The sequence below is a fragment of the Dermacentor andersoni genome, chromosome 3, assembly GCF_023375885.2.
Source record: "Dermacentor andersoni chromosome 3, qqDerAnde1_hic_scaffold, whole genome shotgun sequence".
In the NCBI taxonomy this organism is placed as follows: domain Eukaryota; kingdom Metazoa; phylum Arthropoda; class Arachnida; order Ixodida; family Ixodidae; genus Dermacentor; species Dermacentor andersoni.
Window position 1 is genome coordinate 130,134,838 of NC_092816.1, and position 72,089 is coordinate 130,206,926.

Consider the following 72,089-nt stretch of genomic DNA (forward strand, 5'->3'; position numbering starts at 1 on the left):
GCCGCGGTAGCTCAATTGGTAGAGCATCGCACGCGAGATGCGAAGGTTGTGGGTTCGGTTCCCACCTGCGGCAAGTTGTTTTTTCATTCACTTTAATTTCCATTAATTTATCGTTTCTTTATTTCATTAATTAAGCACAAGTAACTGCCCCCCATGTTGTCCTTGGTGTCAGTGTTTGTTCGCTTCTTATGATATATATATATATATATATACATACCTATATATATAGATATATGCGTGTGTGTGTGTGTGTGTATGGGAAATGAACCAAAGGACGTTTTGACGCCGGACTTGAAAGCACAGATTCCAAACATAATGGCAGCGACCTACTTTATTAAGTGGTAAAACACTGCATAGCGTACGTCGCTTCAGGTTTTTAATATATATATATATATATATATATATATATATATATATATATATATATATATATATATATATATACATACATACATATTTCTGTGATTACACGTACAACCACAGGTATACACGTATGCGGTTGTTGCGCTGAGAAGCTGAATGAAGCGCTCAAGGCTAGCCGCGGTCACAGAAGCCCTCTGTGGGCAGAAGTCGCAGTACGCGTAACCACACGAGATGGTCCTCATGTGGTCCGATGACCTGCGTAATTACCTACGAGGAAAGTGAAACGAAAGTGTGATCTCTGCGGAATCGCTTATCGCGTTCTTTAGGAGTTCTGCGACGACGCTTTCGCACCTTTAGTGCACCAGTACGTGATGCTGTAAATCTCATAACGAGATTTCATCTGCAGAGCGCAAGTACCCGCTTGTTGCTTCCATAATAGCGGTAGGTGAGCATTCCGTTGATAGCCGGATACTCGCATGACAGTTTTGGGTTTGTCTAGGTTAACAACAGCTCAACCTCGGCAAAAAGCTTCGCGTTGACGGCTCTCGCTGTTGTGGAGCCACAGCACGGGACAGATGACGCAAAAGCTTGCTCTTACCGGGGTGCAGCTGATATGAGCTCCGAAAGTTCATTTTCAACACAAAGAACTCGCGCACGCTTCAGGCACTCTTGTCGAATGCCTGGCTTGCTCAATGCTACACTAACAATTCCTACAGCTTCTTCATTCTTCTTTTCACGTACTACAGTGTTTGGCGGCTTCTACGGCGGTGCCATTCCTGGACGTGGCAGGTCGACGCAAGTTGCTCGTATTCTCCGTGATCGTATGTTCAGGAAGCCTCGTCACGTTGGGCGTGGTTTACAACAATTCATTCCCGACAGCGACAAGTGGAAGCAAAATAACCACGGCGGACCCATCAGCATTGGTGGCACCCCTTGCCACTGCCTCTGCAGTACACGAGTCAAGTCCGATGACGTTTGCCATCCAGGTGTGTACAATTAGTCTATGAGATACAATGCCTCATAAAGTCCTTATAATTGGGTTCCTTTTCTTCATTGCTATCACGGAGTTGCACGCAAATAAATCCCAGAGATTTCCTCTCCTCTGCGGCTTTCGTCCCCACAAACTAACATTTCGGACAGTGCGGTCTACGCTTTCTTTGTGTGTTATGTTACGTCCAAAACTTCAATTTATACCATATTTAGATAGGATTTCATTCATGTCAAAATGTGTTCACGTTTTCGCTTGCGAAATATCGCAGCTGTAGTGTTGTTCTCACGAGAAAAAGGTAATAGTGACAACACCCATTTTCATTTAGTTTTGGTTGACTTTTAACCTGATATGCATTCGTAAGCAAAGGTCACTGCTGTTCGTGTCCATATTTATTTCCGTTACTACAGGAGGGCAGTAAGTTGATAAAGGCTACAGAGGGAATTTTGACCATTTATTCAAAAGCCCCATTTTCGATGAGCAATCGTTTTCAATGTGCCTATAGCAATAATCAGTTTTGTATGCTTGCCGACTGGCGCTACACGTAACTTAGGCCGACAGAAATAGCAGGTGCACAATGTCTAAAAAAAGGCAGTGCATGAACAATAGTGTCTCGATTCTTTGCGAATTGTGAAAGATACAACTTGTGCGATAAGATGGTAATTCCTTTTTGAATGCAAAAACCAGTGATGTTCGGCAGATGATGCGTAGAGCAGTCAACGTTAGCATTTTTGTGGTAGCGGAATGTATAATCAAATAAGGAACAAACAGGCGGAGTTTTGTTGCAGTGAAGTTCACGAAATTCCGTTATGTAGAATGGGCTCATGTTATGTGGTGCCGTGGTAATCTGAGAAGGAGAACTCTTCTACAGCGCAAAATTAACTTAAACACCTAATAAACGTCAATACCATCAATGATTCCTCACGTTATTGTGCTTCACATTGATGTTGGAAACAAAATTTCTCAAGCCTGAAGCATGATTTCATTCTGAACTTTGCCTACACCACTCCGACTTCCCGTCGTGAACTCAGCCGTTCTCTTCGCAATTCGTCGTTCTTTCTGTCGCGCCACCTGCAGCTGCTATTGTCCTCGCTGCAGGCTTTCTTTGTGGCTGGCTATTCGGCCGGACTGGGACCGGTGCCATGGATCCTTGCGGCCGAACTGACACCGTTGCGCGGCTCCGGCATGGAGCTGGGCAGCGTGTACGCCACCAACTGGGCTGCCTTACTCGTGTCGGCCAACTTCTTCTCCACATCAGACACAATGCAGCGGCTGGCCATCATGCTGTGGGTTTACAGTGGTCTGACTGTCACAAGCGGTCTCCTCTTCTTCGCCCTGTTGCCGGAGACTGCACAGGCGTCCATCGAGGACGTGCTGCTCATAGGACAAGAAGTTCAGGTTGGCAAGACTGCGGGCCGATCAGGCCGTCGAGCCTATTCATTTATCATTTCAGCTATATATTGATAAAACCAGTGCATAGTTCCTTAGGGTACCGACGAAAAGGCTTTGGAAGCATAGCGTAGCACCCGCCCTCCAAAGTTATTTTGTATTTTACACACACAGCGTAACATTGGCTAAAGCAAAGTAACATTTTTAATGAGCTCATAAAATCATAAATATACGTGGCGACAAGAGCATATAAATAACGAGGTTAGGCATATGAAAGAAATACAGAGTTTTCGCACCATAAAATCTAATAAAAGTAAGAAATTACAGCTTTATTCATCAAAGCTAAAGATTCCATGTGACGCGTTCCTTGTGCGCTGCATTGTTTTGGTGCGGGCCAATGCAGCCTCGATCATAGGCAGGCAGGACAGGGTGCTTATGGGTTCAAAGTACAGGGACAAACAAGAAAACTCACTAATCGAGCTCATCTTATCCCACTGGCATGAAGTCATATCTTCAGGTACTCAGACCTTGGTGTACAAGTTAGCGTCACTCGGATGCTTCTGTTTAGGATTTTTCGAATGCGCGCAGAATGATACGATAGCAAGCCCAGTGTATAGGATATACGTAGGCTGTGTTGATCCATCGCTCACGAGCTTTTGCTCCTGCTTATTGCTTGCTGGTGTCTTTGTCCTTTCGGTAAGTGTCTCGATCTCATTGTTCTGGCAAGACATGAGTCACCTGAGAACTGAGAAAACGTTACGAACGACTGGAACACAGAAATTGTAGAGCACTTCCTGCGAAGTGCTATTTAACACAACCGCCAAAAATCTAACATTAAAAATATTACAGTGTTCAACATTGAAAACAAAAAACAAATATTTGCGTCGCGGTTCCAGAAATGTATCCATATGGACCGCGTCTTGACATAAAGAAATTGGCCATTTGCAAAAAAAAAAAAAAATTTAACCGAGACGCTGATTAAGTTTTGAGACAATTCATACCATATTTACCCTGTAACTCTATGTTGACTCTAGTCGACGAGCGTCCTCGACGTCCTGTTTCACTCTCCGATTGTTTCTGTTTCTTCCGAAGTGCTTAAGAATGCATCAGTTACTCGTTCTGCCTGCTTGCGCGATCTCTGGCGCACTCTCAAACAGCGCCCCTCAACTAGGGCTCTTCAGAAACATGCGCAAGGAAATGCAGTGTCACCAACCTCTATCGCGGTAACGATAAATTAGAAATACTCGCGATTCGCTCGGAAGGTGTTACCTGCTTACTTGACACTGATTCCAACATGCACGACCCAGTGTACTTTAAGCCAAAGTCCACAAAGCCGATGACATGTCGATGTTCTTGGAACGCGCTCATTCTTGCACGAAAACTCCGTTTTATACACTTAACAGGTTGCGCTGCGGAAGCTACGAATGTAATGAAGTTATTAAAGTCTCAATCCCAGTTTCCCAGTGAAATTGCTTTTAGTGCGCAGCTTTTTTATACGGACTAGCTATGTCCATAACTACAACTAAAACTTGCGGGCGTAAAATCGGCCAAACATTGTACTTGTGCGCCTTTGTTCTTCCAGTAGGAGACACACTAAGCTTTGGTCGCAAGCACAAGCGCTGTAATGCGGCCGCTTGTCGAAGAAGCGCTATGTTCCGCTCATCCTGTGGTAATGTCCCTACGGTCTGCGACACTTTCCACGCATTATGTACGTCTTATTTTGTGACGTAGAAGCATCAGACGTAATGCTATATCGAATTACGTGACGCATACATATATATTTCCTTCAAATGTAACGTACTACAGTCTGTCTTTTTGGTGAATGTGGTCAATGATAAAAGTGTCTCTAGCGTTCTCATCACTTCCTACTCTCTGTAAAACCGAAAGCACTGCAAAGGTAAGCGGCTGGGGGAGCCGGTAGAGCCGCCCCCCCCACCCCCCCCCCCCCAGCCGGCTCCTTGTTAATATTATCTCCTCCGTATGCTTTAGCGTTGGGATGCCCACTTCAACTGTGTGTCCCTTTCTACCCAGCACCATCACCACCACAAGGGCACAAGGCTAGGTCCGGACACCAAAGCACCGCCTTCCGAAGCACATGATCAGGCTATGGCCTCGAAGCGAGACGTGGTGCCTACTGCTCATCCCGTACAGCAGCCGGTCGCCGCCGTTACAGCACCGTCGGGGCATCCGAGCAGAGTACCTTCGGCCGAGAAGCAACGGGCACGCCAGCCGGTGGCGACCGGCGCTTCATCTGTCGCGTCCCGGCGTTCAACGGCGTCCAAGGCGAGCTCCAAGCACGCTCCAAGCATCGGTTCACAGAAATCACAGCAGTGAAGCGCTCGACTACCATGTCACCGGCGCTTGAAATACCGAAGTGAGGAGGCCGGAACTATGTATATGAAAACGCTCCTGCTGCCACAATGACAGCCAAACTTTAAAAATGTTTCCTCGCTTCTTCCGATGGCTTTTTCCGCGGCAGTATATGCCGGATTTTGTACCCGCTAAGTTGAAGCGCTTCAATACCCCATAGATAAGCTCACGTTTGTTGTTACCAAACTGGCACCAACTTTTGAAGTTTCTGGTATTGTGCTTCGCATTATAGTGTCTTATTGCCTACAACATGAGTAGCCCGTCGTCAGTTCTTTTTCTACTGTATCAGTTTCTGTTATAAAAACAGATTTCTTGAGACAATAGAGAGCACTTTCGAAATGCGCGGATGACAACTATCTGCTGCAATCAAACTATCACATAACGTTTAGAAAAATATAATGCGAGGCCTGTCGGCTCGCGACAGCGCACGACAACAGCGGCATACGCGCGCGTATCTCCCTCTGCGCGGTTCTCGTGCGCAGCAGGTTTCGGTATCACGTGATTACTTTCTCATGTGTACATAGACATTTAGGTGCACCGACTGCGTGGCTTTCTAGGATGCCTTATTCATTTATTCAGAAGCGTGCTTTGACGGACGGGGAGAACCAAGTTCACTAGGAGGTACTCAGCTTCATCACCACACGTCTACCTCTTGTTCGAAAGTGCTATACCGCTTCCTTATAACTAGTCCTTGGCGGCATGTCCACCTAACTCTTTTGAGAACGACAAAGATAGCGAAATTTTTATAACTAGGTATTATTATGTGTGATGAAAGCTATCCTGGAAATCTGCTAAGACTGCAAACAATAGATGTTCGTTCTGCGTAGAGCAGATCGCAGTTAAGGCTTGTCCTTTCCAAAGTTTTGTTATTCGTGTTTCCTGTAATTGTATTCACGCGCGGACCTAGATAGCTTCTGCTTGCTTACGCAGCCGGAACTTCATAACATTCCGGGTTCCCAAGCAAATATTCTCTATACAACTTAAGCGTTCAAAGTTTTCAGTTCTAGCCTAAATATTTCAAGAATATACGCAGATTTCTCTCGTTTTAATGAGTTAGCATTCTTAGGATAATTCACAAACTTTGCGGTGGCTGTGTATGTTTGTACGTAACTGCTTTTCCTGCCTGACGGGTCACTGCGTACCCCATGGTCGAATGGATAGTGCGTCGGGCTGCTATGCTCAGGAAACAGGATTCGAAGCCAACCATTAAACCAACTTGGTTGTGTGAGCATGTGGCAATGTGTACACCCGTGAGCAAAAGTATGTGAACCATAGGATAGCCGAAAAAACAGTTTCTTCGTAATTAACGCGCATAAACGGAAACTGAACGACTGCACCAGAAAATTCGTAATGGCAAGTTCGGACTGCAGTTTAATTTCAAGTTGCACTCACAGAGAGAGAAGAAAATTAGTTTTAACGCGTAATGCCTGGTCCCTATACTTCTGCTCGTGGGTGTACATATGTCCCGCTATTCAACGAATTTCTAACACGCCAAAATGGGTTACTGTAGGTGCAGGACTGGGTAGGTACCGCTGTTCAATAAAATGCTTAGACGCCGACTTGGAGCTCTGGGCATCTGCCACTCGGTCTGTGCTGGTCTTCAATAGACTTCTTTGATGCCAACTTGGGTGTGTCAGTGGGTATGTGTCAGTGGGTGTGTGCCGCTCTTCCGTCAACGTCTTTGAGGCCAATTTGAGTAGTTGGGTACGTGCGACTGGGAATGTGCCGCTCTCAAATGGCAAAAAAAGGATCTCTTAAATTTCCCCAATGCTGAACGGAATCGAATCCGCGTCACAAGGTTTCCTAAGCGACAGCACTCAGATACTTTATCAACCTGCGCCACAAATGCACCGAGTATGTGTCACTTCTCAATCAACGCCTTTCGTGCCAACATTTTAGGGAGCTGCACCATGAATGTATTGCGTACGTTCCGCTCTTCAATGAATCATTTGCCAGATTTAGGTGCACGTTAAAGATCCCCAGGTGGTCGAAATTTCCGGAGTCCTCCACTACGGCGTGCCTCATAATCAGAAGGTGGTTTTGGCACGTAAAACCCCATAATTTAATCATTTGCCAACCAGCGTCACTGATTATGAGTCATTGGGTGTCCTGGCAAGCGCAGTAGCGTTCACAGGCATCGGCACACCACTCTTCTCATTTCGGATGCCATTCCACCCCCCCCCCCCCCCCCCCCCGTTGTGATCCTTGGGTCGTCAAGTTCAAAGCATCGATCCTTTCCTAATCTTGTAGCCGTTAGCGTTTCCCCAAAAATAGAAAGCTCATCGGTCCTTATGATTCCTAAAAGTGACTTACCAGTCGCCCTAGTGGAGTGGGTATGAGCCGCATGATCGATAAGAAACAACAACAAGGAATGACTGAAATACAATCGTACTATGAGAGCTGAACATTCGACGATGATTCATCGACAACCGCATCAGTACAAGAAGGCCCCGAGTCTTCAGTGTTATAATGATGCATGTTCGACCCTAGCTTGCGTTGCTGTTTTTGTTTTTGTTTTGTTTTTCAAAAGTTTATGAAGCAAAAAGGAAGCCAGGGGTCTCTTGCCAATGCATCAGGTGTCTTAGGAAGAGAGGAGGGGAAATAGTTATGGTGGTTTATGGGACCATAATAGCAGGTAAAAGAATAAGAGGGTGAATGCAAAATGTAAAAGAGCTTCCCATGCTGCTTTAGGTTGTCTGGGTGACAATCAGGAAGCCCTTAAACGATTGAGGTCTTAAGTTGGGAGGGAGTTGACGAGAGCCGGTCGTTCGTTTTCAAACAGGGACATAACCAAATGATGTTCTCAGAAGTATTCGATAACTGGCAGTTTGAGCACATGCCCGGATGTGGTAGATCATAAAAGAAAGCGTGTCGTTTGTGGGGAAAAAGGTTAGCAAGCGTCGTGAGTTACCTCAGGCGGACTTGCTGGGAATGTCATTTCGCTTTTGGAAGGAGTGTATAGTAAGCCGGATAAGCTATATGTTCTTCGCATTGCCTCTTAATAGCTGTTCGGTGCTCCCCTGAGTCGTATCCAGAGTCTGAAGAGGTCCATCTGGCTCGAGGACGGCGTAAATTGATCACGTTACACCAGGTGGGCCTCTTCATTCCCTGGGATTCACCATGGTCGGGTAGCCATGAAATGGTGACACTGACGTTGTAGTAGCGAAGCAGAGTGTCATTGAATTCTTGAATTTTGTGCATCCTCAAGCTGTCTAAAGGTTGTCTAACATGGCGCGACTGGGGCGAAAGGAAATCGTTCTGCCGCTCACGTCGCAGAGCAATTTTCGCTGACTGCTTTCACATGCGTCTGCGGCAGCGCGATTTTCGTCGCAGAGATGCTCAAGATTGCCCCTTGCTTACGAACCATCCATGTCTGCATCATTAAAAAAAAAGCAACATGGAAACTAGTCAAATAATAAAAGTTTCCTAATATTATTCTCTAATAGAATTATTACACCATTTTTCAACGTTTAAAAGCGTTGAGAGTTTACGAACGCTTCGAGATGCGGCGAGTGAGACGCTGCACAACATCGCAAGTATGAGCGTGCGGCTTGTGCGACATCGGTGGGGTGGTTCGGTTTAGTACACTCTAGTTTCGTTGTTACTATGGGAGGCACAACTCTTTTCCTGGAGGAGTATTTGATTTTGCAGAATAACAAGCTGATATTCAGTGTGCATGTGCCAGCAGATGACACAATTTGTAGTGACGAAGAAGTTGACGACGGCGGCGATCAAGTAGGTACGTGCCTTATGTTGAAGGCGGCGTCTGCTCCCGACCTGGATAGCATGCAGCTTCTCATTTTAAACGAATTGTGTGAGCTGAAGAAAAAAACTTTTATGAAGCTTCTAAGCCGCAGGTGCTAGTGGGTAAGCCCTATTAAAGCATGACTAAAGCTGGCGCGCGACATTGCTCCGCTCCACAAAGCCACCAACCCGTGGCAAAACAGGAAAGCGCCTATTTTGACGGCACTTTGTTTCGTCATACATTGCCCCTCCCAAATCGCGCCAATCACTGCGACTGAGCGAGGGCGTGACCAAATTGTTGGAATCGAGTGACGGAGAGCCCACGACGTCGCGGCGTTCGCTGAGCGACGGAATTTGCTGCGTCGCTGAGTGAAAATCGCGCCATGTGAAACAGCCTTAACAGAGGACATTGGTACTCCAGGAAAGCTTTTTGAATGTCGGCGTGAATGAGTATCTGTTCGTATGTTGTTAGCGAGAAGAGTGAGCGACGGAATGATCCCTTTGAGTTCTGCCCCTTTGATGGTGACGTCTATGGCAATAGGATTATCTGACGAGAATCGAGTGAATGTACTCGCCATGGCGCTATTGTGTTTGTGTCAGTTTTGGAGGCGTCTCTGTACAGGATGTCCCACCTAACGTTAGCTAGCTGTTAAAAAAATATAGGGTATGCGAGGAGGCTACCAATGGTATTCTGTCAGCAGCGACGTGCCCCGCAAGAAGGATTTTCTTTCTCATCATTGAGCTATCGCTAATTAGATTAGATTAATTAGCGAGGTCTTTAATTACTGAATTGAGGCCGCGAGTTCAGATAGAAAGGCAATAATTGCGTTTTCAAACACCCTGTTCAGTTGTTTTCAGAGTCCTTTGTCTCGCGTAATTATTTTTCCCGCGTAGTGAAGAGAGAGAGAGAGAAAACATGTATCGGACCATCGAGGTGGTTGCTCTTGAGGTCGAGTGGGTGGTGTCCTCATTCCAGGACTCCACTGGCCATGGCTGCTCGACGTATACACTTGCTGGACGAGAGCTTCTTGTCCCGCCAGTGTATCGCCGGTCAGTTGTACTTCCCACCGCTCAAATGACGTGCTAGGCGCCTTTAAGTGCTGAGGTTTGCCCCCGCACCCCCACGAGATGTGAAAGACTGTAGGGCGTGTGTCGCCGCACCAGGGGCAGATGCCGCGATATGTATGTGGGAGCATTTTACTGTATCTGTGTAGGTACAGATACGTAGTAGATACAGATATGTAGTATCTGTATCTGCAGATGTAGATAAAGATACGTAGTAAAGGAAACGCCCGAAATTAAAATAGCCCCATCATTACGCGTCCGTAACACCACCGGACCCAGGCGTTACTCGGAAGAATTAACACTGCTCAGTGGTTTTGTCCTCAATGCCGCGACGCACTGCATTGGCTTCCCGGTTCACGGGTAAAAGGCAGCTTGCAATTCGCGGTGACCAACACCACAAGCGATGCCTTAGCACTTTCACGTGGCCGCGGAGCCAGGAATTAAGCAGAGTTACTTCTTTCGAGTAACGCCTGGGACCGCAGGGGTCGCAGCGCACGGCCGCGTAATCATGCGCTTGTTTTCACTTTGCGTTTCTTCGTTAATTTTATAACGCGGAAAAAATGTTTACGTGAGACTAGCACAGGAAAACAGCAGATACAGGAGATTTAAACCACAATCATTGCTTGTCTATCAAAATTCGCGCACTCAATTTAATAAATAAAAAGTTCGTCAATTAATATTCTCATCAAATTATCGATAGTTCAATTATGAAAAAAATATATGCGGATCCCACGCACTGTGGGAATCCGTGTAAGTGAAGCTTTGTCTGCTATTTGCGTTCATAGATGCTATTTGGCGGTGATATAGACCTTTTCATCGGGCGAGGAGGAAATGGAGCGCGACCAGCCTTTCCTCCTCTCTGGCTTGTGCGATCCAGAGCGGCGCAGCTTGAAAGTATTGCAGTCGCGTGCTGCGGAACGATTTCGAGATGTGTTAGATAGTACTTTGTGAAATTTACGCAATGTCAGTTCATATAAGGTTGTCTTTCGGTGCATCGGTAACTACAGTACGCGGAAATATCTCTTGGGGGCGCAAACGTGTGACGCGCGTTATCAGCCGCGGTATGTGTTGTGGACTGTTGGCGTATATCGATTTTAATTCAACGAAGAGAACCTGTGTATCTGTATTACTAGCATGAGACGGTAAATATGCTCACTATCTGATCGCTTGGCATAGGGACTAAAACATAAAACATATGAGCGCATGCTCGTGTACGGCCAACCTAAGGCAACCACGAAACATCTAAACCGCAGGCGCTACCAAATATTTGTGATACACCGGTATCGTTCTCACACATTTCAAATCTAGTAGGCTTGAAATCACTAATTGTCTACGCTGGCCTTCCTGCATGAGGTCGATGGCGCTGCTCAACACAGCGATCACTGCGGTTAGTGAACCAGCATGATACATATATAAGTTATGTATTTTGGCATTGCCTTTTTGCCCTATAAAGCCATATATATGAGAGGGATCGCATGAAAAGAATTCGATGGCTATTTTTGATGAAAGAATTTCCGTAATACGTGGGAGTACGTCATACACAACAGAACAAACACAACAGATAAAAACATTCGGTTATGATCCTCTTTCTCGAAAAGGAAAGGAAAAATGCGCTAAAGCCGCAATACGACTTCGCTTAGTCACACCGCACAACATTCATAGATCTATAAACGTTGATGCCGTATGCTTGGACCATGAGCTATATAGAACAAAGACCTGTAATCCAGCACCTACCAATGATTCGGATGCTCGCTCAGTTCGTAAATGGTCACTTTCCTGGACAAGCTTAATTAACGTATGCTGTAACGTATGCTGTTATTAATAACCACAATTTTATTCGTGGGTGGAAACCTCATCCACCAAACCAAATAGTCATGCAAGTTAATCTGCAGCTAACAGTTTGAACGCTTTTCAAAGTATAAAAGCACAGCTCCTATCGTAGGAGAACGGTAACCACGCTCTTATGATCGTCGAGTATGTTTCATTGCTCCTAAAGCGCAGCTTAGAACTAAAAAATAATACTGCAATCAGGTCACATCAGTGAATGGAACATTCAAAAATACACAATTGATCTCCGAGGCTAATTGTAGGCTCAGATATGCGAGCACACATCGCGCTGCGTGCTCCGTCCGCCTCAACTCCAGCAGAAGGTCCAGCCATACCGACCTAAACCACTTCAGTACGTCTCACAGAACCGTTTACCATGTAGAAGACGCACGTCGTATTAAATGGACCGCACCAGTGCGAAAACGAAAGCCAGAAACTACTACCCAACGTATACCTGCCATGCTCTCCCAAGCCAGCATGTCGACTGCCACCCTAGATGGCGCCACTGCGTAGCAATATAGTGGGTTCTTTTTTCTTTTTATTGTTTAACCTAGGTAGGACATTAAGCAGCATAATAGCAAGAGCTTGGCGGCGCAACCCACCGCCCTGTTCCAAAGGGGACGCTCATAACATCGATCGGTGTATATTGATGGCATACGACAGTCGGGACGGGATGTGAAATGTTACCTTGCCTGCACCACTCGTGTTTGTTGTTCTTTGCTCCGCTCCACGTTTTATGCGAGCCTTTTCCTTGTTGGCACTAAGTGCTCGATTCGGCGCCATTCTGGGCTGTGGCGTAGTAGCTCACAAAACTGCCTCCTCTCTCTCTTTGTCTATTCCCTCGCAAACATTTTCCCCACCTCGTCCTTTTACTGTCGTTGTTGTGGGTTCATAACACATAACTCGAACGACGATTCAGCGGCGTTCAATTGGAGATGTATGCTTTCGCAATCACAACTAAAAGAAAAGTGTTTGGATGATCTTGGATTTCTGCTTTGTTGTTGCTGGGCGGGAAAACATAGGTTCATCAGGCTTTTGCAAACAAAGGTGCAATAAGCCTGAAGATAATTTTCTACGACATTGGAATTCGTATAAGGTACCCTCAGCTGTGTCAATTATCCCGTCTTAATATTATCCTGGTGTAGTGTCTGATTACGAAAGGAGCCATGAATACGCCACGGGTAACAACTATTATCCAGCAGCACTCTTGTGGCTGAAGCAGTAGGCATATCTCTGTAATGCAGTGATCACTAGTCAAATGTCAATAAATATACAGAAAGGGAGCGCACGCGTGACCTGCACGTGTTTTCCGAGCAGCTAGTCCTGCGGTACGCCAACTCATAAAGACATAACCCTGACTGGAATAGATACATTCAAAAATTTTTTTTGCCATAGCAAATATATGGGCACTCGGCGCATCTCTGCCGTCGGTGCCACCGTCGCAGTGACGTTCTGTATAAAGTCCAAGGGCGATAACATCGTCGCTTCGCACCGTATGCTGTATGTCCGAGTAAAATCGTGCGAAGTTGAACCGACGATGGCGGCTCAATTTCGCGTGCGCAAGCGAAGAAAGCGGGGAGGAAGCGCGCCGTCTTTCGTCGCGCGCAAGGCACCGGGGGGACTATAGGGAGAGCAGGGCGCGATCTGTTACTGCGGCTGCTACGTATGGCTCAGCTGCACAGGCCCTATGTTGAAAGCGATCTGCGAGGGTGACAGATTGCGCCGAGTGCTGACAGCTTAGTGTGTGCTGTGTTTTCGCAGCTTAGTTCGCGTTGAAGCTATAGGTAGCACAAAGGTCAATTCGCTAATTGCTGCTGCCACGCTTCCTCACTCCAGCGTTTGCGAAGCGAGTTTCCGCGATCATCGAGTGACATCTCTTCGTTTGCTTGTGCGCGCGTGACACCATGCTTGTAAATTTAGTTAGTAAGCGAATGCTTACAAGTTGATGCGGCTATTCAGCCTAAAAACGGGGACACCACCGAGACACAAAGGACGCGTACAGAAGGAAAAGGCGCTATATACGGATTGACGCTGGACGGTCAACGTCCTTTGTGTCTCGCTGGTACCCCCTTTTTCAAGTTTGTTATGCGACAACTGGCCCAAGAGTTCTAATGCACCTGACAAAACCGTCATCTTGCTTCGTATAGCTATCAATTAATGGCTATCGCAGTCGATCCTTCGAATTTCGGGGGAAACTGCGACTTTTTTTAAAGATGGAAGTGTTCACCGTTCTTGCACAATACGCCAACTACTCTGCACAGCAAAATAATTGACGCTGCGACGATAGATGAGATAGGATGAAAAGCTTGGAGACCCTCTCTCTTCGGTGCGTCCTTCCACAACATTAGCGAAATTTTGCTAAAGTAATATTCAAACTATGGTGACAAGCTTTAGATTACCAAGTTGATTGTGATACTGATGTAATCGTCTATCACTGCAAACAATACAGTGCTGTTGTAGTCGCATCTAACGCTTAAGGCGATGAATCGTGGCATCTGAGAATGATACATTGGAGAGAACGGAATTGAAACGACTTGGTGAAGAATCGAGGCCTTTTGTAAACACACTAAGTAAGCTGACAAGGATGGAGGGAAGAGGCTTCACGAAACCACTGTAACATAGTGTACTACCTTTGAGCAAGAGGCTGTGCTATTCGCTATTTACATACCTTCATGATGCATGTGAATGCGTTCTAGCACTATAGGGTAGGAAGCAATAAATGTGACTCCACCGCATTTCAACGGTCCATAGCGGCCACATACCGGAAAGCTTATGTATGTAAGGTTTGCAAAGAACCAACAGTATTTGCTAAGAACACGAAATTGATCTGGCCGTTTAGGCTACATCGTGATTCTGCAGGACAAACAAACAAGTTGGTCCCACTGCCCAGAGAAAACTACCGTGCGTTGTAAGAAATGTGACAAGAGAGTATACACGAAACAAATATTGTAAGTTCTATCACTCCTAATAAGGAGTCCATTTGCCTAGGGTCTCCCATTTGCCTAGGGTCTGCCCTAGCTCTCCCAAGTAACAAAGGACCAAATAAAAAAATGACAAAGCATGAAAGTGTCAAAGTAAAAAAATCACGCAGAACTTTGTGAATTGCTAAACAGATATACAAGAAAGTCATCTCGAAAAGTACAACGTTGGAAATATTAAGGAAGCCGTAAAAAGTTTCAGTGCCCTTCCACTCTGCGAAAAAGAATGACCATCGAAACAGTGTATGTGGGCCCCTTAATGGCGAACTCCACCTACGCCGCAGGTCGGGTAGGTATTGCACTATCTTAGGGATCGGCCCACGCATGGGGAGTGCTTAACGCCTGCTTCACCTCCGCCGCGGATCGAGCCGGTATTGCACTATCTTAGGGATAGGCCCACGTATCAGGAGTACTTCACGCCTGCTTTACCTCCGCCGCGAGTCGGGCCGGTATTGCACTTTCTTCGCGATCGGCCCACGAATGGGGAGTGCTTAACGCCTGCTTCCCCTGCGCCGCGCGTAGGCCCGGCAATCCACTATCTTCAGGATCGGCCCACGCACGAGGAATACTTAACGCCTGCTTCACCTTCGGAGCGGGTCGGGCCGGTACTGCATTTTCTTCGGGATCATCCCACGTAGGAAGAGTGCTTAACGCCTGCTTCACCTCCGCCGCCGGTCGGGAAGGTATTGCCCTATCTTCGGGATCGGCCCACGCATGGGGAATGCTTAACGCCTGCTTCACCTTCGGAGCGGGTCAGACCGGTATTGCCCTATCTTCTGGATCGGCCCACGTATGGGGAGTGCTTAACGCCTGCTTCACCTTCAGAGCGGGTCGGGCCGGTACTGCATTTTCTTCGGGATCGGCCTACGTATGAGGAGTGATTAACGCCTACTTCACCTCCGCCGCGGGTCGTGCCCGTATTGCGCTATCTTAGGGATAGGCCCACGTATAAGGTGTACTTCACGCCTGCTTAACCTCCGCCGCGAGTCAGGCCGGTATTGCTCTTTCTTCGCGATCGGCCCACGTATGGGGAGTGCTTAACGCCTGCTTTGCCTGCGCCGCGGGGCGTGCCGGTATTGCGCTATCTTAGGGAAAGGCCCACGCATGCGTAATGCTTAACGCCTGCTTCACCTTCGGAGCGGGTCGGCCGGGTACTGCATTTTCTTCGGGATCGTCCCACGTAGGAGGAGTGCTTAACGCCTGCTTCACCTCCGCCGCCGGTGGGGAAGGTATTGCACTATCTTAGGGACAGGCGTACGCATGGGGAGTGCTTAACGCCTGCTTCAGTTTCGGAGTGGGTTGGGCCGGTACTGCATTTTCTTCGGGATCGTCCCACGTAGGAATAGTGCTTAAAGGGACCCTGAAACGATTTTGACGATTTTCTACATACGTACTGAGTCGTTAGAGTAGTCCTCCTGATCATTAATTGACACATGTAAGTGCTTCGCGTAAAGCGTGTAATTTATTATAAGGCTTTAAAAATGCACATCGCTGCTGATCGCAGCACACTGCTCGGCAGAATTTTAAGCCACCCCTGCCCATATGACGGAAATCGCTGATGTGACGTCATTGCGGCGAGCTATCCGATTGGCTGTCCAGGGCGCGTGATCGATAATTTTTCCAACTTTATGGTAAACAAATGATGTTCGTAATAGTTGAAATGTTAGTTAATTTGTTTTTATAAAAGAAAGTAACATAAAGAGAATGCACAAGAACAATTTTTCAGTACATTCAAGCACTTCCGGCACACAGCAAGTGTCGTCTGCTTGTGTTACAACGTGCTCCGTCTTTGACGAGAGCTCCGCCGTCAGCGTCGGTCTGTCTTTTCGCGAGCGCTATGATTTGACTTTGTTGCGTTGTGGACTGCAAATGTAGCGACTGGCAATAAAGATGTCAAGCTGAGACATCGTGTCGGCGATGTAAGCGATGTAAAAGGAGGGCTGCAAGCCAGTAGACGAGCGGACTGGCTGCAGCGCATCGGACTGCCGCTATCCGATCGGCGCCAGGATTTGCGCGATTGCGGCCGTCACGTTACACCGGAAGACTACTAACGCAATAGCGTTTCGCGAGTCCAGTATTAGGGTAAACGCCAGCGCAAGGAGACATTGCCTGGCCGTGTCCCCTTGCGTGTAGTTTCAGGGGATGAACCGAAGCGCAAATGTGAATGGTCTGCACGGTGCAGCCACCTGGTGGCATAGAGCTCAACCGCACACAGTAGCAGTAACAAAATGTATTCTTTGCTGCTGGTGTAAATTTTTTCGCAGGAGTTCAGACACGTTCGGCACTACGACAGAATGCTCGCAACGCACGCTGCTTCGATAGCTATTGCTTGGAATCGACGGCCGAGCGGCTAGCGGAGAGGTTACGCGGGGGCGGGGGCGGGCTCCAATACAACCGCAAGTGGACGATGTGACGTCGCATCGTGACGCAGAACCAGTGAAGGCGGAGCTTAGCCGCGATCGCTCGGCGAACAAGTTGGAGGAAAAATATGGCTAGGGAGGAGGGTAACTTGTGATTGCTTGTAGCTCCCTTAATACGTAACGCTTCACTTAAATTGTGTTGCGAATGTTCTACTTAAGCTGTACCCTACGCGTCTACAAAATTTGTCCAAACCATTTCAGGAGCCCTTAACGCCTGCTTCACCGCCACCGCCGGTCGGGCCGGTATTGCACTATCTTCGGGATCGGCGCCCGTATGGAAAATGCTTAACGCCTGCTTAAACTCCGCCGTGGGTCGGGCCGGTATTGCACTTTCTGCGGGATTGGCTCACGTATGGGGAGTGCCTAACACCTGCACACTTTCGCCGCGGGTCAGGCCGGTATTGCACTTTCTTCATGATTTGCCCGCGTATGGGGAGTGCTTAACGCCCAGCTGCTTCACCTTCGCCGCGGGTCGGGTCGGTATTGCACTATCTTAGGGATGGGCCCACGTATGGGAAGTGTTTAATGCCTGCTTCAGCTCCGCCACGGCTAGTGCAAGTATTGTCTGCCGTCTTCTGTAATCCGGCTTCGCCGCGTGGCTTAGTGCCCGCAGTAGTCGGTCTGGTTGAAGCGCAGTACGCAGTACGAGAGATGCCACGATTGTTGCTCTGCTAACGCCACCTAATGGCAGGGTTACTTGGGCGCGGAAAGGAGAAGGTCTTCCTCTTTGGCTCGGGGTTCGGCAAGCGGCGCGGACGTTCTGCGTACGCCGATCGATGCTTCTGCGAGAGCGTATCGTGAGGCCTACTCCAGAATGGACGAACATGATCGTTCGAACGCGCCACCGTTCGCCTTACCATACGCGCGAACGACCAGGAGTTGGTGTCCAGCATGGGGCGAACATATTCGCTCGTTATCCGGTCGCGGTGAGTCGGACTTTCGCGATTTGTAGCGCGCCCATCGGCGTGTTTTGTGGATAGCAACTCGCCTAGCAGGCATTAGTCTATGAAAGGTGTAATAAATGCCCTTGTGATTGTTTGCACTATTGTGTCGTCGTTCCTTTGTCCCAAGGGCACGGGTGAGAATCCCACAATATATATATCTATATATATATATATATATATATATATATATATATATATATATATATATATATATATATATGCTACATTCACTCGTTATGATCGACTACACAATGGTAGCACACTACAACGAAGCCGGTCTCAAAACATCCTTAGCATATTTGCAATTTGAGTGGAAGAATAACACTGGCAGCGCTAAACAATGCCTCTTGAGTGCGATTGTGATTAGTACTACGCACCTGTGGCAATTTAGGCTAGACTAGCTAACCAGTGAGCGAATTAGCAGCTTCGCGGTTCTTCACATGTGGGGAGATTAGGGCACCACACAAATTTGGAGAGTTATAACATTTGTGCTCGTATATCAAACGCCGCAACCGGCAAGATGTGTAGTGGACGAGAAATACATTCTCTTTATTTGATTATTCTCGACAAGATCGCAGTGTTATCTGATATTTCTTTTAATATATGAAACGTCTTAGACTCGAAAATTGAAACCTATGCCTATAGTGCCCTTTTCATTTCAGGAAATCAAAATAAAAGTGAATCAAACGAACTCTTTCATTTAACGAACTAGACGCGAGAGTTAACACAAAGATCGCCACGCAATCATCATCCAGCGCTCTATCAAATTTGACAGTGAAGGTGGAGCAATTGTAACAGTAACCAACACAAACTAATTTCCTACGACGTCGCGAGGTCATGTGTCTCCATATGCATAATATGACACACTGTAAACGTCTAACAAAAAGATGTACCGCGTCCATGTACCTCACAGTGTCAACCGTAGCCTATACATCCTGCTATGTACAGTACACACATGCCTGCGCTTGGGGGAGGCGTCATTCACGCGACCGTCGCAAAACACACGCGCGCCCTCATTCACGCTGCGACGAAGTCGTCTGGCTCTCCTCCTTGGCGGCGGCCAGAGCGTACGTGTCGGCGAAGTCCCTGAGCGGGAACTGGCGCGAAGCCTTTGCGAGCGCGAGCGCGTGCGTTCCTCCGGCTTCCTGCGGAGCGACCGCTGCGGCGGCGCGCACGCGGGGGTCGTCGCTGAACAGGTTCGGGATCCTGTCCAGGGCCAGCTGCTTCGTCTCCGGCAGCAACCGCATGAGAACCACTAGTGAGAACCCTGCCGACGCGCCCGCGGCGATGAAGTACCAAACCTGGAAGCAGAAAGGATAGGACCGTGCGAAGTAATCAGTATTGTCAAAATAGTTCGCGCAGAGACTCCTCCGGGAGTTGTCTAGGTATGCGGAAGTGTTCCTCCACTTGCTCATCTCCACTCAGCCCGGTGTCATTATCAGCGTTATCAAACTTGACCCGACCAGTATAAACGACAGCACGGCGACACAAACTGGTGCGGACGGCGGCGCAAGGTGGATTGATGACGCATCGGTTATGACCGGTTATACGTTCTTTAGGGACTTATCTGCGTCGAACAATTAGGAACCGTGATGAACCGTACTCCGGCGGCGATCGCGTATGGCGCGGCCGTGCGGACGCTGTGTTCAAAGCGATCTGCGATGGCGGCAGGGTGTGATAGTGCTGATAGTTTCGTGAGCGCTATGTTCTTGCCGCTTACTTCGCGTTGAAGCAAGAGGCAGCTCGAAGGTGACCTGGCTCGCAGCTGCGGGCCCTATCTCGAAAGCGACGGTATTACGTGACGGACGAATGTAGGCCCGGACAGACGGTTTTCGTCGTTGGGTAAGCATAGAAATGCTTGCGCATTTAAAGCGTAACGATCCATCAGTATGGTACCGTCTCGTCCATCATTTTGTTTCTGGCACTGTAAATTCACAAACCCGCCCATTTTCGCTTGGAAATTTATTATATGTTCAGCTTCCTTTGCGCGTTCTTTGGTCCAGTGAGTAGGCAGCAAAGGATTCCCTTGAGCAGCGATAACATTGTCCCGCAGTATTAATCACTGCAGGTAGCCCAGTGCGTGCTAACGCGTGAACCGGTTCGTAAGATGGGTCTATATAGAAAGAACAATCTTATAATATTATTTTGGTATAATAAACACCCCCATCGTTCTTTATTATTCAGTCAGGCTTACTTACACTATACGTCACGAGATAGCCATCACAGCAGAACTCCGGGCCACTTTCTCCAATCCGCCACCCCCCCCTCCTCCTGGTACGCAGCGCTTTGTGACTCCCCACATTCGATAGTATTTTCCTCCCTGCAGCTAGCACTACACGTAGGCGATGTGCGATATTGCACAGCCTTCAGGGTTGGCCACGGTAGTAACGAAACAAGTCCTGGCGTTTCTTCGCCGTAGTTACAAAAACGTCAGTCGTCATGCCTTTGCCATACAAGTATTGTCGTCTTGCTGTGCTTGTCGCACAGACACGCTCTCGTCAAACACGTTCGCTCTACACATAGACGCTGGTCCACGCCGTAGAGCTCTGCGAAACCCCGAATGACGTTACATAGCGAGGCCCCTGCGAAATGCTTCGTATAAAATCGACTTCCACTGTTGTGTATGAGATCTACATGATTCTTACAGTCCAAGTTTTGATGTATTTCATTTATGGCACCCGTCTTTCAACGTGTCTTCCGTGCCACGGCGCGTATCACAAAAAATAATTACGGCAGGATTCTGTTCATACGAGCTGATCATAGGTAATCCCGACGGTGAACGTATTAGCAGCAATGCCAGCAAAAACCAATTGCAAGCAGCAGTTACGAACTAAAAGCTTTGTGAATTGGTCCTCGAATACCTACGCGCAAAAAGCCGGAGTTTCGTCCGAAACGCGACATATCAATTGTGATAGGAAAACATTAGACAGCTGTGCGAAGTAAGGGGAGCATTTTTATCTGCCGTGAAAACTTTTAAACATTCCGTTAATAACTAAAGTAACAATCACGGCGTAGCGTGTGCACAGAAAAACATAAACAAGCCTCACTCGATGACCACGGACACTAGCTACCAAAACGCTGGCGGGAGGAAGGGCGGCAGCAGCAGCAGCAAATTCGTGCTGCCTCTCGCTTCGACGAGAACAAAGAGGTGCCAACACATTGTACAAAACAACGTCAGCCCGCGGCTCACCTATACTCCGCTTCGTACATCAGGTGCAACGTTGTTGAGGCTAGAGATGCTTTTTGCAGCGGCTACGTTCGCCCTTCGAAATAGGTGTTTTGCGAAAACACGCAAAGTGCCTCGAGCGGGGATTCGCGCGGTAATTTTCCGCGCGTTTGCGGGCTTCTACCACGCTCGGAAAAACACTTTTATTGTTTTACGTATTCAGCACTAAAAAGCTGTGTCGAGAATTTTTCGATGTCGCTCTACAATTTTCTCACGCACACGTGAGAAATTGATTAAATATTTAACACTAATTATATAATGAGGAGGAAAAAAATAGTAATGACATAAATAATAATAATATAAACAATGATAATATAAAGAATAATAGTATCCCCAAGCGACGGCAAGCAACGTTACCTTGGTTGTGTCCAGCTACGTGGCATTTCCATATTTTTCAAGTGTGGCTAAAATTAGCTGGGACCCGCTGTATTACAGCGTGTTCAAAATTAAGCTTTATGGTTTTCATAACATTAGGCACTGAGAGGCATGCGAAGACCACCTGTGCAAATAAGTTATGTGGCCAGGGGAACACAAAATGAGCTGATATAATTATCGCTGTCAGCAACCCAATTAACTAAAATTGAACAATTACTTTTTTTTTCTTCACATCAGTAAGTGGCTATGTTCGTAATGAAAAGTTAGGGGCAGTCGCGTTCCTACAAAGCATCATTTGGAAGAATTCTTCTACGGTGTCTGTACTCCGAGATATCCGACTCCAAATTTTATTTGTCGTTCGCATGATTACGCATGCAAAGGAGTCACGATCGGCGCAAAGCTCCTCCTTGATGCGACGCGGCTGTTACGCGTTGCGCTTAGTCTGACAACGAGGCGGAGGCTTCTGCCAATCAGCAAGCTTAACATGGCAGCTATCCTGGACCGCCACCACATATTCTCGAAAGTGCAGACGCATTGCACGGACCAGAAAAAATTATTAGCCGATAAAATTTGCAGCTCCACGTCACGTTTCGTCATCTTGACGAAAACGCAAAATTGTAAAAGTTCGTCTTCCCGAAACAAATTTCAACACACGTGACATCTCGACAGCCAATCAGAGAGTCCACATGGCGGAAAATGGTGGCTGTACAGCCGCCATGTTTGTCGAGAATAAAGTCCCAGGAGGTGAAAACTCTGTATGCCTCTAATTGGCTGTGTCATATCCTGTCACAATTACGTCAGACACACAATCAGCGCCAGTTCCTCCCCTGGCTAGGGACGGCGTAACAGTAGATCTGAAGCACAAGAAAACTGCCAATGACGTCGCGCTCCTCTCCTATCGCCCTCTACCGTATCTCCCTTGCCGGCTCCTTTACACTGATGATGCTCCACGTCTTCGCCTTATCTTTGCTGCGCCAGCCGCTCGCCAGTTGGCGTGCGCCACCACTCGGCCTCACTGTGCGAGAGTCGCGACGCGGAGCGCTGGTTCCCGCGTGTTACCCATGCAACATGGGAGCGACTGGAAACCAAACAAAAACCTTAGTTTTTGTTTGGCTCTTGTTCTTATTATTAGCCCATTCTTATTCTTTTGATTATTTCCGTCTCATGATCTGGATCCGCCGTCACTACCTGCCCTAAGTAGACGTATTACCTTACCACTTCCAGTGCCTCGCCACCTATTGTAAATTGCTGTTCTCTTCCGAGACTGTTAAACATTACTTTAGTTTTCTGCAGATTAACCTTTAGACCCACTCTTCTGCTTTGCCTCTCCAGGTCAGTGAGCATGCATTTTAGTTGGTCCCCTGAGTTACTAAGCAAGGCAATATCATCAGCGAATCGCACGTTACTAAGGTATTCTCCATTAACTTTTATCCCCAATTCTTCCCAATCCAGGTCTCTGAATACCTCCTGTATTTGTATTTGATGTCGCAATAAAACGAGCATTTAATTTAGTTGCTAACGTTTAGTGTCGTGTAACTCCCCCTTCGACTCCCTCAAGCAAATAGCCTGAACCGAAACCTAACCTGATAGGAGGTAGAACGCAGGGACCAGCGGAACGCGAAGAACAGGGTGCGGTCGACGGCGTACGTGAGACCTGCCAGCAGACCGTGGCGCCGGGGCGGCAGTATCTCGGTGCACACCAGGATCGAGACGGGTCCCAGGCCCACAGAGTAGGCCACCACGGAGCACAGGGCAGCGCATATGATGGCCCGCTCGTAGATGGCGTTCTCGACGAGCGTCTCGGCGAGGGTTATGCGCTGGACGAGGTAGGCGCTCACCGGCAGTATTATCGTGATAAGCATCGAAGAAATGTACAGCAGGAATCGACGGCCGATGGCGTCCGCCAGGAAGATAATGCCCGGCATGATGGAGATCTGGAAGATGACCATTACGACGTCCTTGAGGCCGTAGAAGACGTCCCTGCCGCCCACCAGCTGCAGGTCTTGGTATTTCTGCATCTGGATGTCGTGACACAGATGTAACGGAGCTCGTCGGCAGGAAGACAAGCAAGAAGACGAAATGGAGAAAATAAACGTTGGAAGTTTATTGGCCGTACCGGTGTCCTTAAACAAGTCGGCGTCTAGCCTACCACACTCGTGTGCCCGTTATTAATTGTTTTGTCCACCACCACGTGACTTTCGAGACGCAGCGCTGGTAAACAAGTTCATTATAGAGTACGCCGCGAACATCTCGGAGTGCACGCGTAACCTATTAGTACCACGGCCCGTTTACCTAGAACCGGCGAGAACGTTCGAGCCGCGTGGGCTGACTGACGTCAGAGCGTGACAACCTAACGAGCACCCGCCGTGGTTGCTCAGTGGCTATGGTCTTGGGCTGCTGAGCACGAGGTCGCGGGATCGAATCCTGGCCACGACGGCCGCATTTTGATGGGGGCGAAATGCGAAAACACCCGTGTACTTAGATTTAGGTGCACGTTAGAGAACCCCAGGTGGTCGAAATTTCCGGAGTCCTCCAATACGGCGTGCCTCATAATCAGGAAGTGGTTTTGGCACGTAAAACCCCATAATTTAATTTTTTTTAACCTAACGAGCGGCGCTGCCGAAGCAACTGATCCCAACCGTGGGCTCAGCACATGCCAAGCGAAATGCGATCACAAATGCGGAAGCCGTCGAACACGATCATAAAGAAACAAACGTGACAGTGGAGTAATATGGCAGTAAAATTTTAGTTTGTGCATATTCTAAAAAAAAAAACTGCCGAAAATGGAGAGAAACGCGATTCCAACTGGCTGAAACATGCACGACTAACAAAATTCGCAGGCAAGAAAATAAGATCATCCTAATTGTGGAGTGAAAGGAACGTTATTGTTGAAACCTTAAGAGATTCAGAAGCGGTAATCTGGATTAAATATCAGGCACTGGTAGGTGAATTTGTAATTGACATTAAGAGAAAGAACTGCCCTCGTACATGTCGCGTGATGCGCACAGTATGAACATGGCTGTCAATTTTACGAAATAGGTGTGATGATCACAATACGCGTCTCTGGGGGGGATTATATAACTGCGTGTTCATGAAAATGGCTGATGCAGCGCAGAGCTAACTGGAGCTGACTGCATTGAGAAAGGCGTAAGTGGGGCTTCTTGGAAGCCGCCTTCGTCGCCGAAGGGCAAGTGCACGTTGCCTTCGTACAGGAATTGAGCGCATTTGGCGGTCTTCACACTTCAGTTGGTTGAAGTGCTACTGGCGTGTTTTTCGCCTCGGATCAAAAACGGTACCGTTCCTAATATTGCCGTTCGCCAAGGATTCTACGAGCAACAAGCAGTTAGTCAAGAGTCATTGCATACTTCAGCTACCTTCTACGCCTTCAGCTATTTTTGTGCGACTGCATAACGAATTTCTGGGGAAGTTTAGCAGGTTGCGTTTCTTGAAGGTCCTAGCGCACTGAGAAACATTTTGCTGACCTTGTCGCTTTATTGCTGAACAGTCGACTGTGCCACCAGCACCGTTCATGCTTACGACTATATTTTAACGCTTGATGTACACCAGTCGTGAGCAAAATTACAAAACACCTGGGAAGCCTTTACCTATTTAACGTTCTTGAGATCCATAGTTGTTCTAGTTCCATTTTCTTCCCAGTGAAATTCGCGCTTTTTGCGCACACATAGCACAGTGCATATCTTGCAAAGGGTATGTTGCACTATATGTAAGTAAACTAACGTCTTCGCTGTGTCGGTCGAATCACCCGGCAATATGTATTGATTGGATGGTTTATTGATAGATACGATCAAGTTTGCCTCGACAGAGGCAATAGTTTATAACCGCCACAACAGTGCCGTGAAAGAACCCAGGATACCTTAATATCTGCCGGCACTGAGAAATTCCCACCATGCGAAATAACTATGTTGTTGACTGTACCACTCGGGCACGTGTGAAACATTGGCTAACTTACGGATTGTTTAATCACTACTGGAGCAAATTTTTATGAGTTGACTGGGTAATTGAGCTCCCGTGTGTGAGTCGGCCTTCTTTGCGGAGGGCTTGCGCAACTGATGTAACGGTGCAAAAGACTGTCCTTTGAAAACATCACAACAGTACAATAGATACACTTTGTTATTTTTGTCCTTTTCTGTGTAACCATGGTGTCTATACATGCAGATGCTGTGGTACAGGTTGATAATCTTTAAGTATTGTGGAATTTAAGATAAAGTGTCCTTTTCCATATCACAATATTCTAGTCCGTGAGCTAGATTCTTCATAGAGCCGGACACTACATGCACGTGGAATCGAAACATAGGTTTAAGTAATGAACAAAATACACTAATTATCATTTGAAATAATTACTTTTTGGCCGATGTTGCAATTTACGTATTGTAGTCGGTAAATAATAGAAATGACATATATCATCATCATCATCAGCCTAGTTACGCCCACTGCATGGCAAAGGCCTCTCCCATACTTCTCCAACTACCCCGGTCATGTACTAATTGTGGCCATGTTGTCCCTGCAAACGTCTTAATGTCATCCGCCCACCTAACTTTCTGCCGCCCCCTGCTACGCTTCCCTTCCCTTGGAATCCAGTCCGTAACTCTTAGTGACCATCGGTTATCTTCCCTCCTCATTACATGTCCGGTCCATGCCCATTTCTTTTTCTTGATTTCAACTAAGATGTCGTTTACCCGCGTTTGTTGCCTCACCCAATCTGCTCTTTTCTTATCCCTTAACGTTACACCCATCATTCTTCTTTCCATAGCTCGTTGCGTCGTCCTCAATTTCAGCAGAACCCTTTTCGTAAGCCTCCAGGTTTCTGCCCCATATGTGAGTACTGGTAACACACAGCTGTTGTACACTTGCCTTTTGAGGGATAGTGGCAACCTGCTGTTCATGATTTGAGAATGCCTGCCAAACGCACCCCAACCCATTCTTATTCTTCTGGTTATTTCAGTGTCATGATCTGGATCCGTGGTCACTACCTGCCCTAAGTAGATGTATTCCCTTACCACTTCCAGTGCTTCGCTACCTATCGTAAACTTCTGTTCTCTTCCGAGACTGTTAAACAATACTTTAGTTTTCTGCAGATTAATTTTCAGACCCACCCTTCTGCTTTGCCTCTCCAGGTCAGTGAGCATGCATTGCAATTGGTCTCCTGAGTTACTAAGCAAGGCAATATCATCAGCGAATCGCAAGTTGCTAAGGTATTCTCCATCAACTTTTATCCCCAATTCTTCCCACTCCAGGCCTCTGAATACCTCTTGTAAACATGCTGTGAATAGCATTGGAGATATCGTATCTCCCTGTCTGACGCCTTTCTTTATAGGGATTTTGTTGCTTTCTTTGTGGAGGACTACGGTGGCTGTGGAGCCGCTATAGATTTCTTCCAGTATTTTTACATATGGCTCATCTACACCCTGATTCCGTAATGCCTCCATGACTGCTGAGGTTTCGACTGAATCAAACGCTTTCTCGTAATCAATGAAAGCTATATATAAGGGTTGGTTATATTCTGCACATTTCTCTATCACTTGATTGATAGTGTGAATATGGTCTATTGTTGAGTAGCCTTTACGGAATCCTGCCTGGTCCTTTGGTTGACAGAAGTCTAAGGTGTTCCTGATTCTATTTGCGATTACCTTAGTAAATACTTTGTAGGCAACGGACAGTAAGCTGGTCGGTCTATAATTGTTCAAGTCTTTGGCGTCCCCTTTCTTATGGATTAGGATTATGTTAGCGTTCTTCCAAGATTCCGGTACGCTCGAGGTTATGAGGCATTGCGTATACAGGGTCGCCAGTTTCTCTAGAACAATCTGACCACCATCCTTCAACAAATCTGCTGTTACCTGATCCTCCCCAGCTGCCTTCCCCCTTTGCATAGCTCCTAAGGCTTTCTTTACTACTTCTGGCGTTACCTGTGGGATTTCGAATTCCTCTAGGCTATTCTCTCTTCCACTATCGTCGTGGGTGCCACTGGTACTGTATAAATCTCTATAGAACTCCTCAGCCACTTGAACTGTCTCATCCATATTAGTAACGATATTGCCGGCTTTGTCTCTTAACGCACACATCTGATTCTTGCCTATTCCTAGTTTCTTCTTCACTGTTTTTAGGCTTCCTCCGTTCCTGAGAGCCTGTTCAATTCTGTCCATATTATAGTTCCTGATGTCCGCTGCCTTACGCTTGTTGATTAACTTAGAAAGTTCTGCCGGTTCTATTCTAGCTGTAGGATTAGAGGCTTTCATACATTGGCGTTTCTTGATCAGATCTTTCGTCTCCTACGATAGCTTACTGGTTTCCTGTCTAACGGCGTTACCACCGACTTCTATTGCGCACTCCTTAATGATGCCCATGAGATTGTCGTTCATTGCTTCAACACTAAGGTCCTCTTCCTGAGTTAAAGCCGAATACCTGTTCTGTAGTTTGATCCGGAATTCCTCTAGTTTCCCTCTTACCGCTAACTCATTGATTGGCTTCTTGTGTACCAGTTTCTTTCGTTCCCTCCTCAAGTCTACGCTAATTCGAGTTCTTACCATCCTGTGGTCACTGCAGCGTACCTTGCCGAGCACGTCTACATCTTGAATGATGCCAGGGTTCGCGCAGAGTATGAAGTCGATTTCATTTCTAGTCTCACCATTCGGGCTCCTCCACGTCCACTTTCGACTAACCCGCTTGAGGAAAAAGGTATTCATTATCCGCATATTATTCTGTTCTGCAAACTCTACTAATAATTCTCCTCTGCTATTCCTAGATCCTATGCCATATTCCCCCACTGACTTGTCTCCAGCCTGCTTCTTGCCTACCCTGGCATTGAAGTCGCCCATCAGTATAGTGTATTTTGTTTTGACTTTACCCATAGCCGATTCTACGTCTTCATAAAAGCTTTCGACTTCCTGGTCATCATGACTAGATGTAGGAGCGTAGACCTGTACAACCTTCATTTTGTACCTCTTATTAAGTTTCACAACAAGACCTGCCACCCTCTCGTTAATGCTATAGAATTCCTGTATGTTACCAGCTATTTCCTTATTAATCAGGAATCCGACTCCTAGTTTTCGTCTCTCCGCTAAGCCCCGGTAACACAGTACATGCCCGCTTTTTAGCACTGTATATGCTTCTTTTGTCCTCCTAACCTCACTGAGCCCTATTATATCCCATTTACTACCCTCTAATTCCTCCAATAACACTGCTAGACTCGCCTCACTAGATAGCGTTCTAACGTTAAACGTTGCCAGGTTCAGATTCCAATGGCGGCCTGTCCGGAGCCAGGTATTCTTAGCACCCTCTGCAGCGTCACAGATCTGACCGCCGCCGTGGTCAGTTGCTTCGCGGCTGCTGGGGACTGAGGGCCGGGGTTCGATTGTTGTATTCATATAGGAGGTTGTGGCCAAGTACTGCACCAGGGTGGCCAATCCTGCTCTGGTGAGAGAGTGCGTTACCGGTTCTGGTCACCGGGATCAGGCCGCACTCCAGGCCTGTTTGTGCAATTTTCTCAACACACGGTTTTTTTTTTTTTATTTTCCGGTGGAGAATTGCGCGGCACCGGGATTTGGATCACGGTCCTCTTGCACTGGAGACGGATACTCTACCGTCCCCGTAGGAGTTAAATTAAAAATTAATTTATGGGGTTTTACGTGACAAAACCACTTTCTGATTATGCACGCCGTAGTGGAGGACTCCGAAAATTTCGACCACCTGGGGTTCTTTAACGTGCACTTAATTCTAAGTACACGGTGGTTTCGCATTTCGCCCCCATCGAAATGCGGCCGCCGTGGTCGGGGTCCGATCCCGCGACCTCGTGCTCAGCAGTCTAACACCATAACCACTGAGCAACCACGGCGGGTCCCGCAGGAGTTGTACGCCTCATTTAACCTACAGTGGTGCCCTATTTGATCAGTCAAGGTGGACCAATCTGAGCTCGGTTATACCGCATGGATGGCACTCGGCTAGAGAACCTGGTATTTATGACCTGCACATGTGAGGCCATACATATTTGAAGATATATATCTTTCTTTTTCTTCTTTAGGAGGGTTCCCGTACAGTGTTAAAATAAAGGAAAAGACATTAAACGAAAGAAAAAAAAGAAAGAAAAAGGGGCGAAAAAAAAAGGAACACAACAGGTGATTTGAACTCGTGACCCTTCGATGTTGCCCGGAAAGATAGCTCAGTCAACAAATGCAAATATATATCTTTTCACCGTCACAGCAATCCTCTCCTGTTTCCCCACACTATCCCTAACGTTCCTATCGACCCTGCCCAATCATATTGCTACGGGATAGTATTTCCAATGACGAAGAGCCGAGCAGTAAGAAGATGACTACGACGATGAGAAGCTAGCGCGGGCTGTTGCCTCTTGGCCAAGCGCAGCGTATTTTCTTATAAATATACTTGTACATAGCTTTTCGTCTGCGTCTTCCTACGTAACATATCTGGTGGAGGTGCTGGGTGTTCTTCTAGGTGTTCTAGGTGTTCATCTTAGTCATGATCTTACGTGGAATAGCCATATCACGAACATTATTTCATCTGCTAACAAAACGCTGGCATCGTAAAGCGTAATCTCCACTCTGCCCCCAGCATGTTAAGCTACTCGCATACAAATCACTAGTTCGATCGCAATTAGAATACGCATCGCCCATCTGGTCTCCGAAACAAGTATACCTGGCTAATTCACGTGAATCAGTTCAAAATAGGGCAGCTACATTCATTCATTCCTCGTATTCTTTTGATATCAGCATATCATCTCTGAAATCGCAGTCCAACATACCTACTCTTGCACTCCGTCGCCACATTGCTAGTTCATGGTTATTTCATAAAGTCTCTTATTCCGAGCTATCACAGGAACCCTACATCTGCCCTCTCCTACCACGCTTCTCTCTTCGCACTGGACATCAGCAGCAGGTATCTCGGCCGACAACTTTTTGTTCATCATTCTTTCCCCGGACTGCTAGCGACTGGAACGGCCTTCCCCAAGAACTTGTTGCTATCACATGCCCATCTATGTTCCTTAACCAAATTATGCGTGCACTAGCATCCCGATAATAACTTTTGTTTGTATAACTCGTTCAAATATTTTTCTGTATTCTGTTGTTAATCTATAAGTGTCCCACCCCTTATGTAATACCCTCACGCGAGGGTCATTAAGGAAACAAAGTGAAGTGAAGTGAGAGTGGGTCTGCAACGTGGAGCCACATGGAACGAATTTCCAGAATAACGCAACTTTCCAGATATGCATCATCTAACTTGCAGTAAAAATGCACTGTTATTCTAGTTACTTCGTTTACAAAACGCTATTTTACGCATTGAAGCACAAAAGTAACTGGAACGCCCATGAATTCGCTCCCACACTTTTGGATACAATACCTCGAAACTGGTGTCATCGTGGAAATTAACTTGAAGTGGATGCGTCCTGCAAGCTCACCGTCTACAAATCGTAATTTGCACTATGTGGACTAAAAGGGTACTTACTGGTTTGCGCTGGTTGGTTGCAATTCACGATCAATGTCATTTGCGCACAACTTGGAACGATGGCTGGGGGACGACAGACACAACCGCCAGCTTTCTTTTACCACTTTTCTTAGGCAAAGTATCTTTTTTTAAATCAGTTGAAAGTTTGCGCTTGGTGTCTGTCGCCCCCCAGTCCTCGCTCCAAGTGGCGCACAAATAACATTCATCACGTGCCTTAAATAATTAAGAAGTTAATTAGACGAATAAGCGTCTAGATTTCTCGTGCTAGTAATGTCCGCCTTTGAAAAAATCTCAGCACAAGGACAGGAATTATGCCATCTGCCACACGCGATCTACAAAAAAAATCCCTGAACCTCAACCTGATCACGCTGTATGTGGCACGTGAAATGGTAAGGGATGATGACGGGAACTAGAAGATGACGCGAGGAGAGTACTCCACGTCGATATTATCACGCGTGTTTGGTTTTCAGACCAGTGTCGGCAAATACGCCCCAATTTACCTATTGAAGAACTTCCCAGTTTAATAGTGGAAGCGTACAAAACGAATGGACACACACAATCGATGTACAACTTTAGGGGACACATAGCTTCAAAACAAAGCCACCTGGGAAGTAAAGCATCCGCGTTTACATAAAAAAGAACTTCTTCGGGCACAATACGTGGATGGAATGATGCTTTTTACCGCGCTTTGTGTAATTAGTTTCTTTATTGGTGTCAAATATGATACTTCTTTTTATGTACCCCCCTGCTGTAATGCCTGCAAAGGCGAAGCAGGTATCAAATAAATAAAAAAAATGTCTTCGCGGCACGACCTATTGGCAGCAGAGGCACAGTCTTCATCAGCTTTGCCTCTCCACAGCCACTGGGCAAAATTTCATACTGGGACTTCCCGTACAGTGATGATTCACTTGGTGAACGCGAGTGACGCGTAAGCGCGTCGGTGTCATAGCGCATATGAAACTATCGGCCCTCAGTGCGCCAAGACGCCTACAGTGTCCGCATCGCAGATCGTATTCAAGATAAGGCACGCGCGGCCACGCCATACGCAGCAGCCGCCGAGTAGAACGCGCACTTGCAAACATTCGCTTACTAACTAAATTAACAAGCACGGTGTCAATGCGCACAGGCAAACATAGATAGGTCACACTAGGTGACCGCGGACGCTCACTCGCGGCAGCAGCAGCGAGCGAAGTGACCTCCCTACTGTCAACGCAAACCGAGCGTCGATAACACGGTGCACGCAAAGCTACGAGCCATCAGCCCACCGAGGCTGCGCCCCCACAGCAGATCGCATTCAAGGTAAATCCCGCGTGACCACGCGCGCCCATAGTACAACGTCCTTCCTCTAGCATAACTTTTTGGTATCGCTTTATCTAACTTAGTAGCAGAATACATTGCTGTTCTAGTTTAGGCTCTTGAGCCGTGGCCATAAATCCTAGCAGCAACACCATATGCAACAATGCCATGGTAGTCTGACAGGCATGATGCGGGACAAGCGCGGCAAAATTGAAAGCTAGGAGGTGTGTGCCAATCTAATCTATTTGAGGCAGCAACGAAGGTTAAGGTATTTAACCGCAGTCTATTGTAGAGTGCGGCACAGTTAACGCCACTAACATTCGAGCAGTCATAACGATGGCTCGTGTTGTTTTTCTCCACTGTACTCACTGGAGCAGCACTAACAATGGTGAAAGCAGTCAGCAGCCCTCGTGTACGCCTCAGCTGACCCAAACTGAAGACAGTTTGCCCCACTAGCTAGTACTCTCTCAGTTGACACATCTTCTGTTGGCACCGTCCAGTTAATTCGATGCATTTCCTTAGTTTTATGAAGCAAACAATGGTTCGCATTAAAACAGACGCAATCCGAATCGGACGCCATCTTACGCCCATGGGTCCGCCAAGCATCCGCAGCCAGTAGACGAACATGAAGCAGACGACGGCCCTGAGTGGTGTGTGCAGGCGCTGTGTGCGGATGGCCAAGATGGCGCACTCGTCGCCCGTCAGCAGGATGCCCAAGAGCTCGTAGGCGCGCTGGGCGTCCGTCGGGCGGTCGACCTGGGTCCACGTGATAGGCCCGTTAATTCAATAATGTACAGGCGGTGGAATTTATTGCTGTTTAAGTTACCGTGTTTGATAGAAAAGTTGGAGAAGAGGTGAATTGTAACACCACTGTGCAACAAGTTTTTTTGCGGACGTTAGTGAGCGTCGTGGGAGCAAAATTACGTAGAGACCTTTAGCATGAGATAAACAAGGAGAAGATTTCGTACTACATCCGCTTGAAGCAAACGGTTAACTAAGCCGTAGAAAGCACCGGAAAAGTGAGGTCGTGTACTTTATCGACATTTATCGACAAAATTGCACTGATCCAACGCACATTTTGGCACCACATTAAAAGCAAAGCTTTCGCGAAGGGATATATAAATGCTACAAAACGGTTCTGATATTGCAATGCATCTTCCAGTATTGCGATAACTGGTCTGTCCGGAATGATAGCATGACTTGGAGACGATGGAGTTTCAGAATATAATCACTAGAGGGCGCTCTGGCGCTGGTGTCTGCGGATGCTGAAAGCACGTGGTGCTTGAGCCAGCATAGAGATGATGGCTATTACATGGATTTGCCTGCACTTCGTCCTTCTGGCTTCAATTAGCCTCGATACTTTCTAAACTCGTTAATTTAAAATAAAAAAAGTATCGCGTTATGAATAATTAAACAATCCTTATTAAAATTGTCCGACGGCAGGCTTCCAAGAGAGGACTTCTTGCGCAGAAGCTCGATATCGAAACCATTACGCGACGGAAGCGTGCATCAATAAGCTGCATAGAACTCCATACAAATTTCTCGCGGGCAAGCAAGCCCGTTGAAACGCTTGACCCATTTCAATTTGGCCACCTCAACAGGCTGACATGCTGCGATTTGTAGCGATTATGCGTATTCACAGTCTAGATTAGTATAGATTACTTTGAAATTTAGAACAATGAAGGCAGATAAAGCGTAATGGGAAAAGCCACAACAACGTCTGAATCCATGAGCGCAATGAGCAGAAAATTTCGTGTACTACCCATCATTCTCACGTTGGCTGAACGATCGCAGCACCAGGGTTCCCGCTAGCAATTATTGAAGAAAACTTCGTGTACAAGCCCCCCCCCCCCTCTCCGACACCCCTCAGGTGAGCCACGTCATCCACGCATCCCCAGATTACATGGCGTCAGTGATACGCCCGCATTTTATCACGCCAGGTCCGGCACCAGTCCACTTTACTCTGTTTGCATGTACCCTTACCCACCCTACCTCGTGAAAAGTCGACCGGGCAGGCACGCAAAACTCCATGAGAGCTTCAGAGAGCTTCAATTTATTCAAAAATTGAGCAAATTTGACGCGATGTGAAAATTGATCTTGTGAGAAGAGTTTTTGCTGCTCTCCGGCTACCAAGCATCGTTTGTGATTAGGCAAAGCGTAGCCAGATTGACCAACGTGATTGTGTAAGATGAACGGTTATGGGACTCACACAAGCACGTACCTTTTTTTTCTCGACTTGTTTTCCTAACAATTAAATAAAAATGGCGAACAATGTCAGACAATTCGGACAGGCAGGTTACGTACACTTGGAAGTAAATGCGAGTGCGTAACATGAAACAGTTAAGCACTGCTTAGTACCAGCCAATAATATTAACAAAACTGTGAGAGCATGATTAAGAACAAGCAAGTCACAATTGACACATCTTACAGAACTAAAGTACCAATAATAACAAACATAGCGAGAGGAACCATATTTTGTAAGGTGTTTTGCGGCTTTAATTCGCTTATGCGAAGCTCGAGCAATGATTAAGCGGGGAAATTTCCTCTGTGAAACGCTCTCGTCGCGAAAGAGAGAAACTAAAATTTGCTGTAAATCCGAGTTTTTTTACACCAGCCACATTAAGCTCAAGATGTCACTTCCAAGCAGCACTTGCCTTTGTAATATACGCACAGGTCCTACACAAGTAGGAACTCCAAAGGCCCTTTGTTTTTAGACAAAAGCCGAAGTTAGGGGAGATTGGAGGAAAAGGAAAATTCCAATTCTCGATGGCAGCAGCGGCGGATGCGAGCATTACGCGAGTAAATGCGATATCGCGCGAGTAACGCTGCACCGCATCATGGCGCAGCGTCAAATGCGCAGCAGCCGGCTCACCTGCAGCAGCCAGCGCGGCGACTCGACGACCCAGCTCATGACGGAGACCAGCAGCACGTACGGCGCCAGGGAGAGGACGGCGAGCCACTGCCAGGGCAGCGCGTGCGGAAACACGACGGCGACCAGGCGACCGAGCAGGTAGAAGCAGTGCTGGATGCCCACCACCGCGCCACGGTCGTCGTCGGGCGCCACCTCGGTGAGGTAGACGTGGGCGCTCAGGCTGCCCATGGCGACGAACACGCCCGACACGGCCTGGAACACGCAGATCAGGAACCCCGTTGGCAGCGCGGGCAGCAGTGTGGACAGCACGGTCGCCAGCGTGCCTGCGTCGAAGGGGCGCACACCTGAGAGAACAGCCGTTCCCGGTTGAGCCTATACATGGAGCCCCCCCCGACGAGCTAACGCAAGTCAATTAAAGCTATTCAGCAGGGGCCCCCGAAACGAGTAGTGGTGAAACCGTCGTTTTCGAAATAGCGACAATCTTGAGGCCTATATATATAGACGGGGGAAAGTAAAGCGGTTCTCGTATCCTATCTTATAGAGTATAAACTGACCTGACAGATGTAGAGAAGCAGCGTGCGATATGATTTAGCCGTTTCAGCATTTCATTTTGACCTCAACTGCTGATGCAGGCTTGGGCGGCGCGAACAGCCCGAGCAATTGTCGTTGCGGAAAAAGTCCACTGGCAGAAAAGACGACAGCTACTCGCTTGGTTTTCTTCGTCAAAGTCACCTATGCAACTTGCAGGGCCGAGGAAAGTGCCTGCGCGTCTGTCTTCTGCACCGTATACGAAGCATGATCCAAAATTTTGTAGGCGATGGTACCTGTGTGACTCGTTCAAATTATCAATTTAGTAGCTATGGTGTTGTTGACCAGGTTATAATATACAGGGAAGTTGCTTATATCTCTTGAGAAATTTCATGTCGTCTACTGCACTTATCAGCCCCAATTTCACTACTACGTGTGATCACTACGAAAACTCGTCTTCATATTTTTTATTTTTTCTAGTTTTGCCACTTAGCCTTAGTTTTCAGATTCTAGGACAACTCTTTCTTAACAGCAATGACCAAGTCAGTTCTAGCTCCAACATGCAGGGGAATCTGTAGCAGAATCGCTTGAAGGTTTTCATGGTTACTCAAAAGGTACAGATGATGTATTGACGATTGATGATGTATTGACGACATTGTGCTTTACACACCTATTTGGTAGCTCTACCATTATACCAATGACTCATCGGTGGAGACAAGCTTTTTTTTGTCAACCCTAACTCTACTGAACGCAGTGTAATTATTGAACGAAACTTATCTGATCAGCGGATTGTAAACAATGCGCACCATTTCACTACGCAAAGCAACTAAAATTAAACACAGCTCCTCACTCACGTTCAAAGATTACTCCATAGCTAAATACGGCATGATAGAGCATATGGAAGCTTTCTTAGCGAATTTGATGAAAATATTCATGTGCTTATACTATTTGAAACGTTTAGTAACACGTGCCGATAGTGCCTATATACGTCCATTCCGAATAAGCGCACGGATATATATATATATATATATATATATATATATATATATATATATATATATATATATATATATATATAGGCTAAATTTTGAACAGCAAGAGAGAAAGAACGGGCAGTCTAGCTATATATAAAAAATTACAAGGTAGTGTGCACCACGATATGCTTCAGTCAAAGGGCCATTGCTTTCAAGCGATTTAACAAATTTCTTTCTTAAAACATGACCCAAATAGGTGGAAGTTATTGAGTCATATGAAGACTCACTTGACAGAGTTATCAAATAACGAAGCAATAATCACTGATTTATAAAGCGTCGTACAGTATTTCATCGCTTTCTTTCATGGTGTGTTTACTGTCTCAAGTTTTCGTGGAACGCCAAGCGCAGCAGTTTTTTGCCCGTGAAAAGTTGTCTTTAATTCCTGTCCTGGCCCGTTTCCTTGCATTTAAATCTCAACACGAAAATATACGCGGATCCTGATGACTACGAAATATTATTATTTTTTTTGACGCTACGCAGAAACGATTGCCTGATTCCGCGTTCTTTTTTCTCGAAGATGGTTGTTCTTGGCAAGGCTAATGACTGGATGGAAAACTGGTGGAGTTATTCTTATTTCAAAGAAAGGGAACCACCTATAATTAAAAATAAATACTGCCCTGTACCTTCAACGGCCACATGTTGCTCGAACATATTCATCATCATCATCATCATCATCGTCGTCGTCGTCGTCAGCCTGGTTACGTCCACTGCAGGGCAAAGGCCTCTCCCATACTTCTCCAACTACCCTGGTCACGTTCTTATTGCGGCCATGTTGTCCCTGCAAACTTCTTAATCTCATCCGCCCACCTAACTATCTGCCGCCCCCTGCTACACTTCCTTTGCCTTGGAATCCAGTCCGTAACCCTTAGAAGCTGAAACACTTTTCGAAAAAAATGAGTTTTCTGCGGCATTCTACAGTTCTGAGTCCCATGAACACGAATATCTCGTTCAAAAAGGGCGGAAACAAACGCAAGCGGCTGTTTTTTTCAAGAAAACGCGCACCAGCGCCTCAGGGCATCGCGCGAACGCCGCTGAGGCCCGTGATTGGTCGGGGCCGCTGTGACGTCATTCGCGCCAGTCGCCGGTCGGCGCCGCCGTTTCAGAGCGTAGCACGGTAGCACGCTGTTCTGTTCTGGCTTCATAGGTGAGTTGTAAGCATTACGGAACGTTCTCGCTGTCTCGGACAGCTTGTTTTTTCGCCGTACATGTTCGAACCGACAGCCGATACGGAAAACGATGGCGGCAACGGCGATGTGGAGTGTGCCAACAACTAGAGCGATGTGTGCACCTTCTCGCGCGTTGGAAATCTTAGCTGGTAGGTATGTTTTTTTTTTTTTTCATGTAGCTGCACGTTCCAATGACGGGCGAAAAAATGCGCTAAAGTGTCACTGGGAACTTTCTGCTGGAAGAATGCCGAAGCACTAACTTCTCATTAGATTGTAAACACGGGTGCAATTCCGCGATGTCAAGCAGCTTGCCGCTGCTTGTCTAAAGTCCCGTGGTTTTTTGAGTGTTGATACACGATCACGAACATAAGTGCAGCGTTTCAAAGCGCGCACATGCAGTGCTGCGAGGTACAGTCATGGAAGTTGCTTATCATACACATCCAGAGATGGCCAGAGGTATTATATGTGCAATATTCATACTATGGTTCGACGACTTTGCGATTGTGGCTCGATCAAGAATCGGTATGCGTGCTCCATGCTAGTGTTGACATAAAGATATTAGGCAGTTTTCGCACCGCCGTGTGGTAAACACGATAACTGCAACCGTACGTCGAATGTCACTAGGCAAGCCTATACTCCATTTCATACCTCAGGTGCAACGCTGTGGAAGCTACGCACGAAGTCCGGTCACCAAAATTTATTACTGCTCGCGTTTCCGTCTATGCTTCGCACTGTGCCAGCGGCGTTTGCTCGCGCGAGCATGCACGTGAAGCTGCCGCGACGGGCTGCAATTAAAAAATATCGAAAAGAAAATTGATTTAAAAGAACGTGTTAGCAGCCGTATAAGTACACGGTTTCTTTATTTCCATGGGTAAATTCTGTTTTTTTCATTCAGAACTGAGCTTATAGATGGAAAAGTTTCTCAAAAATCGGGTCAAGATGGAAAAGTTTCTCAAAAATCGGGTCAAGAAACACCGAACTTTTTCTAAGTGCGAACGCAGCCACTGCAAGAAGTATCTCAAGCGGAACAACGGAACAACGCCGGGCTTCAGTCGCGCCGATTTAACTGGAATACCAATTGCCCGCACCGTTGTCAAGCTCCGATGATAGTCACTGTCGCGAAAATGGTCCGAGCACAGCACAGCTGATTTCGTCGGCACGAACTTATCTCTCCTCACCGCACGGACCCACTGCGCTGGAAGCTTCTTGTCCTTCGCCCGCCTGTGTTCGCGCAGCCGAATGCTGCACAGAGCGAGGGCATGTTGAGCGCCCTTGGCTGTAGGTACTCACGCAGCACAGAAGAAAAGAACAGTTTACGAAAATCGCAAAAGAAAGCAAACGTGAGCGGCGGTGGCGGCAGATCTCTCGTAGCGTCGTTCAGTAAAGCGCAGGACGGAAAGAGGCATGCCAGCACGCCGGTCCGGCAGCTCGGTCCCCGCGAATGACGTCACTCTCGCCGGTTCTCTCCTCTGGCAACCACCTCACCCGGCGCTCCGGGAAGCGATGGGGGCGTGTCCGCGGGGGTGATTTAGAAAGCGATTTGCACCCCTTATATTAACAAAACGAAGAAAAAATTTCGGAACCGTAAATTATTAGGTCTGTTCTTCCCGATCCCAGCGATTCATGGAAATCGAAAACCGTTTCAGCTTCCCTTTAATGACCATCGGTTATCTTCCCTCCGCGTTAGATGTCCTGTCTATGCCCATTTCTTTTTCTTGATTTCAACTAAGATGTCATTAACTCGCGTTTGTTCCCTCACCCAATCTCCTCTTTTCATATCCCTTAACGTTACACCCATCATTCTTCTTTCCATAGCTCGTTGCGTCGTACTCAAATTAAGTAGAACCCTCTCCGTAAGCCTCCAGGTTTCTGCCCCATACGTGAGTACTGGCAAGACACAGCTATTATACACTTTTCTCTCGGGGGATAATGGCAACCTGCTGTTCATGATCTGAGAATGCCTGTCAAATGCACCCCAGCCCATTCTTATTCTTCTGATTATTTCCGTCTCATGATTTGGATCCGCCGTCACTGCCTGCCCTAAGTAGATGTATTCCCTTACCACTTCCAGTGCCTCGCTACCTATTGTAAATTGATGTTCTCCTCCGAGACTGTTAAACATTACTTTAGTTTTCTGCATATTAATTTTTAGACCCACTCTTCTGCTTTGCCTCTCCAGGTCGGTGAGCATGCATTGCAATTGGTCCCCTGAGATACTAAGCAAGGCAATATCATCAGTGAACCACAAGTTACTAAGGTATTCTCCATTAACTTTTATCCCCAATTCTTCCCAATCCAGGTCTCTGAATACCTCCTGTAAACACGCTGTGAATAGCATTGGAGAGATCGTATCTCCCTGCCTGATGCCTTTCTTTATTGGGATTTTGTTGCTTTCTGTATGGAGGACTATGGTGGCTGTGGAACCGCTATAGGTATCTTTCAGTATTTTTACATACGGCTCGTCTACACCCTGATTCCGTAATGCCTCCATGACTGCTGAGGTTTTGACAGAATCAAACGCTTTCTCGTAATCAATGAAAGCTACATATAAGGGTTCGTTATATTCCGCACATTTCTCTATCACCTGACTGATAGTGTGAATATGGTCTATTGTTGAGTAGCCTTTACGGAATCCTGCCTGGTCCTTTGGTTGACTGAAGTCGAAGGTGTTCCTCATTCTGTTTGCGATTACCTTGGTAAATTCTTTGTAGGCGACGGACAGTAACCTGATTGGTCTATAATTCTTCAAGTCTTTGGCGTCCCCTTTCTTATGGATTAGGATTATGCTAGCGTTCTTCCAAGATTCCGGTACGCTCGAAGTCATGAGGCATTGCGTATACAGGGTGGCCAGTTTCTCAAGAATAATCTGCCCACCATCCTTCAACAAATCTGCTGTTACCTGATCCTCCCCAGCGGCCTTCCCCCTTTGCATAGCTCCCAAGGCTATTGTTGAGTAGCCTTTACGAAATCCTGCCTGGTCCTTTGGTTGACTGAAGTCTAAGGTGCTCCTGATTCTATTTGCAATTATCTTAGTAAATACTTTGTAGGCAATGGACAGTTAGCTCACCGGTCTATATTTTTTGAAGTCTTTGGCGTCACTTTTCTCCCTTTCTCACTATAGGTAATCATATTCCCGAATTTCCGCATCATAACTCAAGAATAACCAATTTACAGTCCGGTTTCAGAAGGAGTTATTGCACAATCACGCTTTTTGCAATCGTACGCACATTTCCTGAAGCATTAAACAACAGTAACCATATCAACGCATTTTTCATGGGGGCGTCTGATCGAGTTATTCAGGAAAAGCTTGTGCTCAAACTGAAGGATAATAATCTTCAGCAAGTACTATTTTTGTGAATTAGAGCTTGCTAAGTAAACCTGGTTCAGTTTGCTCCAGCTGAGGGGACGTACTGCAGCTCTCTTTCTTTCATAGTGGGGTAGCGTTCTGTGACAATTTCTACTGCTTCCATTGTATGTTTACGACCTCGTTAGTGTAGTTACATTGAAAACGAAAGTTCGTTTTCTCAGAAATCACAACTCGGCCTTATCAAAACATTTGAATTGCAATATAGATATTGTCGTCAGCTGGTGCAATGGTTTTGGCGTCGACATAACACCGATAAAACAGCTTATTTGAGAGTTACACTGCTAAAGTAGGACTATCAATTGGGAGTATTACAACTGCAGCAAGTCAATAGCTACAAGTACCCAGGCTTAACAATCACTAAGAATCTACCTTGGAATCCACGCATAGATAACATTGCTTCTGCACTCTGTAAGCGGTGCTTCTTGACGCGTAACATTAGATATAGTATCCCAAATGTACACTGCTGACATATTTTGCATACATTAGGCCAAAACACCGAGTAGGATTCTACAACGTGTAACCCTTTTAATAAGCATAACCATTAACGAACTACAACGCATTCGACGGGAAGTCATCAGCGTTCTTTACTGATTCTCCTACGAATGGTTATCCTAAAGAGCCTATGAAAACTAATGCCACTGAAAGATTTCAAGCCTCAAGAAAAAAAACCTTAACCTTGAGTTTCTGCCAGCTTCTTAACAAGTGTGCACTCGACACTTCTGTATAATTAACCCTTTGAACTTCATCGTACACTGGATATACAGAGCCCACACACTAACAGCTTATCTTGTACCGACCAATATCTATACATTTTCTTTCTTTCCACGTACAATAAGCGAGTGGAATCACCTCAGAGACCCTTAACACACACACGCACGCACACGCACGCACGCACATGCAAGCACGCACGCACACAAACACACACACACACACACACACTCAGGCCCCGTGTCGCAGAAAATGTGCTTTAGGCATCCGGCGTCGGCCGTCATTTCGCTAAAAATTATTTCAAACCACGCATACCCAACCATTCCTAATCACCATAGTTGTTAATATCTTGTCTGTCATTCTTTACAAAGTTGTTCCTCGGTATTTTGCGAATGATAGCCCACAAACAAATCTCATGCAAAAGAAACACCGACAGCACATACGTCTTATGTTGCATCTTCACAGACTGAAATATTAAACGTTCGAAAGAGTAACAGCAGATAAGCCAACGCAAGAGGCCGCGTTTCAACTGTAAAGCACGCCTTCGTGCGTAGCGTTCGCCGGAAGCGTTTCCCGGTAAATATTACGGTTACATAAGCTGCAGTTGCCGGCAAACGTGGAAAGCACACAGGGACCTTTGAATGCTATCGCTTTCCACTCTTCAAAGAAGCTTCAGCGTCCTCCAATTTTTAAAGCGCAAGCTTTACTGGCCGCAAACTTGCGATTTCGCCATGGCGGTGCTCCGAGGGGGCACATGACGTCACAACGCGAGCCTCGCCGCGGATATTTCTCTCTCTCTCTCTCGCTCCCTAGTCACTTCTGCGCATGCGCCACTACTAGCACCGAGCCAAAGGTTTTCCACCGCTGCGCAGCGCCGCGCCTTTCGCCACCATCCCCGTTTGGTATGACGTCACACCACGTTCCTCGTCGTTGCGCTCGCCTCCGCTCGCTTCGCCAGCTGCGTCGCATGCCTAATAACATGTCGGAGGATTGAAAAGGAGAGCTCGCGTGCGCCGCAACCACGGTTGAAGCGGCAGCATGGACGGCGACAATTCTGATAAGCAGGAGGAGGCCCGGAATCGACATCGGAACGAGACGAAGAGGAAACGAATCGCCCAGGAAACAGACGAACAGCGCGCCGAACGACTGGCTAAACGCCGCAACATAACTAGACGGCCAGACTAACCTGGACTTGCAATCAAGATTAACCAAGTCTAACCATGCTATGCCTTAGCTTTCGCTACGTATATCCCGGCATAGCCGAGCTAAGCCACTGTCTTCTTTTTAAAGAAATTTCTTCAAAGTTTCTTCGGGATGTGGATGACAGTACCCGTGTTAGTGTGAAATATATCGTGTTTTATTTCACCGCCCTTTTGTTGTTGTCATGTGATAATAATAGAGGCCTCTGGCATTCGTACACCACGGCAATATTTCTTCCAGTGTTTTACGGTACACCGGACGCTTCAGCCCTTCCGCAATTAAATGCCCCTGCAAAGCTTCTCAGCTTTTTTTCTCGTTGATTTTGCGAAAAAAGTTACCGCGCCCGCTTTTGCATTTTGCAAGGTGACTAACGCTTCTTTAAGGAACCGGCTTTCCGCGTGCGCGTGTGTTTGTGTGCGCGTGCGTGTGTGTTTGTAAATGTGCGTGTATGTGTTTGTGTGTATGGGCGTGCGTATGCGCATGTGTACACGCGTGTGAACGTATGTGTGTGGGTGTGTGCACGCGCGCGTGAGTGTGCGTGTGTGTGTTTGTGTGTGCCTGCGTGCATGTGTGTGTGCTTGCTTTTTTTTCTGTACGGGAACCTCTTTAACGTTGCAAGGCCAACCACTCTTGATATTCATATGATACGCTCCAATAAAGCAACTTGATCTGTATGTGCTTCAGCCAGCCAGAATGCCCGAGACAATGACGACTCATGCGTTTTAGCAAGCAAGAGAACAAGACGCATAGATAACAGGTAGGACAACAGTGTCAAGCTTTCTTTCCGATTACTACCGACAGCACGGATGGCTGGCGTCACACAGTTACCTTTCCGATCAACCCGCACCATAACAGCTTGATGCAACAATCAAAAAGGTTCAATCGCTCTTTGGCAATTCTTAATGTATAAGCTGTACTGCCACTTTCCACTACCACCCATCATGGTACGTCCCCCTACGGGGCCCTTGAGGTTTATTTGCAAAGCTAAGCGCGTCAATATGTGCGACTGGGAATTCATCTTGAGCTGAGGAACCATGTTGTCCGCGTTTTCAAAGCTCATTGGATGTTTAAGGGTGCCGCTCTACTATGAGAAGCCGACAAAAGTGACGTGCCTATGTTAAAGTTGGCGAAGTCGTGCCGAAAAGGCTCCTTCCCACAAAGGGACTTTCGTAGCGAATGTGAGTGGTAGTACAATCTAGCGTGGTGTAGGCTACACAGCAAGCCTGAGGCGTACCGATGATGACGCCTACGCCGTAGTAGTAGAGTCCCTTGGTGCGCCCAGCCGCCTGAACGAGAACGCTTCCGAGCACGAATCCCATGATGCCGCCCACTTCCTTGACGTCACCAACAGCCTCGGCGATGGCGGGACCGTAGCGCGAGTCGGCCTCCAGCTTTTTGCGCAGCACGATGTCGAGCGTGATGGTGAAGCCGTGGCAGAATTGGGCCAGCCACGCCACGCGCCTCGAATAGAGAAAGGTCAAAATGAAGCAGTGATAATGTAGAAGGCAGCAAGACGACGTTCTCTGTGCGGAACTCTGGCACAATTTCAAATTCAGTGTCCTTTCTTTTCACCTGGCTTTCAACAATGCATTAAATGTATAAGATACTGTCACTAAGCTTGGGAAAACACGGGGATTGCGGGAAATGGAAATTCAAGACGATGAGCAAAACGAGAACAAGGTGAAAGCCGGAGCCAACGTTTCGACATGTAGACTTGCAGAAGACAAGTCCACTTGTCGAAACGTTGGCTCCGGCTTTCAGCTTGTTCTCGTTTTGTTACTAAGCTTGTATTTCAATCTAGTCACGTGGCAAATTTTTTTTTCTATATCGTTCCCAGATTGTCACGCGTGATCATGCTGTCTCCCCTCCGATGACTACGTAATAGTTCGAGAAATCACGGCTCCTAATGATAACTCTATATTACCATTGGATCTTGATGCTGTTCCTGATCTGTGTAAAACTTTATGCTGGAAATGCACACTAATAAATGTGGAGTGACGCGCGAGCCTATATCGACCAGTACATATCGACTGCATATTACTTTGACAACCTTCCCTTAGAAGTAGTATCCTCGTTCTGCAGTATCCTTGTTATGTTTGTATCGAACATAATAAGCGAACGACCGATGAGGTTGATACGGGGTTATACCGGTTGGATAGAGTTCCCGAACATTGATAACGACACTGACCTGCGTGCAGATAAACAAGTGGCACAACGCTTACGCACACTGATAAAATTACCAGACGAGTTTTTAAGTGAACTTTTTCTTCTCTGTCGTTCCACCTTCTGTTTATTTTTACTAGTAATATCCTTTTACAGAGTCTGCCTTATTCATTTCAGTGTTTGTGTTCTTGTGTTCTTCTTTCTCATTAATTGTTTCGCTTTCTTTTATTATAACGTTTGCGTTGTAACCACTCCCTTCTGTAATGTTTCGGCCCTGAGGGTACAATAAGTGAACTGAAATTAAATGAAATTTCACCGGATCTAGACGGGCCTCAATTCTATAGCAAAGCCATGAAATATATAACAGTATTCGGTGATCGTCGCAAGCACGTGCAAGGTTCATCGTCCCTTTCGTCGTCATCATTTGGCTTCACTGTCACTGATTTTTCACCTAAGTGCGTGTCCTTGCTTCCGTGTAGCGCATATCACATATTGCACTTTGGAATACTCGCACTGTCAGCCTCAACACCATGATCGGGCGGCACGGTCCCGGATCTCTGAAGTTATGCCAGTTATGAAAAAATGATTAACGCCAACCAATAATTTATTTGAAACCGGACGTTTCGGTGCCAGCTCGGTCCCTTCTTCAGGGGTGACTAAAATGTGGGCCAGCAGCAGCATGGGGCGGCCTATGGTCTCCCTTTGTTAGCACGTGGCGCAGTTCACTAACGTGCGCGGAGGGAAGCGTTCGGCGTCCTGTTCATTGTCGCCTTCGTGAGCCGGATGTGCCAAGACTCGACGTGCCGTCTCTTATACGGATTGTGTTCCACGGCCAAGACGCTCCCTTCCTCGAAAACGATTCTGTAGTAGGCGGACTCGCAGTGCTCGGCGAGGGGGTTGCCTTCCGAGTTCAACAGTCGGACGCCGTTCTTGTGTTGCCTTATAAGCTGGGGAAGGTTTTTTGTTTGGCCGATGTATGAAGCTGGGCACTTGGAGCACGAGATTTTGTAGATTACACCTGGTTTTTATCTGGAGACGTGGTCTTTGGGTCGTGGTACGAAGCGGCCGATTGTAGAAACGGGTTTGTGGGATACGCGGGTTTGTGGATATCGTACTTTCGTAGGATGCGTGCCAGTGCTTCGCTGGTGCCCCTCACGTATGGAAGCACAACGCGAGCGCGTTTTGTTGTTTTCGTGGTGGCTGGCCTGCCTGTCCTCTGATCCTGACGGCGGGAAACGCGTCGAATAAAGCGGCGTGTGTAGCCATTCTTCTGCAGAGCAGCGAGCACGGTGGCTATTGGTTGGAGTTAATAATTTTTCCAACTCGTGTTCCCAACCAGACAGACTTCCGTTGAAGATGCGTTTATTCATATGCCAGTTATGCTAAATATAGCGCCTTGAATTCATCGGAGATGACCCTTGGCGCGAAACGCGGTTTTTGGATGAAGCGACGCCGGCCTTCCCGGATAAGGGCACCTCAAGAAACAAGCGCCGGAGGCGTGGTCCAACCTTACTCGTTCAGAGAGTGGCCAATGGCACAGGCTCTACAGCGCGTTCACGCGGACTAGTGGAGGCACCTCTAGGTAGAGACAGTTTGCTTCTTAGCGAAGCAAATGTGCCTAGTTGGCTGGCCTTGTTGCTGCTGCACATTTAACAGCCAAGGGAAGGTGGCCGCTGTCCCCTGGTAATGAACGCGGCTGACGACCTGGTCGCCTTTGCTCCGTACGGGTTGAAAATTATAGCGAGGATCGCGCCGTGTATGGAGCCGCCGTAGATGGGGCAGCTGAGCAAAAGAGAAAAAGCATAGGAAGGATAGACAGAGGCGCACAAGACACAGACAGGGACCAGACGGCGATTCGCTGTTCTACAGCGTCTTGCGAACTAAGCACACTGCAAATCTAGAGCGGCATGGAGTGTTGACCGGTCCGCGGCTTAGTGCATGCTGGATCAAGCTATGTCAAGAACGTAGCCTTAAACTAAAGTTAACGAGAGGGAGCAGCTTATGTACGCTGTATTCTGCACGAAGCGTTCTGTGGCACTCTAGACCGGAAAGATGGCGCCCTACTGCATGCGAACGCCTACTTCTGTGCCACCACGTTATCACTTAGTCGAAGCTATCTGTATCTTCGACTTCGGAGCCACAATATCTTTTAGCAAGCAGCTCATAGCTTTGCGGATACTATCTAGAAGGCTACGCTTGGATGACGCACCGATTAATTTCAACAAAGCATGTGAGTGCATGTGTGGCCACGCTTATTTCGATTTGTCAGGACTGCTAGTTACTGCACTGAGCCGGCGCCTGCTACGCCTAGCGATTGCAGTTACTTTCAAAATACATCGACAGGGGCGCAAGAGCACATTGTTGGATATCGCACCGCTGGCACGAGTTGTTGGGGTCTCGGTGCTGACGCCCGTTATTGCCAATGGGTCGCAAGCCCCAAGGGTAGCGTTGGCCTGGCGGCCTGGGGCACAGGAAGCATCCGAAGGTCCCGGCAAAGCAAGAGAAGACTGGTAACAGAACAACTTGTTTATTCTAACATAGCAAAAGAGCGGCCGGTCAGGTCGACCGGAGTGGAGAGACGGGAGAGCACGTAACTCAACAGTACAAATCGGAGCCTCTCTCCTGGCGTCCGGGGGCAGCTGCTCTTATACCCTCGGCGTCGCGGTCCAAAAGAGAAGGTCACGGGATGAAGGTCACGGGATGAAGGTCACGGGATGAAGGTCACGGGACGGTGGAGCATGACCCCACGACGGCGCGAACTGTCGAGCCGAGAGACCTGCTGAACCGAGTGTAGTGACGCATCGCCAACCTTCACTTGGGGAGCTCCGCTCCCCTGATGCCGCGCTTTGACAAGCGTGGGCACACACACACACACACACACGAAGACACGTGGCACTGAAACACGCCTGGGCACGCTTGGCGGGTAGGCGTTGCGGCGGCGTCGGACGGGCCAAAATGTCCGCTGCTTTGAACAAAGCCCCGGCGTCCGTTGCATCCGCGCCGGCATTACCGCGCGTTGTAGGCGAAACGTAACAGACCGCCCCGCCGGGGGAAGGAGATCCCGATGGTCAGGGGACTGCATCCGCTGTCCGGAGGGATGTCGCTCGATGATGCTCATAACCGAAGTTGGGCGTCCTTGGGCGTTTCTTGAGCGCAGCGCACAGAGAAGGCCTCGTTCTCACGTTCAGGTGCACACAGGACACTGCAAAGTGACTTCGGGAGAGTTGACATTTTTGTTCTCGTTTCCGGCAGGCGTTAGAACCACGCCAAAAGTCAACCGCTCAGTCAGCAAGCACGGCACAACCCTCACTAAGCCCTGCCAGGCTCTTCCCCCTTTTATACTGCTGCCTAGTTCCTTACAGTAGTTTAGCAGCACTCAGAACGCGTCCACAAATCGGAAAAATTGCACTAGAAAGCACATCATCACTTTGAAACACTACACAAAAGCAATAAGTTAAAAAAAATCCTGCCTCAGGAAGAAAAACATCAGTAACAAGCAATTTTGAGGCTGATTCCCACGTTAGGGGCTTCGACTTAAGCCATCGGCGTTACCGTTGAGACTCCCCTTTTTGTAACGCACCTCAAAGGAATATTGTTGCAAAGCGAGGCTCCAGCGCAGGAGGCGGCCATTTTTGGGAGAGATGGTCTGCAGCCATCGGAGAGGGCAGTGATCCGTTTCAATGATAAACCTCGAGCCGGCTAGGTAACATGACAATTTCTGAACGGCCCACACGATACACGCACACTCTTTCTCGGTGGCGCTATACGCCTGCTCACGACTGGTCAGCTTACGACTAGCATACAGGACGGGGTGTTCTACTTCTCCATTTTCCCGTTGGCACAGTACAACGCCCATGCCTCGCTCACTAGCATCACACTGAACAACGAACCCTTTTGTGTAGTCGGGCGATCGTAGCACAGGCTGGCTTGTTAGGGCGCTCTTTAGGGCGCTAAAAGCTCTTTCCTTTGTCTCATCCCAGACGACTGTTTGAGGCTCTGTCTTTCTTAGAGCATCCGTCAAGGGAGCCGCGATATCAGAGTACCTGGGGATGTACCTCTGATAATAGCCGGCGACACCTAAGAACGACCGAATATCGGTCTTCGTACGCGGTTGCGGGAAGTCTCGCACAGCGGCCACCTTTATTTCAGAGGGGCGGCGACGACCCCGACCAATCACGTGTCCGAGGTAGACAACCTCGGCCTGTGCTAACTGGCACTTGGGAGCCTTGACTGTCAAGCCCGCATCGCGCAGGCGGGTTAGCACTGCCCGCAAGTGCGCCATATGCTCAGGCCAGGATGCGGAGAATATCGCTACGTCGTCTAGATACGGTAAAGCGAATTCTTGCTGTCCCCGCAACACTTTATCCATGAGGCTTGAAAAGCAGTATGGCGCGTTCTTCAAACCAAAACTCAAAACTTTAGGACGGAATGTCCCCATTGGTGAAATGAACGCCGCATACCTACTAGCCTCTTCTGTAAGTGGAACCTGCCAATAACCCCTGACAAGATCTAGGGTGGAAATAAACTGAGCGCTACTCACTCTCTCAAGGCGCTCCTCGATGTTAGGGATCGGATAAATTTGATCCTTAGTGATGGAATTAAGCCTGCGGTAGTCGACGCAAGGACGAGGTTCCTTGCCCGGTACCTCAACTAAAATCAAAGGGGAGGTATAATCACTCTCACCCGCTTCAATAACACCGAGCTGTAGCATTTTCTTTACCTCAGCCTCCATAATATCGCTCTGGCGGGGTGACACCCGGTACGCCTTGGATCGTACTGGCTCTGGGGAGGTAAGTTCTATGTCATGAGTAAGGACAGAAGTCCTACCAGGCCTCTCAGAGAACAGACCTTGAAACTCTTGTAAGAGCTGGTGTAGTTCGGTTTTCTGCTCAGGCGACAGCGATGCTTTACTTATTAAGTCACTAATGACTTGATCGGTGTCTTTCCTGTTCGTCACTGAGCCTAGTCCCGGAAGCTCGACCGGAAGCTCTTCTAACTTTCCCGCATCGGGAATTTCCTCTCCAGTATCTGGTGCCTTTAACGCTACAGGCTCAATTTTATCCCGTTCGGGCGTGCTCTGACTACCAGCTTGCTGCACCTCTGACCCTTTCTCATCGTTCAACAACGTCGGCCCCGCAACTACCGCCTTTGCAGCGAGCTCCCGAACCTTCGATCTGGTTAAGGCCTGAACGCTAGCCTCACCAAACAAAAGCCCCTTCTCGCGCAGGAGGTGATCGGACCTGTTCGAAAATAGGTACGGGTACTGGGGGGGCAGCATAGATGACACTGCGGCCTCCGTCTCAAGTGCTCCGAAAGGTCCTTCAATAAGCACTTTTGCTACCGGCAGACACACGCTATGAGCTTCCACTGCTTGCTTGATCCATGCGCACTCGCCCGTGAACATATCGGGTTCTACGTAAGAGGGGTGAACTACATCCATTGTAGCTGCGGTATCGCGAAGCACTCGGCACTCTTTCCCGTTCACGAGGAGGTCTCGCATGTCGGGCTCGAGAAGCTTGATGTTCTCGTCAGTGCTGCCTAATGAAAAAAACACGACTTTTGGTTTTGTTTCTGGGCACTGCGCCGAAAAGTGACCCGGCTTCTGGCACGTATAACACAGGCGCGCTTGCCTCGCCTCGAACCGCTTTCTGCGTTCGGCTTCGGCTGCCGCCGTCTCCTTACGTTCGGTCGGACACTGCGCCGAAAAGTCACCCGGCTTCTGGCACGTATAACAAACGCGCGCTTGCCTCATCTCGAACCGCTTTCTGCGTTCGGCTTCGGTTGCCGCCGTCTCCGTACGTTCGGTCGGACTGCTTTCACTCGCATCCGAACTACGTGTGTCCCCCTTTGCTCTCATGGGCGTGAACTTTGGCCTCTCAAACTTGGAGCCAAATTCACCCTTTTGACCGTCCTTAGCTCCGCGAGCCCGACGCGTCACAAACTCCTCGGCTAGCTCAGCGGCTCTAGCCACCGTACTAACGTCTGGCCTATCCAAGACCCAGTACCTCACGTTCTCAGGTAACCGACTATAAAACTGTTCTAGCCCGAAACACTGCAGAACTTTCTCGTGGTCACCAAACGCTTTCTCTTCTTTGAGCCACTCCTGCATGTTTGACATAAGCCTGTACGCAAACTCTGTATATGACTCACTTCTGCCTTTCTCATTTTCCCGAAACTTCCGACGGAACGCCTCCGCTGACAGCCGGTACTTTTTTAGCAGACTCGATTTCACTTTGTCGAAATCCTCTGCCTCCTCTCTCTCCAAGCGAGCGACTACGTCGGCCGCCTCGCCGGGTAGCAAAGTGAGCAAGCGCTGTGGCCACGTTTCCCGAGAGAACCCCTGCTTCTCGCACGTTCGCTCAAAGTTAACCAGGAACAAACCAATGTCCTCTCCAAGCTTAAACGGCCGCATCAGGTCAGTCATTTTGAACAATACTCGTTCTCCTGCACCGTGTGCCTGACTTCCATTACGAGCGCGTTCCATCTCTAACTCGAGACGCTTCATTTCCAAAGCGTGTTGACGGTCGCGCTCTTCTTTTTCTTTCTCTTTTTGTTCTTTAAGTTCGCGCTCATCTTTCTCTTTCTGTTCTTTACGTTCGCGCTCATCTTTCTCTTTCTGTTCTTTAAGTTCGCGCTCCTGTTTCTCTTTCTGTTCTTTAAGTTCACGCTCCTGTCTTTTTGCCGTCTCCCTCTCCTCAATGGTCTCAAGGCATTCCGACAGCTCGTCATCCTCAGCTTCCAACTCAAGAATAGCCCTTAGCAGTTCTGGTTTTCTGAGTTTGTCTGAGACATCCAGACCCAACTCTCTCGCAAGCTCCAGCAATTTCGGTTTGCGCAACGACTTCAAATCCATGGCTGCTCTGAATGCTGCTTTCTCTACTGCCTACTATTGTCTTGCCGCAAACTAACCCGGTAGCAACGACAACCACAATTACCAGCTCTGTTTCTAACACTAACAAAAGCCTGGCAAAACTCAGAAGAAGAAAGTCCCGCACTCACCAAACCTTGCAGCCAAGACTTCAGCGCAGTCGTTCCGCTGCAGGCAACCAGTCATCACACAGGGCTCGTTGCGCTGCTCCCGGATGGTCGTTGTGCTGCTCAGCATACAGTCAACCGCATCTCTTCGCTGCTGGCCTCCGTTGTCGCGATCTCACCGCTGGCAACCAGATGTTGGATATCGCACCGCTGGCACGAGTTGTTGGGGTCTCGGTGCTGACGCCCGTTATTGCCAATGGGTCGCAATCCCCAAGGGTAGCGTTGGCCTGGCGGCCTGGGGCACAGGAAGCATCCGAAGGTCCCGGCAAAGCAAGAGAAGACTGGTAACAGAACAACTTGTTTATTCTAACATAGCAAAAGAGCGGCCGGTCAGGTCGACCGGAGTGGAGAGACGGGAGAGCACGTAACTCAACAGTACAAATCGGAGCCTCTCTCCTGGCGTCCGGGGGCAGCTGCTCTTATACCCTCGGCGTCGCGGTCCAAAAGAGAAGGTCACGGGATGAAGGTCACGGGATGAAGGTCACGGGACGGCGGAGCATGACCCCACGACGGCGCGAACTGTCGAGCCGAGAGACCTGCTGAACCGAGTGTAGTGACGCATCGCCAACCTTCACTTGGGGAGCTCCGCTCCCCTGATGCCGCGCTTTGACAAGCGTGGGCACACACACACACACACACACGAAGACACGTGGCACTGAAACACGCCTGGACACGCTTGGCGGGTAGGCGTTGCGGCGGCGTCGGACGGGCCAAAATGTCCGCTGCTTTGAACAAAGCCCCGGCGTCCGTTGCATCCGCGCCGGCATTACCGCGCGTTGTAGGCGAAACGTAACAACATATGCAAAAACGTATGCTGCGGAAATATCGAGGCCTCCATGTTGTGGTGATCGCGAGCAGCCGTCGATTACTGTGCGACACTGTGCTCCCGCATGTTTCGAATTCCTGCATGAGACGACTTCCCTACCCGTCAAGAGCGAAAAACTACTAAGCACTTCTGTGCCCGCCATGGTAGCTATGCGACTATGGCATTGCTCGAGGTCACGGGTTCGATCCCGGCCATGGCAGCCACATTTCGATGGGGGTGAAATACAGAAACGCTCGTCTATTCGGTGCTCGTTAAAGATACCCAGGGTATAAAAAAATCCAGCAGATCCCACGCGTTATGGGAATCGGTGTTATGCGAAGCAGTGTGTGGGGTGCCTACCAAGTGAACGAAACGAGCGTGAGAGCACCAAGACGTAAGCGGCTGTTTCATGACTTACATGACACGCATGTCATGACATTCATGTCATGACCTATCATCTGTGTTCGTCATACAGTCTTGTCATACTATGCCAATTTTAGTACGTACGAAATTAACGAAACGAGCATGAGAGCACCAAGACGTAAGCGGCTGTTTCATGACTTACATGACACGCATGTCATGACATTCATGTCATGACCTATCATTTATGTTCGTCATTGACTCTTGTCATATTATGCCAATTTTGGTACATATAAAATTAACGAAACGACGATGTGAGCACCAAGGCGTAGGCGGCTGTTTCATGACCGACATGACAAACATATCATGATATTCATGTCATTACGATGAATTAGGCTGTCATACACTCTTGTCATACTATTCCAATTTTGGTACATACTAAGTTAACGAAAAGAGCATGAGAGCGCCAAGACGTGCGCGTCTGCATAGATACTGTCAAAGTGACAAATATTCGCCAAGAGATGTTTCGCATTTAATTAATCCGTAGTATGCCACTATGGTGGACGCTATAATCCAATTGTGGTTCTGGCACATACAGTCCCATAACTCAAGTAAAATTTACCACTTCTTCCTCGATGCGATGTGCAGGGTGAGGCATTGACAATAGCAACCTTTTCGTAGGTTATGAGCAATGGCGCACAACAACGCCTCAAGCAAACAAGCACGTCTCGCTGTGTGTTCTGTGTACTACCAAGACAACCAGTAGTGGTGCACGCAAGGTAACATTTACCATCAACTCACCGCTCTCGTATTGCATTCAACACTGAATAAACGAAAGATTCGCGGTCAACATAACCGCTAATTATCGTCAATCAAAACAAACAGCCGGGAAAGCTTCGCGTACATCGATTCCCACAGTTCGTGGGATCGGCATTATTTTTTACGTACTGATCTGTGCATCAGCGCTTAGCTTGTGAAGGGCGTGGTGCATAATTATAATGATCGCACGACAATAAAGCCGTGACGTATGTGAGTGTATGCATAAACACTGAATACTACTACATGTTTCATGACGTCCATTGTAAGCATATCGCATTTAGTTATATGGCCCTTAACTTACATTATTATAGGCCTTCGATGAACATAGATTTCATCGCGCGGGTTTGAGCGCAATATTTTTCTTTTTTCACTCATCTTTGCTACACTTCTCCCCTGACTCAGTAAAGAGTAACCAACTCTCGGTATACTCTTCTTAACTTCGCTGTCTTTCCTTTAGTTTCTCTCTCTCTCTCTCTCACTCTGACGAGGCGTCGGAGAGAGGCAACGGGTTATAGTACACTCAACTCACCAGGATGGCGGAAAGCGATGCTCCGTCAGGATACGGCGCCTCTGCTGGGCAATGTGTCCTTCCACGTGGGCCTTCTCCTCCAACTGGCTTTCGCTACCCACGTCAGCCTGCATTCTTGTTGTTCCTCTGCCACGATTCAGCACCGCCGGCCGGACAAAAGTACTTCTTCTTCTCCTTCTTCTTCTTCTGTTTCAGCCACGAACGGCAGACACAACCAACAGGGTAGTAACCTTGCCAGCACGGTATCGCTCGTGGTTGCTCTGTCCAGGCAGAAACAAAAGAAAACGAAAAAAGCTGTCGTGGCTTAGCTTGGTTAAGCCTGGTGATTGCGAAGCAATTGGCCTCGAGCTCCACCACTGGAAAAGCTGGCGCCACTGTCGGCGTGACGTGCTAGGAGGGATCACGTGGACATAGCGGCCGCGTCGGCTGCTTCGGGCGCGCCGAAGCGAGCTTTAAATTCCCTCGTACGCTGCGGTCCTCATTTAGAGGCGAAATTTTCCCGCTTCGAGTGTCTCCTTTACAACGCTTGAAAGCACTACAATAGGTAGTGGCTGCCTTTGAAGGCGCGCAACATGGTAGGCTACTGCTCGGTGCCGCAGTGCCGGACGTACGCAACGGAGCCCGGTGTCAGCCTTATTCACACATAGCCGCAGGACAAGAAGCTGCGTGAAGCTTGGCTCGAGAAACATAAAACCGGCAAACAGCCATCGGCTACAACTCGGGTATGCAGCAAACACAGACGCGAGGAAGATTTCTGCTACGGCGCCCGGTCTGCGATGTTCGGAAAACGCGCACTGAGACGCTCGCCCGAGTCCGCTGCCCGACTAATGTCACGACGGTTTGGTCGATGAACTTGTCGATGCTATAGATACTGGCAAGTTCAGTGGAATGGAAAGGGAGCGGTAAGATGCACATTTAAAAAAAGGCATGGCATATGGTCATGTTTGTGTTATGAATTAATGCGCTAAATTACAAAAAAGGAGCAGCGGGAAATTGAACGCTGAGAACACCGATAAACATACAGTGCGAAGCAACTCGAGAAATAGTATTGAAAGGTCAAAGAATTTAGAAGAAAAAAAGAAGATTGAATCGTCGCGACGGCACATCACAGTCCCCGTAGGCGTCGAAGTCTCTACAATGAAATTATTTTTGAACAGCTGTGATAGCGCCCACGCAACAATGGTTGCTTGTATACTGTCAAATGCTCATATTCTGCGGCCTAAAGCTCATGGCACGGTGCGGAAACGCGCGCGCGGTGAAAACGAAACAGTGCGCGGACAAGCATGCAGACGCGCAGTCGGTCGCTGCGAATCTGCGCGATCGCTGCATTGAGTCTTCGTTCTATTACACTCCATTTAGTTATACAAACACTATAAGAACATATTTCACATAGTTTGCTCTCAGCGTTTACCTACTTTTCACGCAAGAAGCCGGTTCGGAAGACTCCATCGCGGCGACCGCGCGCAGTGGCGTTCACTGTACGTATTCGGTAAAGAGATAGCGTCTGTAAACGATTGTGTGCTTTCAGTTTGTCCAAGATTATTATTTAGACAGTAATAAACTTCTCTCGTTTCGAAAGTACTTACAGAAATGTCCGGGAGAGCTCGCGCGTGGTGTTTTCAGTGAGCGCTGACAGCAAAACCTATGAGGAGCGCGCCACGTGATCCCTCATAATACGCCAGCGAGGCGCTTTCGATAGATGGCGACTCCGTAACTCCTCGCCGCCAATAGTTCGGCGCGGCAACGAAACGTGCGCCTCAGCAAGCGGAACGAACCAAAGAACTCGGTGTCTCGGAGCCCCGGGGAAACGATGCACGCCAGCCAAACGTCGTGATCGGCACAGGCAGAGAGATAGACAGATAGTGATCTAAAGAATGGAAGGACGCTCGATTCTGCAACTCGTGAGGGAGCAAGGAGAAACGTCATCAGGGGAGAGGAGTCCGGGACGCGACGCGCCTCGCACCTGCCCCGCACAACCCCAATGCGCGCGTGGCGCGCCACCTGTCGGGGCAGCGCCGTACATTCAGAGGAGGGGATCTTCTGTGTTTGCCGCAAGATGGCTCTGCGTGTGCGGAAAGCGCTGAAGAAATGTAGCGGAAACGCACTTCGCTACTCGTGTGACTGCGACTTCTGTAAGTTACATGTTCATAATTACCGATATACACCGCAGTATAACTTTCTACGGCTCGTTTCTAAGGCAACACCGCATTCACTAGAGGCGCTTTTGCACCGCTTCGAAGCATCGAACTCGTGGCTGAGTTCTTCACCGAATGAAACAAGTTACACCGGCTAGTTCTCTCCCAAGTGGATCGCCATATATATACTGCAAACACTCTGTGAAGTTTCTGCACCGAAATCCTTGCCATGCATAACACTTGTAGTACATAATACATCTTTGTAACTAAAAACAAATTGCAAAGAATGGAGTGAAGAATGGAGGACTAGGATTAACACATTTGCTTTTGAAACAGATTGTTAGTAGGTTCTTTTTCTTAAGGGACCAAAGTGATATATTTCTGCGTACTGTTATTCAAGTGAGATTGAGTTCTTCTTTGCCTGAGTGGGTTGTCTCATCAACAAATGAACGTACTCGAACACCAACTGGCTTTCTGAGGGAAGTTGTTATGTCCTTTTCTTTATTGAAAGCGCATTTTTCGAATGAATTTTTGACTTCAGTGACGCGTAAGAAACTTTATAGTGATCTGGTTGATGTTTTTTTGCCGCATCCTGTTTACCGTATGATGTAAAACTTAGGACCTGAAAGCAATGTGCTGAAACGCGTTAAAAAAATGCCGGTTAGATCTTCAGCGAAAACTTTCTTTTTTCAATTGCATTCGGGCACTCTCCTTGTGAAGCCATGGCTGCAAAGCAAGGGCTTCTTTGTTCCATGGTCTGTTAACTGCATCATATGTAAGAAACCTGAAACTATTGAGCACATCTTCTTGGATTGCCATGACTCAGTTTTCTTGTGGGATGTTCTCAAACGAACTCTGAAGAAAGATTTGCCGTTAAGTCCTTTCGGTATTCGTTTCTTACAGTGTGCAGACACAGGGGGAGTGCCGGCTGACTTGATAATGCTTTTGTGTATGAGCAGCGTGTGGAAAACGCGTATGGATGTCAGGAATGCCCGCGTATATGAAAGGTCTGCGAGGGAACACCTAAATGAAAGTCTTAGATACACGCGTGATGTCCTCAAGCACATGATTGAACCGCCAGAGTGGTTTCTGGAGCTTGACACTTTGGTGTCTGTGATATCCTCTTTGAGTGCCTTTTAAATATGTACAGTCTGTCGAAGTGATGTAATATTATTTTTCTGCACCAAGTGACCTACTTTGTACGCGTTTGAGTGGTGTTGAAATCAAGTTAATAAAGAAAAAAAAACTCGTGGCTGAGTGGTAATGTCTCCGTCTCACACTCCGGAGACCCTGGTTCGATTCCCACCCAGCCCATATTGCAAGTTGTTTTTACACAGCTGGTGTGACGTCACACCGACCGTAGCGCCCCTGGTGAGAGGAGCGGGAGTTAGGCTGGCGTTGGTGGCTACCGCCTCGCCTCGCGACGGCGTGAGATGGGGCCCATTTTTACACAGATGGTGTGACGCCACTCTAGGTCACGTGGTGTGACGTCACGCAGCGAGGTCACGCTAAAGGTCAATGGTGCCTACCACCGCCTCGCCACGGAACGGGCTGAAGTGCGACCTAAAGTAGTATTGCTTCGCAATAAAAACAAATTGCAGGTAACTTCTTTTTCTCTACTAATTAAACAAAATAAAGCCGGAAGACGCGTGATAGGACACTCTGTGACGGAAAACGGGCCTTTCTAGCGCATTCGTAGGTTTTTGATTTCGTCTTGAGAATAACGAAGAGCTCAGTCAACACAATAATTTTCATTCGATGTATTTCGACTTAATGCGTCTTCATTGTCTTTTGAATCGGGAGCACACTGACGTGAGTACAGTGCTATCAGTCAAGATATGTTTGCTATTAAATAGTGCTAGACCTTCATTCTACGTGACTTTCACGCATCGGCAGCTTGCTGGCCGTGCCAAGCCTACGCTAGATTATGAAGTGATTGTCAAAGAATGGCACGACGCGTAGGCTAAGCAGAGGATATTTCCGGTTTCCTACCGTGCGCTGGGAAAGAAGAAAAGGGTACGATAGACTTACAGCAAATAATCACAATGTGACAATGGTCAACAATCGGCTAATTACGAAAGCTTCCCAAACACCACGCGACTTAATGATTTGGATGTTGTCGCATACGCATGAAAGAGATGGCGCACGAATAAATAAACGACAGCAAAGTTATGTCGGTACCACGCGATCCAGGCATCTGTTGACACAAAGCTTTTCAACGTGTACCAGCGCTGTGTCAACGCCGAGACGAGGTGGGCCTCCCAGCGTAGATATATTTGCATATGAGGGCCTATTTAATGAAAGGCACGAAACGTTGCACACGACGTTTTAACGAGTCTACACTTCTTACAAAGACAGTGACTAACTTCACCACCCAAAGGGAATGCTTATATATATATAATCTAGGCTTCCACCGAACTTCACTAACACCATTTGTAGCGTACTAACTCCTGTCACCACGCAAGTGTTTCCTCCAAGAACTGTTTCTCGCTAAAGTCACAGCTGTTCGTCCTTCACAGCTATTTGTCCTTTCCCGCACCACGTGTCAGCTCGGTGACAGGCACCGGGCTACGTCTAGTCATCAAGACACCGACGCCAAACCTAGAGAAAAAGGCAAAGAGTCTTGGTACACATGGTACAGCTAAGGGACTGTACTGCAATAACATCATGATGGTCGCCTCACCTACGAATTGGCATCGCGTTGCCTTCAGTATGGGCCAGCGCTACAAACCAGAATAACACACTTCCGGAACAAATACAACGCAATCTGCCTGGTGTAAGGATCGGCTCACCAAGTAACGATCTTTGATTACAGTGTCCGGCATCGGCGCCGTTTTAGCTGTGCCACTTCTGAAAGCGTCCCAGCTTATCCTTTTGTACTCTTTGCTGGACCAGGCAGCTTATTCGGCGAGAAAACCGACAGGACACCACACACAGGGGGGTTGACGAAATTTACTTCGCTCTACATATTGGGAAGCCACGAAATGGATTATTGGCCGCACGTCAAGCGGTAGGGTACCGGTGCACCTCTTGAACTTGGCGTCGACGCGGAGTGCGGTACGAAACCGAGATGCCGGCGGCTGGACATACCAGGAAGTCTTTAATACTCACACGCGCTCAAACACTCAAAGAGGGCTCAGGTGTCTGTATGAAAGCTCCCTAGTACATGTTAGAATACCTGTAACATCGCCGCCATTAAGGGTGGTGACACCTATTCAGCAGCCCTGCGCTGCTGTGTACCACATCGAGGGCTCGAGGAAGGCAGCTGGTGACCATGGCGTTTCCTTCGTAGCCAGATTGCAAGACAAAGTAACTGCCCGATGGTGCGCACGTACGCCAACGAGCTGGTCGGTTGCGCATGCTAGTTCAAGCATAAGGAAATGATTTCCCATTGCAATGCTTTCTGCGCCGAATCAACCTGAAAAAGGCTCAGAGCGTTCGGCTTTCTCCGAGACCCGGAGCAGAGAAACAAGCGGGAGGCCTGGGCGCAGCGGGAACCCTTAAAGGCGGCCGACGCATCTAAACTTTGCATGGAGAGATAAGAAAGCACGTTTTTGTTCTGGCCCGTTCGGGACGCCTGTTACGAATGTGTTTATTACAGCAGGAACACAACGGTCACTCAAAGGTCCCTTGGACGAAGAGACGTCTACCGGAAAGGCGTTCACACGAATTGACACACGACGTAGGCGTATCTCCTTTCTGGGGGGGGGGGGGGGGGGGACCCAGGTGTAAGGGCAGATATCCGACCTACTTTTTGGGAGTAAAGGCGTAGGCTCGTGCGCAGCCCATCAACAACGGAAAAATTCTCGAAGCATTCTGTTATCTTGTTAATAACATTATTTCATTTAAAAAGATGTTCCATTTAGTTAGAAGACGGCCGTTTTATCTCGCAAATCATTTTTATAGCAGCCATACTTGCAAACAAGTGCAACTGGCCCCGCCGCAAATGTCGCCAACGCCGCATCGCCGTACTGGCCTAGGTTAGTCAGTACGCGCCGACGCGCGTTGTGCGCTGAAGCGTGCCAAGTCTGGGACACACGGCCGGCGTCTGAAAGGTGAACGCGCTCCAGACCGGTCGTGAGAAAAGCTACGGTTTGCTAGAGGCGTTCAATCGTTATCGAATACAACGCGGCCACTACGGGCACCACTTCGCGCTACACGTGCGTTAAAACACGGCCCGCGTCGGTCACCGTATATTCTAGTCCACTGTATACTTCAGGCCGTCTCGTCCGCAAGCAGCGGCGTCTGGTTTCTTCTTCTTTTTCTTTTTTGCAGCGACGCTTATTGTAAGAGAGAGAGAGAATGAAACCTTTATTTTAAGCAGTGACTTGTCAGTCGAGGTTGGAGGGTCCCTTATTCCAGGAACCCTCTGGCTTGGATCGCCCTCCGGGCCCGGGCGACTAGTTCGCGCTGGTCGACCAGGTCAGGCTTGGACATCGCAGCCTCCCACGTTTCAGCGAGGAAGTTTTGGTCTGCGTCTGCTGGGGCTACTAGTGGTGCCGCTGTGATGGTTTCTCGGGTTTTCTTGCATTGCAGTAGGAGGTGCGCCAGGCTGTCTGGCACGTTGCAGTGTGGACAGGTGTAGCTGTATAGCGTCGGGTGGAAATGATGCAGTAAGCTTCCATGGGTAAAGACGCTTATTGTAAACTTATAAAATAGACTGCGTTGTAGTGTGACCGTCGAAACCCCTTTTTGTAAGTGTTCCTTCAGCGTAAAATAAAAGCGTATACGTGTGTCAGGGGTATGAGAAAGTTTAGCTCAGCCCCGCCGCTCACGATTCACTCCGATACTTTACCGGATGTTTCAGCGAACACTTCTCAAAAAAAAAAAAAAAAATTTAATTGTGGAGTTTACGCCGTAGTGGAGGACTCCGAAAATTTCGATCACCTGGGGTTCTTTAACGTGCACCTAATTTAAGTACACGGGTTTTTTCGCATTTCGCCCCCATCGAAAGCCGGCCGCCGTGGCCGGGATTCGATCCCGCGACCTCGTGCTCAACAGCCTAACACCATAGCCACTGAGCACTTTTCAAAAATGTTTAAAGGTTGCCAGTGGCAGATAGCAGAATTCCGGTTCATGAGCTGTTCTACTCCAAGCGGCGGACATTACATGCGCGAAGAATTGGAATGCATAATCGACTGGTTAGCATAAATGCACTAATTACAATTTTAACTGATTACCTGGTGATTAAGGTGATCTACCCACTCCGCAATGTCGTTCCAGGTACTTTAAGCGAAGCTTGTCTATGTCTAGCCGAAACGTCTGTGTCTGTTCGCAAAAAATCCAATGGCTCATACGCCCATAAGCAAACAAAAAATGCGCCCGTAAAGCCGAGACTATAAGACTTTAGCGTAAACATTTACGAACCAGAACGACAGCGGCTGATACCATATATGTTTGAGTGGTTCTCACTTCGGTGTTGCACTCAGGTAAACACACCCACTACTATAGGACGTACCTGTATAGATTTGACATCTGCAAGTGACATGTATGACATCGAGATGACCGAAACCCTTTCAGTATACCGTGGCTATCACAAAGCTACTTTGCTCACTTGTAAAAAAAAAATGACCAGTGAATTTTCTTACGTTAAATAAGCATGTGTGTCACTGACAACCTGTCCTTATTGATGTCACCAGTATCCACACAACGCACGTCTCGTTAATCACAAGGGCACATTCAAGTAAACATAAAAGTTGATGGCAAAGGGGATGGTTAGGTACACAAAGGGACAAGCTTCGCTTATCAATCTTCACGGAGTGGGAGAGCGGATCATTTCCTTTTTTTCGATCGCTCTCTGCGCACATTACGAGCGGTAAGTACGTATAATTACAACTATAACTTTATTGCAAATAGTCAGAAAAGACCTCTCAATATAACTTCAGAGGTCGTGAGATCTTGGGTAATGATTCTCAGAGGTGTTAAGTCATAGTCATCAAACATTTTCATATTATATGCGCGAACCTTGTAGTCAATAAATATATGGCCCTTAATAAACCACTCCCTGTACAGTGAACAACCACTTCAACCGGCACAGCAATGAGAGGACTATATATTCATTTCTATGATGTGCTAAAAAGCGGATTGAGCAAACACGGGTCGGAATTTACGAGAGTAAATGCAATACATCTGGCGAGTCAACAACTTTCAGTTCATCCATAGCGATATCCTTCAGAGGGTCCTACAGCTATAGGCAACATCATGTCACGCACAGAAAGAAACACGCAAGGATCTATAAGAAGTAATTGGCTACGTAATACGAACTGAAAATTGGCACAGTTTACTAAACTAACACTTTTGAGCGTAGGGCTCTTGTATTGCTAATAGGTACAGAATAGGCAAAGCTAACATCCTGGTTTAATGGAAATAAACTCGCTCGTGGCTGCTGCAAACGAAATGAAAATTTTGCGGCAACGTTAAAATGGAAGTGCTTCAGCGCTCACTCGTGCGGCCATCGACGGTGAATGCTGTAAATGACAATGTTCTGCGAGTTTTTATCAGACGTAAAAACATAAAAGCGAAAACCGATACTTTTAAAGTACTACATACTAAAAGACAAATAATCAACGAGAAGATAATTAAACCATTCGGAATCTTTCAAATGCACATTTAAATCTGCCTACGGTAAATAGGAGAGCAATTTAAATGTGCTCCGGTCGACTCGGCCACTGTAGAAGTGTCGCATCATTAAATACCGCTCCCAATGCTGAGCACAGGCATTTCTATAGTTGTCAAAGTCAACGTCATATAGCAGCACGCACAGGTCCTTCATCATTCCGAAATATGACATCTTCCTTCTTAGCGTATCGCTATTATCGTAAGCGATCGTGACATCGAGGGGTGGAACAGCTCGCTTCACAATGCAACCCGAGACAAATGGCACGCGTCCGCTGAACCTGGCTTGCGAGTCGCACACCTCGAACAGAGCCATGTATCCGCTGGCCGCCGACACGGGCTGCGCAGCCGCCGGTTTGTCGATGTTGCTGCCCTGGCGGGCGTGCAACGACAGCGAGAAGCTCACGCACAGACCCTCTTCGGGTTGCGACGGTGGCGAAGCCGGCCCTGTAGGTTCCTGAAAAAAAACTTTCAGGAGAGCCAGCTGCGAATGGAAGACGGGAACAGAGTCGGCGCAATAATTGGCAAACGCGCCAGCCTGAAATAGCTGGTGGGTGTTGAAGAAGGTCATATTCAGGTAGCTCCGAAGCGTGCGAAGGAACTGCATCTGGGATTTCTCCTGAGGGTCCACAATAGCGGCAACCTTGAACGTGACGCCGGGCCTGTTTAGGGATACGAGCCGCCTCACGCTGCTAACAAAGTCGCTCAGTTGTGGCACACCGCCGCCGTAGAAGTCCTCACAGACACGGCTATTAGGCACCCAGTGCAAAGTGATCCCGGAAAGATTGTAGAGAGTGGATGCGCTGAACAAGTCCTGCACCAGTCGTTGGCGAGCGACCGGGTCTCTTCCCACCTTGTGGAAGTCGGCGCTGTCTTCGCGGAAGCCGCCCAGCGCGAGCAACACTTCTACGCTTACATTCTGGCCGCGCGCGGCGTCTCTGATGGTGCCAAGCCCAAACGTTTTGTCGAAATTCTTGGCCCTGCTCGTCAGAACTCCGCCAGGCAAGCTCCACGACCAGTAGACCACGCTAGGGCACATGGCTAAAGGAAGATGTAGCGGAAGAAAGCGGCCACGGGGAAGGCGAGTCACGTTGTAGAGGCAGTAGATGGGCTGAGGATCACCTGCGGGAGCCACGGGCATGAAACCTAGCGGAGCAGCGTTGACGTTCGCTACGTTCACAGCGTCGAAGTCACTCGGGCTCTCTTTCACGCAGTCCTGCTCAGTCGTCTTACGAGCATTCTGTGTAGATTTGACGGTGGTAGAGGGTGTCGTCGACGACGTGACAGACGACGTCGATATGATTCGGCTTGTTGATGGCGTCATGCTAGGCGTAAGTGCTGTAGTGTTGGCCCCCACTATGGCGGCATCAATATTAGCCTTGATGTACGGAAACATGAAGTACAGTAGAGGAACAAATACCACTGCCATAGCGGCAATGCAGCAGGTACGTCTTCCGGGACAGCAGCGTCGGGAACGCCGGCGGTGAGGTCCATCGTAATAGTCAGATGAAGAGATCGTTTGGTCACCTTCATATCCTTGTTCTCTTCCGCCGTCTTCAGGGGCCTCCTGGTAGTCGGGGCCCATAGGGTAATCGGGAACCTCCTGGTAATCAGGGCCCATGTGGTAGTCGGGGTCGTACTGGTCATCATTAACTCCATCACTGGCGGGCCCAGCATCGTCACCCCTTGTAGAAGAACGTCGACTTGCGCCTGGCGACGCTGCTGAAGCCGAACCTCGATGCCGTCGGCCACTTGACGCGCTGGGATCTCGGTGCCGCGTCTTACCGTGGCCTCTGCCATGAGCTTGCATTAGGGATAGTCGATGCCTGGTTCACTTTCGCTGCCTGGTGGCTTCCAGTAATGTTCCCAGAAGAGCCCTCACCTGCTTTTATGGGGAGAACGCACCTCGTTGCATTTAGGTGAGAGTTACGGTTGATTATTCTTAGTGGTGGTGGCCAAAGACGCGGAATTTTCCGAAGCAGTAGCGACGATGTAAGATGGAGCGTCGCGTGCCTCGAGACAGTGGCCTTTTCGACCTCATCGTGCTAATGATTGCGATGCGAATATAAAAAAGCTTGAATTGTTCTGCTTAAACATTATTAAAACGCGCTCTAGGCAAAAATACTTGTACTTAGCCATTATGCAAAATTGTCTTTTTTAAAGATAATGAGCAAAATTTTCGCCACCGTTATTAGAAATCTTGCAAGCACAGGCTGAAAGTGGAAGAAATCGTTGCTGAAAAACTTCAGCATTATTACAGTTTTTTCTGCGAACCTTGAGTCTACGTCTAAAATAGGATTTTACAGCCTGTTTTCTGTTGTATTTATAAACAATGGCAACATTTAGCCAGCATTAGGCACTTCCGAGTTGTTTTCACGATGGCACCTGGCTGACTGGCCGTCGTGTGTTTGTGCCATTTCTATGTGAAAAAGAAAACAAAGGAGGGTTGCGTCAGGGATCCAGCCCTGCAAAGCAACCTCTTCTGACGCCGTTTTCTCAGATTGAAGTTCCTGCATCTCTAGAAATTTGCACGGAAAAGACCGCACGCAACCTGGTTGGGTTAATGATACGTTTCACTGAGACTGGCCACGGGAATGGGCGCCACTTTCTCAAACCTGTTCCATTCACTTTTGACCCGTAGTTTTAATTCTATTACTATTATTCGCCTACTTCAGCCATTTTTGAGCCTATCTATCTATCTATCTATCTATCTATCTATCTATCTATCTATCTATCTATCTATCTATCTATCTATCTATCTATCTATCTATCTATCTATCTATCTATCTATCTATCTATCTATCTATCTATCATCTAGTTGTTTGCCGGCTTAGACCACTAGGCTCGAGCTCGTGGTTTCTGATGCCGTCGTGGCCATTACAGCTTCGTGATCTTACTTTCGTCATGCCGTCATCGTTGAACCTTCTACGCTGATCCAACAGCCCAAGTTGTTAAAATGCATGGGTTTCTGAATATGCGCTCGGTGTTGCAATGTCATTGTTGTCTTTGATTTGTCGTCATACCACCCTTGTCATCAGACTCTCGTCATGTTGTTGTCGTCACGCCATCGTCGTCTTACAGTCCTCATGGACTCGTCGTTACACCGCCATCGTGATGTCCTCATGCTCATTCCATCGTCGTATTCCAGCTTCCTTCTATGACTCCCGTTTTTTTCGACGTCGTCATGCCATCGTCGTCACACAATCATCGTGGCACCATTGTCGTCATGCTGTCGTCTTCACGCAGTCGCTTTGTCATAATCATTCAATCAGGAGCTGCAACCCATTATCGCGATACCATGGTCCTCATATCGCCTTCGTCGTTCCATCGACATCCGTATACGTCATACTATTGCGACAGCAATTACATGGACACTGCAAGCGCGTTTCCACCGTTGGCATCGCCATTGTGTTCCGTATGAAGTCTACGTACGATAACTTCACCGCCGAGCGTTGTATGCTGTGCGTGCGAGTGAAAGCATGCGAGGGTGAGGTGAGGAGGGTAGCTTGATCTTGCGCGGGCAATGAAAGAACACGGGGAGGAAGGGCGCCAACTCAAGGTCGGAAGGTACCGGGGGAAGGGGGGAAGGGGGCGTTTTACTCAGGCGGCGGCGCCATTTGGCGGCGCTGAGTGCGGTCGTGGAGGCCCTAGTTTGACCACCATCGCGGCAATCTGCGATGGTGGTCAAATTCTAGGTGCGCCGAGGGCTAACAGCTTCGTGTGCCCTGTGTTCTGGCCGCTTAGTTGGCGCTGAAATTAGAGGCATCACGAAGGGAAATTCGCTCGCTGCTGCTGCCGCGCTTCCTCACGCCAGCATTTTTACAGCGAGTGTCACATGCAGGTTATGGAGTGAGATGTGTTCATGTTTGCCTATGCGCGCGTCACACCATTCTTGTTAATTTAGTTAGCGAGTGTTTACAAGTTGATACGGCTGCCGCAACTGATATCCTTACTTCATAAGCTGTCTAATAAATTGCTGTCCCAATCGACGCTTCCCTTTTTAGGCGAAACCGTTTTTGTCATAATTATGTTGTCGTCATTCAATTCTGATCACGCCGCCATCGTTATGTCACTGTTGACATTATATCGTCGACAGTATCATGCATCCATTGTCACGCTGTCATCGCCAAGCCGTCGTTGTAGCACCATTGTTATCATACAAGCTTCGTGATGCAGTGTTCGTCATGCTATTGACGTCATACACTCGTAATCATCCAATTGTCGTCATTCTGTTGTCGTGCCATCTTCTTCACATTGTTGTCGTCGTACAGTTGTCAAGCATTCATTTTCATACAGTACTTTTAATGCCGTTGCAGTCGTTCTATCGTCATTCTAGCCTCGTCTTCGAACTATCGTCATGCCGTCGTCGTCACACCATCGTCGTCACAAAGTCGTCATCATGCCACCTTTGTCGTTCCATCTACCTAAATTATTCGTCGTCGTTCTACTATAATCAATTAAGCTGCCGTCGGTCAGTCGTAGTTATACGACTGACCGACGGCATAGTTATACGACTGACCAACAGTGTTATCTGTTGTTTTCCATCGATAATTTGTCCCATGTACGTAAGTGATGGTGCCTATTAGTAAAGAAAGCCAGCATGTAAAAGTTAGAAAGTATTGCTCTATGATAGGAATCGTGCACTTGGCGTATATTTTCTCCGCCGGGAATACTTCGCAAGCATTAGTTTAATGAGTGACTAATTCCTTAAAAAACAAGGCGGGCTGCCTGGACGCATTTAAGGGTAGCGAATATAGTAGTGATTTAAAGTGTTTTGTGGTCTAACCTAGTCGAAGACTACGACTGACGGCATTCCTGACACGTTGCTTTTTCAAGGGTGGTCCCCGACATCGTCACCACTTGGTGGTGCCTCAGCGGCACTTTAGCACGTCTGTTCACATTTTAATATGTGCATGCGCACATGTTAAAATATTAAAGGATCACCTCTAAAAAAAAGCAACACACCTGGCGCGCGCGCGATAGCCCACACCAAACAACCTCGGCTAGCCGGCGTTACTGTGCCCCCTGAGAAGCGCCCCCAATGTACGCCGTGAGCGGTCTTTCTAGCTATAAACTCTTAGCAGGCAAGCGAGTGCGTTTAACGCTTGTTCGACGCCTCCTAGATAGCACAAGACTGCTGCATTTCGAGCCGTGACGTCATGCTACCTTCACCGATCGCCGTAGAGTATAATGGGGACGCTCCCGAGTAAGTCGCGCTGATTTTGACGCCACTGCTTTCGTCAGGCCGGGCTTGGCAACGGAAATTTCGGTCCAAGTAGCATGACGTCATAAAGCAGAGGACACAGACCTACCTGGTTTAGCCCAGCAGGTAAGGCACTCAGCGTCTGAACGTGGGGTCCGAGGTTCGAAACTAACTACCGCCAATGTTTTAATGCGAAAGCACCGATGGCCCTATTACGACAAAATCCGTCCGCACGACTGAAATATGGCCTAAAACATGGCCGATGGCACAAAGAGCAGAAAATGCCCGCACTGACGTAAGATTTCTCGGCAAGGTTCCTTTAATCAAGGTAAATTAATTGCTTTGAAAATTTAGTACATTTTCGTATGGCTGGGAATATAACCCGCAACTCCAGACTGGGAGACGGGCATGCTTCCTTGACGTCACGGCAGTTATTTTTTTTTCCTGGCGGTGCAGCCAATGGGAAGGAGGTGGCGCCACGTTACTAGTGTGTAAAATAAAAAAAAATGGCTGTGGCTTAGCTAAGGTTAAGCCCAGGATGCGAAGCATACTAGAGTAGAAGTACTCCCAGATACACTCGCAACTTCATCCTTTACCTCGGACTCTGTGGAGGAACGCTGCTATTTAGCCGCGTACTGTGCACGTCGCTTGGCAAGCCGAACTTCTCGTTCTTCGGCCGTTTCCGTGGCTATTTGTAACTTGCGCTTTGCGGTCTGACGAGCGGCTCTTTCCTTTCCCGCCATCGCGCTATACAACTGGCCTCGACGAGAGCGCGCCGCTCTTTTATACAGCTGTTATGACGCCAGTGCCCTAGCTGGAGGAACGGGAGTTAGGCCGCAGCACCGGCTGTGCGACCGCAGGCGAGCGCAAGAGTTGAGCCCGGCTTGCAGCTGTTGTGACGTCAGTGCCCTAGCGGGAGGAGCGGGAGTTAGGCCGCAGTACCATCTGTGCGACCGCAGGCGAGCGCACGAGCTGAGACCCGGCTATGTAGCTACGCGGCCGCAAGCGAGCGCACGAGTTGAGCCTCCGCTTTTGCAGCTGTTATGACGTCATATGGTAGCTACGCGGCCGCGCGCGGCGCAGCAAGGAAGAGCGTGGTTGTGCGACTAGTATGCTTCGCATAAAAACTACATTGATATCCAACTGAATGGTGCTGAGCAGTCCTTCGATTTATGAGCTTCTCGTGGGCAAGCGAGCAGGGGAGACGCTTAGCAAGTTTTCATCTGGAATTACCGAGGGGCAGTATGAACGCAGACGAGAGGTTGCGCGGACAAGGAACGCGCGAAAAAGAAAACGTTTCACCAAAGAGACTATAATGTTTTCGCGTCCCACACGTGAACAGTCTTAGATGTCTCTGTAGAATTATGTTTCGTTTCGAGTTTATTTTGTTTTTATATCATGATTTCCTTATAGCGATTACAGAGGCGACGTTACAAAGCGGGTGAGAGCAAGCGCGGAGAAGGGAGGCGCAGATAACGCAGGCTTGTGAGAGCGAGGGTGATGCGCCGCGCCAACACTTGGCGCGCCATGGCGGCGCCCAGCGTGCCCTTTCGCCCGCTCTGCTCGATCGAGGCGCGCACGTGAATTGGTGTCGCAGCCAATGAGAGTTTAGGTGCCATTTGGCTGCTACAGAATCCGGCCTTATCGCTCAATGGACCAGTTGATGCTTTAGCATCATAGGTGGGCGCATGAGTTCACCATCATCATCATCAGCCTGGTTACGCCCACTGCAGGGCAAAGAAGGCCTCTCCCATACTTCTCCAACTACCGCGGTCATGTACTAATTGTGGCCATGTTGTCCCTGCAAACTTCTTAATCTCATCCGCCCACCTAACTTTCTGCCGTCCCGTGCTACACTTCCCTTCCCCTGGAATCCAGTCCGCAACCCTTAATGACCATCGGTTATCTTCCCTCCTCATTACATGTCCTGCCCATGCCCCATTCCCTTTTCTTGATTTCAACTAAGATGTCATTAACTCGCGCTTGTTCCCTCAGCCACTCTGCTCTTTTCTTATCCCTTAATGTTACACCCATAATTCTTCCTTCCATAGCTCGTTGCGTCGTCCTCAATTTAAGCAGAACCCTTTTCGTAAGCCTGCAGGTTTCTGCTCCGTACGTCAGTACTGGTAAGACAGAGCTGTTATACACTTTTCCCTTGAGGGATAATGGCAACCTGCTGTTCATGATCTGAGAATGCCTGCCAAACGCACCCCAGTCCATTCTTATTCTTCTCATTATTTCAGTCTCATGATCCGGATCCGCGTTACTTCCTGCCCTAAGTAGATGTATTCCGTTACTACTTCCAGTGCCTCGCTACCTATTGTAAACTGCTGTTTTCTTGCGAGACTGTTAAACATTACTTTAGTTTTCTGCAAAAATTTTTTTACCCACTCTTCTGCTTTGCCTCTCCGGGTCAGTGAGCATGCATTGCAATTGGTCTCCTGAGTTACTAAGCAAGGCAATATCATCAGCGAATCGCAAGTTACTAAGGTATTCTTCATTAACTCTTATCCCCAATTCTTCCCAATCCATGTCTCTGAATACCTCCTGCAAACACGCTGTGTATAGCATTGGAGAGATCGTATTTCCCTGCCTGACGCCTTTCTTTATTGGTATTTTGTTGCTTTCTTTATGGAGGACTACGTTGGCTGTGGAGCCGCTATAGGTATGGTCCCGTATTTTTACATACGGCTCGTCTACACCCTGATACCGCAATGCCTCCATGACTGCTGAGGTTTCGACTGAATGAAACGCTTTCTCGTAATCAATGAGAGCTATATATAAGGGTTGGTTATATTCCGCACATTTCGCTATCACCTGATTGATAGTGTGAATATGGTATATTGTTGAGTAGCCTTTACGGAATCCTGCCTAGTTCCTTGGTTGACAGTTGATGCGCCTTGAGTTACCTCGCTCTGAAAGCCAAAACAACGCACTCGAGTGCGCTCGGGTGCGACGCCTCTGGAGAATAGCTTGATGGTGATATTACACTCCAAAAACTCTTGCACCCTTTGAGGTATATATTTGCCACACAACAATATTCGTCATCTTTCTTGCCCACAGTTCTTTAGCGCTGCGGGCATTCGAACGC

At 48.0% G+C, this 72,089-nt stretch overlaps 1 protein-coding gene across 1 annotated transcript; it reads right to left on the bottom strand.

The window, feature by feature from the left end:
* Positions 1-19,101: 19,101 nt before the first annotated feature.
* On the bottom strand, positions 19,102-55,158 carry LOC126525280 (uncharacterized). The gene is made up of 6 exons (XM_050173306.2): positions 55,046-55,158; positions 44,569-44,795; positions 35,332-35,654; positions 33,045-33,215; positions 23,273-23,707; positions 19,102-19,389 (listed from the first exon to the last, which is right to left on the bottom strand). Exons 1-6 carry the CDS (start codon positions 55,156-55,158, stop codon positions 19,102-19,104), a joined length of 1,557 nt encoding a protein of 518 aa, XP_050029263.2.
* Between the last annotated feature and the right edge of the window lie 16,931 nt (positions 55,159-72,089).

Coding starts and splice junctions, on each gene's coding strand:
- LOC126525280 (XM_050173306.2), bottom strand. CDS start 55,158: ATGCAGGCTGACGTGGGTAGCGAAAGCCAGTTGGAGGAGAAGGCCCAC. Junction 35,655..44,568: donor CGGCGTAGGCGTCATCATCG/GTACGCCTCAGG, acceptor CCTTCGACGCAG/GCACGCTGGCGACCGTGCTG. Junction 19,390..23,272: donor TGCGTTCTACCTCCTATCAG/GTTAGGTTTCGG, acceptor TTCTGCTTCCAG/GTTTGGTACTTCATCGCCGC.